Genomic DNA, 70,136 nt, shown 5'->3' with positions numbered 1-70,136 from the left:
TGCAAAAGGGGCGAAAAAAAATAAAAAATAAAAAAATAAATAAAAAAAAATCCTGCTGCTCTTCCAAGGTAGCAGTGGGGCCGGGGCGCTTCCCCCAGCGCTGTGGCCCAAACCCCAGCAGTGCGGCTCGGCACGGGCAGCCCGGAGCAGATTTTTACCCACTCCCGTGGAAGCAGCGCTCGGCGGCTCCGGCGGCACAAACTCTGCTGCCTCGCTCAGATCCAGTGCAAACGCCCTCCCGTGGCTCAGGATGCTTGTTTTTGTGTCGGCAGGCTGGAGATGAATAAGAAAGGCGCCTAGTCTCTCATTAGCTTTGAATTTCAGACTTTTTTTCTCTTTCTCTCTCTCCTTTTTTTTTTTTTCCTTTTCTCTCTCTCTTTTTTTTTTTTTTTTTTTTTTTTCTCTCTCTCTCCTCCTGCCCTGGAACAATGCAGAAAGACCCCAGCAGAGTGAAAACCAGGCTCCCGCTAGGCTTTAAAAGCAAGATGAACTTGGTGCACCACCCATCTTTCTCTTCTCTTCTCGTCTCCAAAGCTCTTTAAAGGGGTTATGAGGCGTCTCTCTCAATTTATCCCTTTTCTCTTGATCTTCCTAGCAGAGGGGTTTGGGGTCTAGTCCTGGCTGTTTCAGCTGATCTCATCCAGGCTAAGGGATTAGAGCTTCTTCTCCGCATCCCGGCTCTCAGCACATCTGCTGATTGGGTTCAGCACAAGAGGATTACATTGGGACCCAATGACGTCACCGCCAGGACATAAGTTCTCCTCCATTAACCAAATCCTCATCAGCAAGATGTCCTTGAAACTGGAGGAGGAACATTCAGGACTCCATCGCCAGCCCGTCCCCACCTTCCTCCCGGGCGGGCTGCCGGGCTTTTCGGAAAAATATTGTTTAAGCTTTGAGCACTTGCAGCTGCAGCGATAACGTACTGCTCCGGGCTGGCGGACCGAGGCGGGGTAGCAGAGCGCGCGCCCTATAAATAGGGTTCTGCACCTAAACTGTTAATCAGAGGAGCTTTATATATTCTGTTGCTTTTTCTTTTTTTTTTTTTTTTTCTCTTTTTTTTTTTTTTGTTGGGAAGGGAGGGGGTGGAGGGGCAGGGGGGGAGGGGAAAGCTGCATCCTACAGTTATATTTCCAAGCTCAGAAAGACATCAGCGGTAATTTTCTTTAAAGCTGACACGGCTGTAATTTTAAATCCTTTTTTTTTTCCTTTTTTTTTTTTTTCCCATTTTTTCCATTTTTCATTTTTTAAAATTATTTTAGAAACGTGTAGGATTTCACCCCCGTTCCCTCGGAGAAGAGACAATGTGCCCCGTGTTATATAAAGCCGGAGCTTCCCCGTAATGCACACAATGCGAATTTTACGTTTGCACTTTGAACACCAGCTTGCTCCTTGCTCCCCGCGCCCGTGAGACGACGAGGGCCTGCGTAGCCAAAAGGAAACGCTTCCCACTTCCAACCAGCAAACTGCGGGAGGATTTTTGAAGTTAAACCCTTCCACCCTGGCTGTCGGAGCAGCGCCTCCGGCCCGTGGCCTGCCCCAGGCTCCGCGGCCCCGCTGCGAGCCCCCGCCGCAGCGCACCCGTCCCACCGGGTTTGGCTGCGGCTCTCGTTGGCTCAACTTACAGACCTCGTCACCTTACAATGCAAAGGGGCACCGGGATTTATTTATTTACCTAGGGTCGCCGAATTTTATCTCTGGGGAGAGAAAAAAAGGGTTGGAGAGCAGCAGGCTGGGTCCCGCTTGGAGAGGTTTTGCTCGGGAGCCTCGCGTGTGTTTCGTTTTCCATCAGCAAGCCGCTGGCTCACTGCTCATTATCTGTCCCCCCTCCAAACATGCACACCCCAAAAATGCAGCCGCACACGCACACACTGACACCGATTTGGGGCTGGGAGCTGCAGGGCTGGGGCTTTCCGCAAGCCCCTGCTTCTTGCCCAGAGGAACTTTTATGGCCAGGGCGCGATGCGCATTTGCTAGCAGAGCTTTCAGGCGAGGATTTATTTGCGTCTGTGCAGTCCCCCAGCCCCTGGCATTTCCCTCCTCAGGCAGGGGGGAAGGCAGGAGGCGATTTTGGTGGCAGGCATCTTGTTGTGGCCCTGGAAATCTCCCCCAGCCCCAGAAACAATTGTTTTCTGGATGGCGTCTCCCTTCCCCAGAGCCACCCCAGGCTCCGGGGGGGTGGGTGGTGAAGCGGCCTCCAAATACCATCTCCTAAGGAGCAGCTTGGGTAGCAGTGAGCAAGCAGCAATGCTCTGCAGCGAGGTGCAACATCACCTCCCGAGCCCAAGAGCCATGTTTAGCAGGCGGCCTCAGCGCCGCGAGCCTTCGCCCTGCCTGCGTGCGCTTTTCTCCTTCCCTTTTGTAGCGCCGCAGTGCCCGCCGTAGGCACCGAGCAGGGGGGCGAGGGGAAGCGGCGTTACGCAGCGAGGGGAATTCTCCCTCCGCTTTCCCTCTTCCGAAACGCCTTCGTTTCATTTTATTGTTTCAAACCTGCTTAGTTAGAGCCGTATTGACCTATTTACCCCGACAGACCGCCGCTCCCGACCCGGCATCGATCGAAAAGAAAACAAGGCGACCGAGCGCGGCCTCCCCAGGGCCCCCCGCCCTGCTCCGCACCCCCCGGGGACCCTGGGGCCTCCTTTTCCCCCAGCCTCCAGCCCCGACAGCGCCTGAGGCCGGCCCCATTGGGGCTCAGTCCCCATGGGGTGCCCCTTCCCAGGCCGGGGATGTGCAGGGACGCGAAGCAGCCTCACCCTTGGCCTCTCCATCAGCCTCCCCTTGGCCTCCCCCTTGTACTCCCCCTCTCGCTGCCTCCGCCGCCTCCCGGCCTTCGCTGTCCATGGTATTGAAGGCACCAAAGGGAGGCTCAGCTCCGGCCTCCTCGGGCCAGGAGGTGCCGGGGGGGTCCCTCCAGTCCCCTGCAGCCTCCCGGAGGCTCGGGGATTTTTGGCTGAGGTTCAACCCCGCTCCCCTCTGGCCTCCCCCGGGGGGCTGAGCGGGCACCGAGCGGCATCAGGGGGCCGCGGTGCTGCTCGGCGGGGCAGCAGCTCTGCAGGACAGAGCCCCCAGCCCTGGCTCAGCCCCAATAAAGTTTGCGGGACAATAAATTCCCCCGAAGGCTCCTTCCCTGCCCCGCAGCCTCCTCCAGGGTCGCCAGCACTGCCAGCGAGACATTTTGTGCGGAGCTCGGCCCTTCCTTAATCCCCAGCGCAGCATTTCCACGGCCCGGAAGAAAACAGTCAGATGATTTGCAAAGGGCCCCCTTTTTTTTTTTTTTTTTTGGCTTTTTTTGCTTTTTCGTTTCTTTCTTCTTCTCTCCCCCCCCCCTCCTCTTTCGCTCTCTGCCTTTTTAAACCTACCACCTACTGTTCCCCGAACAAAGGGATCCCGGAGACGAGCGACATGCCTCCACTTTCCTGCCATTTCCAAGCCCCGCCATGCGTAGACGACCGCCGTTACAGAAATACCCGGGATTGAACCCAAAATCGACTGCGGCACCGCAAAACCCGCGCGGCCCCGGCCCAGGCCACCGTGACACGCGCACACACTGCTCACATATCACCCCTTCACCTCCCCAAAAATGCCCCCTCCTTTATTTCTGCCGTATCGGGGCCGCCTTTGTCTGTCCCTTCGGCACCGGGCTGCGGCCCAGGTAGCGGGGCAGCACCCAACACCAACCCCAGCGCCACCTCCGAGCCCACCCGCAGCCGGGCAGAAAGAGAAATCGCCTTAAAACGAGGCCCAGCTCTGCCTCCGCATCCCCCCCCAGAGTTTTTTTTATAGGCTCTGGGCCTCCACTTTCTGCCCCAGAAATCCCAGAAAGGGACCGGCGGAGTTTGGTCCCCCCGCCACGATTTCAGGCATTCTTCCACATTTCTCCTTTTTTTTTTTTTTCTCCTTAGAAAGCAAATCATTTTCTTAGAAAGTAATGACACTTACAAGAGGTTTGGGAACGAGATCTTTCTATCACGTCTCCTCTCCCTCTTTTTCTCTCTCTTGTCTCCTTTTGGTCTTCTCGGCTGCTGCAGGGTGCTGGTGTTTGGTGTGTTGGTTTGTTCTTGTTTTTTTTTTTTTTTTTTTTTTTTTTTTGCGGATCTGTAATAAAAAAATAAAATAAATAACTCGCCTCCCTCCCCTCGTCCCCGCGCGATACACAATTTGCTGATTTGCAAAGCCTCTCCCCATGTGGAAGAAAGCCGCCTGCTCTCCCCACGACTCGCTTTCCTGGCCTCCCAGCTCCTTGAGAAAGGAGGAGGGCCTTGTGCATTACAATTCCATTCAGCCTCATTCATTCTGCCTCTTTCTAACGGTCTTTGGGCAGCAAATCCACACCGACGGGGGGTCAGAGCCCCCTCCTCGCGCCCCCCCCGGCCTGAAGCGCACACAATAGCCGTCAGCTAACAGCACAGCAGCAACTTTGAAACATTCAGCCTTCCGAAGCCAAGAATGCCCGCAGCTCCCCAGCCCCCACCCCTGCCACTTCTTCCTGGGCTTGACATTTCAAAAACATAGAATGATCTTCATTTTTTTTTTTTTTAAAAAAAAAAAAGGGAAAAAAAAATTATCCGCACGTGGTTTCACAGGGCAGAAACCCGGTGTCGGGAATTTCCCGGGCAGGAGAGGGTCGCTCCATCCCGTAGCTAATTACCTGCTGCCCCTCTCCTTGCTGGAAAAAGGTTTTTAAATTATTTTTTCCTTTCCCCGGAGGTGTTTATTTGGTCGGATCAGCCAGCAGGATGGATCCCAGCCTGGTTTTTCCCAGCTGTGGGCACAGCCGAGGGCCGGGAGCTGCCGGGGGGTCCCAGTGGCTGCGTGGGTGCAGAGCGCACGGCCCCATCCTGCTCCCGGAGATGCTCCATCCCCATTCCCAGTGCTACCCGAGGGACTTGGGGCTGATTTTTCTGGGGATCTGAGACCCCCAGGGCTCTGTTCTCTCTTGGGATGAGGAGCAGCGAGCAAGCAGCAGCCGGGGTGAGGGCCAAGCTGTGTCCCCAGCCTCCCGGGTGCAGTTGCAGTTCCTCCTCTGCTTTTTGCTCTGGGGCTCATGTGCTTTCTCCTCTTTCTGCCTGTCCTCAGCATCCCACAGCCTCTCCTCACCCCCTTCCCTTCCCGGGGAGCCCCCCGGCTCCCAGCAGGGCTCCCCCAAACCCCAGGACGTTGTGCAGGGAGGGTTTTGTCTGTGGGGAGCAGGAGGTGCTGTGGCACCGAGTCCCCGCTGCTGTCCCCACTGGGATCACAGGGACTTGATTAGGGTTTCAGCGGTGGCAGAGGGCGATCAGTGGGATCAGTGCCTCGGTGTCCCCAGCTCCCTGTGTCCCCAGGAACTGCTGAGTCCCGGGGACAAGGCTGGGGACCTGTCCCCTTCCCGTTGGACTGGGACAAACCCAGGGATGCTCCATCCCTCAGGGGCCAGCCTGGCTCTTCTCCAGAGAGGAAAAGGTCTTGGGAGGAGCAGGCAGGCACCTCTGGACCTGCTTTGGGTTTGGATTTGGGTTCAGATTTGGGTTTGGGGAAGGGCTGTGCTGTCGGGTCAGGGCTCCGCCATCCCCCTGGCGCTCCCACACTGGGGTTTAGCCGAGGTGGTAGCAGGAGGGGAAGGCCACAGCTTCCCTCCACGGATCTGAGGGAAAAGGCCGGTCCTAGAGGCAGCCCGTGGCTACTGCAAGCCTTTTCATACAATTAAAAATCAATGACACTCGGTGCACGCCCGCAAATAAACGTCGCCCCCTCTGCCTCCCTGCTCCCCTGCCCACCCCCTCCGCCGGCCGGTGGGGAAGGCATCTTCTCCAGAGCCTGTTCATTACTGCTCTACTTAGGTGGGGAATTGCTTAACCGCTCTCTCTCCAGTAAATCATATTAACTCCAAGCACAGCTATTTATAAAATGTTCCACAGCCCAAGAGGACGGCATCCAGATCACTCGAAGAAAATTAGGCGATTAGGCGTGCATAATCCCAGCCCGGCGCGGCTCCGTGCAGAGCCTCGCCAGCCTCCTGCCTTCAGCCAGTGCCTGGAAGTAAAGGAATCGCCGGGTTTATGGGAGGCCCAGCCCCATCCCGATCCCAGGCAGGGATGGGGAAACAACCTTCTGCTGGGCAGAGCACTCCTGGCTGCCTTCTGATGGCTGCGAGACGAAGCCAGGCTCGGGGAGGGCTCCTCTCGCGGCCCCGCTGCTGCACGAGGGCCCCTGCGAGCATCTGAAGCTCTCCGGGCCGAGCTTTCCCCCCCCCCTTCCTCCTTTTGCGACCCATTAAACGTCTTCTATACATTTCCTCTTCATCTTGTCAAGGCCAGTTGCTCGATGACTGCTGGTTTCCCAGGCAAATCACACCAATTTCGGAGTTGATGTTGAAGGTCCGCATTGGCTCGGCAGGGGTCCCAGCGAAGCACTCATCCATGGAGCCGGAGGTCAGGCTCTGCCCTGCTTCGCCAGCTGAATTATTATGATTTTTTTTTTTTTTTTAAGGCCGCGTTGCTCTTTGAACATTCACGGATCGGCTGGCGACGAGGATGACAACAATAACCAAAGGCAGGGCGTCCTAGCCGCGAACACGCTTCTCGAGCCTGGCCGAGGCTGAGCGGATGCCGAGCGGTTGCAGCTCTTCCTTGCACCCTAAAACCCTCCAAGCGATGGGTTTTTAGCGGGCTGCACGCATGCAGCACCCCATTACCCCTGAGAGCTTTGCCCTCAGCGCCAGGAGCGCCCGCTGCATGGCCCCTCGGGGTCTGTCCGTGCACATCCAAGTTTGCGCTCCTTTTTTAAGGTTTTTAACACCTTATTTGCTAAAGGGTGCCACATCTGCACCTTGGCCCTGGAGCGTGGGCACACGTACACACACGCACCAGGAGCATTTGTGCATGTGCCCTTCCCTGCACCCCCGGGGACTCCGCCGTGGAGGTTAAAAATAAAATAAACCGGGCTCCCGCTTTTCCCCTCTTAGGCTCTTTCTCCCTTTTTCCCGTTTCCCCTCTGCCAGCTTCAGCGTTTTTAATTAAATTAGGAGCCTCAATGATGTTTTGCTAACTGCAGCTCCCCGCTTCCTCGTGGAGTAGCCGGCGGAAAGGTATAATTTTGCAAACAGTTTCTTTAAGAGCTGGGCCTGAAGTGCCATCAGCGGTGCGTGTGTGAATGGAAAAAGAAACACCTCCACAAAAGAGGGGATTGTTCCCGGAGGACAATCCGAAGGGGGCCCACTAAGGCCTGTCCTTCACAATAACGACGGAGGGCGATGATTTGAATGCAGGGGGCCCTACTTTCAAATCTGGACAAAAACAAAATGGTAATAAGGGTTGAATCCCTCACTGGTCAAAGCAGTGGGCAGCAACTGGTCTCTTTAACTCCCCCCACCCCCTCCTTCCCCCGAAGCGGACCCCAAACAAGAGGAACTCTCCTCCTCTTTAACTTTATTTCCTTGATTAGCTCTAAAAAAAAAAAAATAATCACCCAGGCGGACTCGGGGGAAGTTTTTTCGGGCGGTTTGAAGGGCGAGGAGGGCTCCTCTTTGCAGGTGCCGTGGGGACGTGCCTGGCAGCGGGCAGGTAAGCGCCGGGGGGGCTTCTCCTTTCCTACAATGCTTGGGGGGCTTCCAAGGGCTGCCCGGGGCTGCCGAGGCAGGGACAGGGAGATATCGGGGTACAGTCCTTGCCGGGAAGGGGCTGGGCTCCATGGGGACGTGGTGGTGGTGGCAGTGGCCGCCCTGCCTCCAGATGTTGCCTGGTTTCGCGGGGTCACTTCGTTTTCGGGCAGCGCTCGCAACATCCTCGCCGCCGAGCCAATTAAACCCTCGCGTTCGTAGGGTGGGCGCGGGGGGGAATTAATAATTACAGAGCTATGTTTAAATATCACTCGCTGCTTGTTTGGTGGGGTTTCTGTGAAATGTTGGCAAAAGGGGCTCTGGAAAATAGGGTGCAGGATCTGGCTGCGCCGAGGGCTGAGGGAAGGGGGGGTCTGGCCACTGATCGGCCTTGCCCACTGGGCTAGGGGCATGGAGGCTGGCCCCTCGCTGGGGACACCTCCAGCTGCTGCCACCCCAAAGCCCCCCACCCCATCCCTTTGGCTTTGCTCCCCCCTGCAACCCCCAGTTCAGCCCAGCCAGGGCTGCTTATCCCATCTGGGGGGCGTCCAGCACCCGCACCCCATGTCCCCGTGCACCCTATTACCCTGTATGGACCTCACAGCGCCCTACAGCTCCCCACCTCCTTCTCAGGGCATCCCCATCCCACTCAGAGCCCCCATAAGGGATGAAGAAAGGGGGCAGCCCCCCGCATACCCACAGCCCCACTCCCACTTGTGCCACGCTGCCCACTCCCCAGGGACAGCTTTTTAGGTCCATTCGCGTGGCATTGCCGAACACGCCGGGCTCCCCTTGTGCGTGTGTGTGAGGTGTGTGTGCGATGTGTGATGGAGATAACTCGCAGAATTTATTTTTAAGCTGACACAGCTCCCGTCAGCAGGGAGGACATCCCGCTGCTGGCTGTCCGCATGCACTCTGCACCCGTCTGTGCACCACCGTGGCAGCCCCAGCCCCAATTTTGGCTGTGCACCCCTCATTTTCCCCATTGAGCAGTGTTTCTGCTCACTCCTTCCCCTGCTGTGGACCCATGGAGAGCCGGGCTCAGGGCTGCCCAGTGCCCCCCAGCCTCCAAACCCACACCCCACCTGGGTTTGTAACTTCAGCACGTGTAAGCAGTTCTGTCCCTGTTGGGAGGACAGCACAGCATTGGGCAGTGCCACCAGGTACACCATAGCAAGTCCCTTTTCTTTGAAAAAAAGGCACAGAATGGCTTAAATTTTTGCTTTTAGGGAATGGGCTCAGCCCCAGCCTTCCCTGTGAAAGCATTCCGCAGTCTGGGTGCTTCGGGGAGATTGTTTTAATCTAAGGAAAGGGGAAAAAAAATGTATTGTCAGCACGCGTTTGCCACCCTCCCTTAAAAAATCAGCCTGGCTCCCTAAGGAAGGTCCCGGTGAAGGCAAAAGGCACCTTCCTGCCTGCCTCCTGCAGGTGCTGCGCTCACCCAGCTACCGCCGAAGGGACAAGCACACATCTTTGTGTGCTGGATGTCACCGCCGTCCCCTTCCCCTCTTCCTTTATTTACCAGGAGTGCTTGGAGAAGGAAAAAAAAAAAGATCTCCCTCCTCCCCTCACCCCGCGAGTTTCACCTCTCCTTCAATATTTGCCCGAAAAATCTTGCTCCCTGATAGAGGCGGGAGCCTGTTTGCTTAGAGGAGGCTTTCCAAACAATTTCAGCAGTGGGTGAGCAGCCGGGCAGCATCCGTGCAGGGTCCAGGCACTGCTCCGAGCCGCTGCCGCAGCCGCAGCATCCTCGGCGAGCCCCTGCGCTGCGGCTTCAGCAGGGAGAGACCGAGTGCAGATCCCCTAAACACCACCCGGGCAGACACCCCTGCCCTCGATTCCTCTGTGCCAAGCCTGCTGGTCCACCAGAAACGAAGGCCCCTTGGAGTTTATTACGGGAGGGGGAAGTGCTGCATGCATCTGCTGCTGCAGCATCGCAACCTGCAGCGGGGTTTTTTTGGGGGGGATGCGTGCGCTCGGCGTGCGTTGCAGCGATGCTTTGGCACAGCTCTGCCAGGCTATCCCAGAGCATCCGTCCCAGTCCTTTTCGGGTTTCAGGGCTTTCAGTCTCGATGCTTCATTGCACGAAGTTTGGGGTGGTAGTTTCTAGAGGGAAGAGTGGGTTCGTGGTGCCCGCGAGGCTGCGGGGGTAACACGGTGTAATCTGTGGTAATGGGGTCCTGCCGGTCCTGCTCACCCCCTGAAACGTGCTCAAATCTCACTTTAATGCTTGGATTGAAGGCAGGGGAATAATGCAAAACAATCCCTTTCACGGGGAGAATCGGTAGAATGAAAAATGCAACCTCAAATGTTCCTAGCTGAGACAAAACAAGAGCATGTTCAACAGCGTCTAGTTAAAAATAAAGGGGAAATCTCTTAATGCAATGACTGAATTGCTGTAACAGGCATCAAAGCACCCCGATGCTTTGAGGGAACTTTATTTCCATCAGTCTTTTTAAAGAGCACAACATTAAAAAAAAATAATAATAAAAAAATCCCTTACCATCCCGCCTCCCTGAAACCCTGCCATTTTCCTCATTAATTTTGTAATTAATCAGTTAAGAAGTTCTGACTTATTGGATTAAAGGGACGGGGAAATGCAATTCCGCCCAGCCTGATTTGAATGCGCCGTTGTGAAATTGCTCGTTGGAGCCTCCTGCCTCAGCTCCGTGCCCACGCCGAGGAGGTGAGCGGGCGGCGGGCACGGGAGCCCCCCCGGGACCCTTATGGGGACCCGCGGCCAGGCGGTGAAGGGATTTTCTCCCCCTTTTACCACTGGGGAACAGCAGGACTGGGGGGTCCACAGGGGTCTCCCAACTCAGGGGTTCCCCTTGCCCTCTTGGGGCTGCCCCCAGCCCTTCCTGCTGCCTTGGGGCTCAAGGAGGATCCCCCCACTCGCTCCCACTGCTCAGCTCCCCCTGGCTCAGGGCATGGCCAGTCTGACAAAATAGAAGGAGAGGGTCCCCCCCTGCTCCCTGAGAGTCCCCTCTGCTTGTCCCATCCCTGTCTGTCCCTTCCTGTCCCTGCCTGTCCTGTCCCCAGCTTGCAAAGCTCCCCTCCCGCTGGTGCTCACCTCCCCGCTCCCTGGCACTTGGCAGCTGGAGCCTGTGGATGGAGAAGGGCTGCAGCCCGGGATGGAGGCACCGCAGAGCATCTGGGGACAGGAGGAGGTGGAGTGGCAGAGCGTTGGGTTTCGAGGAGACCCAGCTTCTCCCCACCACCCATAAAAAGCCACGAGGATGCTGGCACCCCAGCAGCTTTTTCCTCCGGGTGATCCCCAAGTGCCAGCCAGCTGCCATGTCCCCAGCGTGGCAGCCAGTGGCCTGGTGACCTGCTCCAAGCCCTTCCCTCTAAAACCTCTCCACGTTTTTCCTTCCCCTGAGCCACACACATCCACAGGACAGGCAGCACGGTGCGGGGAGTAGCGCAGAGCCCACTGCAGCGTTCCCCTGGGACCCAGCTCCGCCTGGACCCAGCACCGTGCAGGAGGCAGGAAGCAAGAGACACGGCACGGGCTGATTTTGTGCAGTGCTCACTTGGCAATTAGACACATCCGGTGGATTATTTTTCTACCTCTGCCTTTGATCTTTTGAAAATCCGACAGCTTTCTAAACGCCGTTCCTCTCTTTGCAGCCATTTTGCATTTCTGGTGCAATTAATGTGCAGCGGCGTTCCCTTCCCTTCTCCTTCTCCCTCCAGTTCTTCCCCAAACTAACAGGCACATTTCTTCTCTCTCCTCGTGTCATCACCAAAACACCAGAATTACATAAAAAAAAAGTATTTTGTTGGTCATTTGAGGACATTTTGTTAAACCAATGCCCTGACCCTCCTGCTCAAGATCTGTTACTAATTTGTAAAACTGGCAAAACTTGCACACGGAACTGGATGCTTTATGCTAATTATTTTCTAACGATTTATTTATTTATTTCAGTAGTGCAGCAAATCTCTGGAGTTTCTGCATTTGGTTTGCCCTTAAAAGGGCTCGGTGTAAATGTAGGCAGCACAGCAAAGCGCATCTCCTCGGAGGACGGGGAGCGGGATGGGGTCTGTCCCTCCCACCTCCGTGCCAGGTACCGGTGACCTTGGAGCAAACCAAGGCTCCTTCCCGTGGCGTTGGGTGTTTGGGTGGTGCTGGTACTGCTCGTGGTTCAGTGTGATGCCTCCCTGCACCCTTCTCTCCCTTGGTGTCGATGTGGTAAATGACGGCACCGGGCATGGAGCAGGGAGCATGTGCCCAGCTCTCAGGAGAAGAGCAAGCAGAGCATTTAATTTCCCTTTCAATGACTTGTCTCAAGGCTTTTCCGTCACTGGGTTTGTGTGCACCAGCATCCGTCCTCACCCCTTCCCTCCTCCCATTGCCCCCAAAGCCTCTACCAAGGCACCTGGGGACAACCACAGCCCCTTCCCCTGCCAGGCTTCCCAAAGCATTGTTCCCTTCTCCCACTGAGAAAGACAAGCAGAGACCTTGTCCTGCTTCATTCCCTCCCTGCATTTTCTTTCCATTTCCCCAATCTCTGTTCCTCCTTTCCTGTCCCCTGGTAGTCCCAGCCCTCCCTTGGCAAATCCCTTTTGGGATCAAGCTGTTCTCGGGGGCATGGAGGTGAAAATCCATCCAGAGACCGTAACACTCACCGGCTTGGCTATTTCTTCTCCCAAAAATCTTCTCAGTAAGACACAGGATGTAGGGACAGGCATGGCAAAGGCATTTTCTCACTCAGGATAAATCCCTGTCCTACTCCTCAGGACAGACTATTTCATACGGTGCATGTTTGCATAGATTCAGCACAAGGCACGGGCCATGCTGCTATTTCCCCAATATTTCCACTTTTCTCTCTCCTGCTGTGGCACGGTATTGTCTTTACTAGGGACACACAGATTTTTATATCCTTTTTTTTTTTTTTCCTTCCTTGCATGTCTGACTTGCTTTTGGGGGGTTATGGTTTCAGACTTATTGTTTATTATTCATAGCATTAATAATAGGTGTCAGCTTGCTGTAGTAATTAAATAATTAAGAAACTCGTTCCCGTTTGGTCAGCCAGAATGCCCCATATGGCAGAAATATGCCTTACGCTGCAACGAACTAAATATGTACGTAGCTGGGAACTCAATGTTAGGTTTAGCTACCCATAAAGTTAAATATGTGCATTTCTTACCCAGCCAGATCCTCCACAGACTCATAAAACAAGTGATACAGTGATCTGCTCTTAAGATGCTCTAAAAGCTCGGAGAAATTTGTTACGAGTGCTCCTTCTGCAGGCTCTCGTTCCCATGAATCGGCGCCGAGATTCATGGTTTGCCTTCCCATCCCCTGCTCTGGGCTTTTCCAAGCCTCCTGTTGGGAACTGGGCACCCAAGTGTGATGCTGCTTTGTGGGAGATGCTGCTTTTTGGGAAAAGGATCGTTGTCCTCATGCTGTAATAGTTTAGGCATTGCCAAATGCTCCTCGTGCTGCCCATCACCTCCAAAGGGTCACTCTGCCCAGGCAGGTGATGGGACCAGCACCCCATGGCTCAGCACCTTTCACTTTGGAAGCAGCCGAGCCCAGCCTGGCTGAGAGAGCATCTCCCCGCTCCCCCATCCCTCCCTGGCTCCCTCCTGGGGAAGAGATGGGCTTTCACTATGGCACAAGGAGTTCCCAAGGCCAGGAGCTGTAGAAACCCTCCCTGCACTGAACCACAGCCAGTGCCCGAGGGATTTCTGCCCCTCGGATGAAGAGCAGAGGCTGAAAACTGTGTGAATAAAACCAAAGGTGCTGGAGGTCTGATGGCTGTCCTCTGTGCCTCAAGGTCAGATGTAGCTGAGGAAGCCAGAGCTCTGCACCCCTGCACGTCCCTGCTGCCCTTCTGAGGAAGAAGGGAGCTGAGCTGAATTCGTGGCCTCTTCAGTTTGCTTCTTTACCATTATCCAACAGCTGCAGGCCAGCAGAAAATTCATTATTTTATTGCCTGATTTCATTCCTGGACTTCTCTCCACCAGCTCCTGTTGCTCTCAATGTATATGATCATTTGCTTGTGCATTGGCAGACCTAAACTTGGAGTGGTGCAGAGCTGCCCGTGGCCATCACTCACCCTCGCACTCTCAGCCCAAGGTGGTGGCCAGGTGAAACAGCAGCAATCACTGCTCTGACCTCAACGAAATTCAGCTCCCTCCGTAGTTATGGCACCCCTGAGGACGAGACCCAAAACCCCACAAGGAAATGTAGTTACCCAGGAAATCTGCAGAGCGAAACCAGAAGGTCCTGAGCAGGACACAAGTGGAGGAGAGCCAGGTGTCCGTGCAGCTAATGCCTTCTCCCACCTTGCTGATACAAACTCCTGAAAGGTCAAGAAATAAGTGATTGATTGGAGGCAAGGTAAATAGCAAAGGAAAATACAAGTTCAATCACACAGAGGTGAGCTCAGTTATTTCTTTACCTTTTTTTTCTCTTTCCCCCCTGTGCCCGAAGGACAGACGTTGGCCACACGCCGGAGTTTAGTGCAGGTGGGCTGAAAGCCTGTGGAAGGGAACCGCGAAACCACAAAACCAGAGCCAGCAACATTTCGCCAGCTCCTTTGTTTAAAAAAGGGGGAAAGCATTACTGTATGGCGTGTGATTTCAACAAACCTCATTTCTGTGCTTAAATATACAAACCCGGTGAGACGTCTGCGCGCAGGAAAGGTCAGGCTTGGCAGGTTTTTCTAAATTCCTCGGTAGAAATTTGTGTGACCCGGTCTGGTAGTTTTAAAAGCCGGCAACGGGAAAATGAAAACAAACTGTTGATGGCCTAGAACACGTATATAGAAGGGATCTGATGATATAGCTCCAAGGTCATAAATGCTTGGAATATTAAAATAAACAGCGGAGCTCTCGAGTTAATGAAAAGCCAGTTAGGCCAATAAACATCTAAAAGAACACATATGAGCAAGCATCCATCTTTTCAGTGCATCGAGTGAGTGCTGTTTACAGTTTTAACAGATTTTAGGGCTGGTTCCTGTTGGAGTGGGCAGTAAACAAGTGAATCAGATGGTCACGGTCCAGGCTGGATTTCGAAGTCACGCAGAGCAGCATCCAGCAGCAGGCAGCCCTGGCTAACTGCTGGGTGTCCTCGGGAGCGTGGATGGGGGATGGACGTGGGTTTGGTACGTACGTGGCTCTATTCACACACCTCGCACCCTGTGCACAGCCCCAGCAAAGGGCTGGTTGCACACAAAGGAAAAACAAATGCATGACAAAGAGAGTCCAGCACCAGCTCTGAAGGAAGAGCTTGAGATCTCCTCGGTGTGCTCAGCATCCAGCACTGCCCAGGGGCTGGAGCATCTCTGCACAGCGCAGGTCCGAGCCCATGTGCTGAGATGATTGCAGGCCAGTTAGCGTTATCCCCTGCCCCTTCTTTTATTTTTCTTTTATTCAGACATGCTATGAGCATGTCTTTTAGCTGACAAAGAGCTTGTGCCCAGGTTCAGCGTTCCCCTCTGTGGTGTTTTGTCCATCTCGCCCGCTCCGTGCTCCACCCCGCGCCGATCTGAGAGCTGCCGAGAGCAATGAGTTTCACCCTGAGCATACCCGGGGAAGGGAGGAAGGCTGCACTTTGCATTTTAAATCCTGAAAACATATTTTAAGGGCTCTGCTTCTGTCTGTTCTCCAGTTCTTGAGAAAAACTCAGCTAAGGAAAGATTTTGGTAGGAGCCCAAAAGTGACATTCGCCTGCCTTTTCCAGGTAATGCATATGCATGCATGCAAAACTCAGGCATTGGTTGTTTCTGCCTCAGGATTAAAAGCTATGGCATGAACAGAAATAGAAGCCCATCTTTACAAAATTGCTTTTAAAAACCCCATATGCCGGTTGCATACCCTGCAAAGATGTAGAGCTGGGGTAGTGGCGAGGCGATGGGGCTGCCAGCCAGGAGCATGAGCAATCAGCTCGGCTTCCCTTTGTCCTCGGGTCAGTTCTGCTTCCCCGCTCTGCTTTCCCACCCCTAGGAGCAGGGAGGTTAATCTTAGGTGTCTGGTGTCTTAAAATAATCCTCAACAGGGGCAAATTTGACTGGGGGTTGACCCCAGGTTTGTCCTGAATCCCTACAAACGCCCCTTTAGGTTTGGCATCACAAGCAACAGCGGGAGAGCCCTCAGACAGACCCTAAACCCAGGTTTAGGTTTAAAGGTGTGGACAGCCCATCAGCAGCAGGAATTGGGTCTGAAGAAGCCGTGCAGGATGGCTTCTTGTGATAGAGAAGAAGTTCAGGCTGCTTTGGGAGAGCAGTGCCCTACGACTGCTGTAAATTGGCCGGCACAGCCCCGACTTGTGCTGTCCTCAGGAAAGCAGCAGCTCAGAGCTGGCTGCTCTCGGCCCCGCTCTCAGCAACTTCTGGGGAGAATAAATCTCTTCTCCTTTTCAAATAAACGAGAGAGCTTCACAACGCCGGGGCCGCTTAAATTTACAGCAAAATAACACCAGGAAGCGATTCACAACCTGATTTGTATTCCCAGGCTTCTGCCCGTGGCGTGGCGGCGAGTCCGGCCCCGGTGAGGCTGAGCTCACGGCGCAAGCAGAAAATGAGCACGGCAGAGGACTCAGCCCTGCTCTGCCCAAAGCCTCGAGCTTTGCCTTCAGCAGGGTCGGGCCCTACAAGACCTCTCCCTTCGCTGCACGCCGGGGTTGGGGCTGGGCTGCTCCATCAGCCGCCGGGGACTCTTTGTTCGCCACAAAAGAGGAACCGAGAGTGCCGCGAGCAGCGCCGCGCTGCAGGACGGTCGCAGCAGCTGAGGGGTTCTCGTTTTGGTCAAGTGCCATTGAAAAAAAAAATAACACGAGGGCTAAACGAACCGCAGGAACCTCGTGGATGAAATACGGAAATAATTTGGGGGGAAAGAGGTAGAATTTGTAGTCGGGAGCTGGGCAGCAGCAGGGGGGTTTGCTCTCGCCCTTGCCCGGATGATGCTGCAGCATTTTGGAGCGTGCATTTTCCCCTTTCAGGGCAGCAAGGAAAAACATTTTGGAGGTTGTTTTGGGAGGTCTGGGGACTGCCATTTTCTTTCCTTTCAAAGATCCCATTGGAAATGACAGGCGCCTTCGCGATGATTTTCCTAGCCCTGCATTAATCTATCTGATTTAGTTTTGCTTGAATGAGAACCGAGGCGTTTCCTGCTTATTTCTTGCAAAATTCTCCAGTCTGCTTTTGGAGTCGCCACAGTTATGTTTTTTGAAAAATCAGCTTTTAATCTGAGAAAACATTTCGGTGGGATGCTTTCACTGTGGAAATCTGCATTGCCTTTAAACGTGTTTGTAGGATTCCTAATAGCAGGAGTTTTATGTTTCCCCAAACTTTTGCAATATTTAAAACCAATCAGAGGACGTGGGACTGGGGAGGGGTAATTGCAAATGTCCTACATGGTAACAATTTGAAACAGGCTGATGGTTTGGTGAGGATCTCAGCTCTCCGAGGTGCGGGCTGGAGCCTCCTTCCCCTGGGATTAGCTGGGGCATCACTGCTGCCTCGGTGGCGACGTGAACCAGCACCTTTCTGCCTTGCTTTTGAAGGCAGTTTGGAGGACGAATGCCCGGACCCAAACTGTGTGAAGCTGCACAGCCCTGGAAAAATTAGGAACGATGTTAGCAGCAGCAAAGAGAGCGAGCACCTGCCTGGGGTCCTCTGGCAAAAGCCAGGCAAGGGGAGCACAAATGGGACTGAACAGAAATCAAGCAGGAGGCTGTGGCATTTTTTCCATGTCTCTGTTTTCAGACTCAGAGCTCTAAAATGGTTTGAAGTTGATTTTTTATTTTTTTTTTTAAATTGTGAGCAAGCTCAAAGGAACCCGAGGCTGCAGCAGAACGTGGTCCTTTCCTTGGGGGAGATCGAGAGGCAAACAGAGAGCAGGGGCTAAGGAAGTTTTACAGCATGAAAGGCTGAAAGGAAGATGCACGTGAAAAAGGCTTTGCACTCTCTTCCCTCTCTCCTTCCTTTCATTGGGATGATTTCTATTTTATTTGTGGATGTTGAAGAAAACAGCCTACTGTTTTTCTCAACTAAAAAATAAACAAACAGAAATTAGAGCTGATTTGAGCTAAGAAATCAACATTTGAAAACTCAGCTGAACTTGCCCATTCCCCCTCCTGTTATTCTGCACAAGCTGGATCCATTTTTTCCCCCTGAAATCAGCTGTGAAGGAGAACTTCCCCTGATTTCAATGGGAACGAGCTAGAACATGTTATATTTAAATATTTGAATCCTCAGCTGTGCTACCAAGGCATGTCAATCTGCCTTAATACTTTATTTCAGGTTATTATATTAACAAAACTCAATGACATGCTAGAACAAAATTGCATTACATGCTAGCGCTGTGTTTTGAGCTATCGTACTCTGTCTGCACTGGCATTCCTCCGTCAGTAAATGGTTGTCTGTGATCTATTTGTCTAACCCCGTTTCGAATACGTTACAGTTTTTATCCTTAAAGAAAAAAAAAAAAAAAAGATCCTGGAACAGCAAAACCAAACAAACACGTTTCTCAGTGCCTGGATCCGGATTCTCGCCGATTTGTCCTCAAAGCATGCAGAGAGAAAGAGCAAACGCTCTTGGGTTGGATAGAGGCTGCCAGACGTGCTAGCACAGAGCACCAGGGGATAGCTCAGCCAAAAGGGAGCCCGAATTAGCGACCGATATTAGGAATAAGCCGGTCATGCAGCACAAACATGATCCTGCAATTATAACCCTTCCTGCTTCGGGCGCGCCTGATGCACAGTGTATGCGTGGAGGCACACAAAGCAAAACAACCTCGCTCGCAGAGTTAACTTTGTAAATCTGGCTGCGGTGGAGCGCTGAACACGCAGGCTGCGGTCTGTAGGGCAGCAGCAGCTCCTCATAGTGCTGGGATGCCCGCATGGGACGCCCAAATGGCTGCAAGGAGGGCAAAACCACCGAGGGACCAAATAAAAACCCTACCCAAATGCGGAGCTTAAGCCCTCCGTTATTTGGAGACAGAGGGTCAGCTTCCAGAGCCGGAGCTGCTCCGACACCGGGTGTCTGCTGAGTCAGGTCCTGCTGAATGCCCGGCCCACGGCACACTGCAGCTGCTGCCAAAAGTGCATCCAAATTATTTCGGGCACCAGGGAGCTCTGCAGCAACGGGGCCGGGGCCGCTGGCTGCGTATCGGGGCGCGGGGGCTCTGCGGAGCGGGCTCTGCGGAGCCTTTTTCTTCTCCACCAGATGACTTAACCCTTCCAGCTTCCTGACAGCTGAATAAATAGGCAAATGAAGCGGGGCTTAATCTAGTGTCCACCCCCCCCTGCAAAGGCCCTGTATTAAAGAACTTAAGGAACTAATTGCTTCTGTAGTGTTATTGCTGCCCTGCGACTGCTGACAGGCTCCCGGAGGTTTGCGCTCAGCCCGCGCTCCTTATTTTGTGAGCATTTGCTATATTTCCATATTAAAACAGCCAGGCTGGGGGAAAAAGAAAAAAAAAATGGAAAAAAAAAAGAAAAGGAAAAGAAAAAGAGCGACTCATTAAAACTGCATCATGTCACCCGGCTGAACTTCCCATCCCTCCACTTCGCCCTTCAATCAGCGGCAGGGATAACAATTAGATGTGAGAGCTGCTCCGAGCGGGCGGCGCTGCCTAAAGCAGCCGAGCCCCAGCTCAGCCGCTGCACGTTGGTAATTGATGAGGCTCGGATGGCCAAATACAGCTCTCCTAGCAGGGCAGGAATTGTGGGGCTGTGCCCCTTCTGTTTTTCTGGTTCTGATTTTTTTTTTTTGGTGCCCTCCCATCTAGCACGGCTGTGGCGCATCCCAAACCCGCTGCCATTCCTGCCCCTTGGTCCTGGCACATCCCAAAGCCGCTGCCATCCCTGGTCCTGGTGCATCCCAAACCTGCTTCCATCCCTGTCCCTTGGTCCCAGTACATCCCAGCCCTGCTGCCATCCCTGCCCCTTCAGGCCACTGATGAGGGGCTCTCGGCCAGGGCAGCAGCAACGCTCAGCTTCACTCAGCCAGAAAATTTGGTATTAGGACTGGGAGAAAAGGTCACCTTGGAGGATCAGAGATGGAGAGTTAAAAGAAAGGGGATGGGAGTGGGAGAGAGGGAGGAGGAATGGGGGGAGGCTGCGAAGGGAAGGGGGAAGGGGACGTAGGATTTCTAAGCAGGCCTGACCCGGGAGGATAAAATATCCTGTTTTCATTGGTTCAAATGAACCATTAGGGAGAGAGTAATTTGTTGACCTTTTTGCTGCCTTATCATGAGATGAACAGCCTTAACATGGGCTTCACGTTTGCCTTAACCCTACCGTAAATCATAGAAGAATCGATTTTTTTTTCCCCCAAATAAATAACTAAATAAAAACCAGCCTGTGTTTGGAGATGATTTAGCAGAGCAAGCCCAGGTAGATATGCACATTGGTTAGACTCTGCAGAGGGCATCTGCTGCCTTTCTTGGTTGCTTTTGTTCCCTTTTGGGCAAGCGAGGGGGAACTGGGGTGTGCAAAGGCTCCGTTTCCTTCGGGAATTAAAAGCAGAGGGCAGAGATTTTCCTCTTATTTCCATCAAGCCGGGGCGGCAGTGGGTCCAGTGGGGTCAGTTCACATTCCCCTAAAGCCCGTCTCCTTCCCCTGCTCCTGCAGGCAGCCTGGCATGATTTTGGCCTAAGAAAGGCCAAATCCTCTGGGCTCCGTCCACCCCTCCCTGGCCCATCTCTGCTCCGGGGAAGGCAGCAGAAGGAGTGAAGCTCTGCCCGAGTGTTCCCCTTGGTGTTTGTGCTTGGAGCAGGTTGGTGCAGCAGTGAAATTCAGACTTGGGAAAGGCTGCACGCTGAACAGCACCAAGAGAAACACCCAATATACTGCACTAGAGCCAAGCATCATCAGGAAAAAGCTTTCCCCATGCACAGGTTGGGTTGGGAAGATCTCTCCGAGGGCTTCTTGTGGATGCGGTCGCGGGTGAGGTGGGATCCTGCCAAACAATTCCTGTGCTTCGAGGAAATTCAGGCTCAGCCTCAACCCTGAGCCGTATCTCACGTCCAGCTGGGCAGCTGAATGCTTCTGATCTGCCCGCAGCGTTTTGTTTGACTTCCCTCGCCGTGTTTTGCCGTCTCTCCCCGGCACACCAGGGAAAACGTGACACACGCTGCAAAAATTGACCCACTCCAACTAGAAAATGACTTGAAATTGTAGCGTAGCCGGGATTTTTCCCTTTGCAACACAGGTATGTTTTGTGCTTCCACCGAGTCCTTTATTATGGGAAATTTAGATATGGAGCAGAAGCATCTGGCCTTCAAAGGACTCCCAAATTGCCACGGGATGTTATGATAACGCTGCTTTTATGTGGCTGATCTTTTCCATTTGTCCTTTGCTCTCCAGGTAACAGCTTGGAAAATGTCACCTTTCCGTAGGTAAAGAGGATGCTATAGGGCTCGGGATAGGGCCTTTTATTCTAATCACCCTACACAAGATGCAGATCTCCAAGTAGCCAGCAAATTCTTGTCGAACGAACCCAAATCGGGGAGGTCAAACGTTCTCGTGGAGAAGGAGAGATAAAGACAGCTTCTGTGCCATTTCTTGACGATAGCACCTTCTGCGATTGTTCAGGAGGATATTTAACATGACTTCTAGTGGCAGGCTGGGTAACAATATACCCGCGTGTGCCAGGCTAAAAATAAGCTCCAGAACCGCGTTTGTACTACGCTGTGAAGTACGGGATCGCGGGGAGAGATTTCAAACGCACTTTCTTGTTTTATGTCTCGCATTAATTACGCTTTTCCTACAAGTCTCTAACACACTGGATGTCAGGTTTTCTTCCTCGCTTGCATGTTCACCTTGGTGTTTGGAAGGTGTTGCTGGATTTTCAGTGTCAGTGCCGCTATTGTGGAGGTGGATTTTTTTTTTACATTAAGCGTTTAAAGGAGTTGCCATCACGATAAATTACAAACCAATGAACAAATATACATAAACAGGGTTTTGTAAAACCCAAAGGCAATGCTGTATATTCCCTAATTTAGGCAAAACTGGTAAAAAAATCATTTATAGAGCTTTATTTTAAAGCTGTTCCAATGCAGTGCTTGAAAAATAAACATTACAACATGCTTCTACATGCAAGTAAAAATGTATTAGTTAATCCAGCTTCTAAACCGGAGTGTAATTTCCTTACAGAATGTGAAGGCAACGTATTTAAAGGGGGAAAAAAAGAAAACCCAGAGGAAATTAGGGGAAGAAAAATCCCTTCTAACAAGCTTCTTTTTTTTTTTTTTTTTTTCTGTTTGGTTTTTAAGCTGATAGCATCCTTGCATTGGACTTCAAAGCGAGTGTGTGTGTGCGTGTGTGCATGCGAGATACGTGTGTTAGAGAAATCCTGCTTGGGCATCGCCTCCAATTTGTAAGAATCGCTGTGTTTCTCCCCATTTTTCACCCTGGAAGCCTTACCTACCCTAAATGACTTCCCCAGAACCAGGCACTGAGCTGGACTTGCAAGCTGGACTTGGTTTGGGGATGTTCCTTGTGGGTTATTCCCCACTGGGAGCCAGCAAACCTCATGTGCCTGTTGGTGCTGGTGGGACTGAAGAGCACTTCTGGGGGGAAATCTGTGCCTTTCTGATACCTCGGAGGGGTCTTCATCCTTCTTTTTGCAGCCCTGGTACCCCAGGATGCCGGCTAAGGGACAGGGACACCCAGGGCTCAAGCTGCTGCTGGGGTACAAGCCAGCAAAGGTACCCAAAACCCCGAGGTTGTAGGATCAAGGTGCCAGACAGATTTCTGCCAGCAATGAAAATGTGGTCGGAGGGACTCAGGAGCTGTTCAAATCTGGGGTAGGGTGAGGAGGGAAAGCTGCAGCTCCTGGGCCCCAGGGCATTGCCCACCCACTGTCTCCGTAACGTACCATCACAGAGGGTTTCCTCTCCAGACAGTTGTGAAATTCACTACTGAGAATTTTTTATTAAACACCTTGAAATTTATGTAGCAAGTACCCATTGCTAGCAGTGAAAGGGAAGCGAGACACCTTGCACGTGTGGCCACCAGCGGCCTGGGAGTGCCAGCAGAGGAGAGGAGGCGATGCTGATGAGGAAGCTGAGGCATCAGTGGTGGGGACGTGGGGCAAAATCCTCAGTTAGGGTTTTGTGATCCATCCCGGGCCCACCTCTGCTTCTGCTCCTCAGGCACCAGCCAGGGGCAGCCCCTGGCTTCTGGAAACCATGCCAAAAAAATCCCAGGTCTCACAAAACCCAACGGGGCCGGGGGCATCCACCCCCTTCCCTCTCCCTCCGTTATCTGCCCGTGGAAGATGCTGGGGGGTGGCTGGCAGAAGCTATATTTCGATAACAAGAATGAAACCAACATGTGTACACAGTTGTTTTCCCTGCCTGGGGTCCGTGTAGTTCTCCTGGAAGGTTAATAAATGGTATGCAAATCCTCTTAAATGGCCGTGTTTACACCACAGCTTAGTGGCTCCAGCCATGTCCTCTACTTTTAACTCCCGAAGTTTGACTGCAAAAAGAATTTGCTTCCCCACGCTCTTTAGAGCTCTCCCCAGGTTTTGTTCTCGCTTTTCTTCAGCAGTCTGCTCTTGTGAACGTAAAGGACATCACCGGAGGAAAAAGAAAAAACTAAAAAATTTGCCTATTGAAGAAAAAAAAAAAAAGAAAAGGAAAAAAGATGTTTTGCTTAAAGACAGGAGGCTACTGTAGTGTAAAATGAATGATTAATAAGGATGAGAAAAACCTGGTTCAACAGGGCAAATGCTCAATAACAGCTCGTTTAATCACTGGCAGATTAGCTGCAAATGCAAAGTGCCGGCTGCAGCGCTGTGCTAACTGCTCTGGGAAGTGTTGGCTACTCCTTTAATGACAGCGTAACCTTTCATTGTGCATTTATTTTAAAAAAGGCCCGGCTTTAAATATCCGAGCGCTTGATTTCTTCCTTTCTCCTCCCTTTTTATTTATTTATTTATTTATTTGGCTTCTCCTACCCTCGATGAATTTTCCGGCGCGGGGACAGGCTGTGAGCCGTGTCACCTCTGCAAATATCGCCGGGCTGGAGCCGTGTCTTTGGGGGAGAATCAAATTTCAGAAGGTACAGGCTCTGGCAACCACTGACTTCCCTCTCTTGATTTCATTTTCTGGCAGCATCGATGCTGTCCTTGCGTAATTGTCCTTATGAGAACCAAGTACACCAAAGCAAGTGCATTTATTTGTCACCACGAGGAGAGTTATCTAGCTTGGAGAGAGGCATTGATGGAGGATGTTCCCTTGATCAATACATTCATTATAAACAGAGGACCGGATTCATTAAGGGCGCCTTTAAAAAACTGTAATTATTTCTCTTGCTAATTGTCCAAGGGCTGTATGCAGATTGTCTCTCCTGTTTGTGTCGAGGAGGGAGGCAGCAGCCGTGCTGGTGGGCAGTGGGGGGACAGAGGCAGGGCCAGGCAGGAGCCCCCTTGCTGCCCTCCACGAGCAGGTCCCCACACCCCCAGCACCCCCCTGGCCACCCACATGCAGGTAAGTTGTGTCATTACGGGGTAAGTGAGAGGTGATTTCCCTGATAACCCATTAAATGTGGAGTTTCTGCTCAAACCCATAACACAAAGAAAAACAGAGTTTGAAAAAAGCTGAGATAGCGGCAGGGGGAAGCGTTGTAAGTCCCAGCCCACAGTAAGAGTCAGAAAGGAGATGGAAACGAAGTCACATGTGTAGGAATTGGATCATTTGAGCTGGTTTTAAGCTCATTTCAATTAACTTGGTAAACTGTGGGCAATAAGCTGCCGCTGGCTGGAGTCACCTTCTCCACTAGGAATGGATGCGGGACGCACGAAGTCCACCAGAGCTTCAGCAGTACCCCAATAACCGTACGGCGATGAGAGGCTGGTAAAGCACACTGTCATTATCTTTAGCACCTTATATTTATATTTGGCTTTCGTGGCAGAAATGTTCCCGTGGCTGTTGTAAGCGAGGCATCACCTGAGTAACAGATTTGCTGACGCTTCCTCTTTGCTTCTCAAATCCAGAGCGCGAGGTGTGAGCGCGCCGGGCTCCGGGAGGCGCTGGGAAGGCTCAGGGAGAATCGCAGCAGTTATCAGAAGGTCTTGCAGGGACCAGGAGCTTTTGTCTTCCACGCCTGCAGGTGGGACAGCGTCACAAAGTCAGCTCGAAGATGCTCGTAGATTGGTCCCCAGGAGGACAAGGTTTTCGGAAGCAGGTGGTGGCCTTCAGAGCACACGTACGTGGTCTGCAGCCTCCCGGATCTGTGGAAGCCATCAAACCAGCTCCTCAGAATTCTTTTTTTTAATTATTATTATTATTTTTTTTTTTTTTAATTTGAAAGGGGATGCAAAAATTGGAGAACATGCTCTTTGCTCCCCTGGGACTGCCCTTTGTCCCAGAGCGAGGTGGCTTTGGTGGCATCCTACACAGAACAGTATCAGTGCCATCAAGAGCAGGAGGCAAGGAGCACCACTGGGCATGGGGACAAAAAAAAATAATAATGATAATCTGGGGGTGATGCCGTTGAGTTTTTGATGCTCATTTACCGAGCTTTTTGCTGGCACACAGACCTCATCACCCCTTTTTCGAGCATCCGTGCGTGCTTCAGTGCTCCTCCACCACCAGACCCGTGCTGCTAACTGCTGGGTCTGCCCTGGTGAGGACTGGGGAGAGCGGTCGATAACCGATATGTATTTCATAAACACTCAGCCAAGGTCAGCAAACAAACACGGGGACGGACACGCAGTACCCTCCTGCTGAGTCCCGGGGTCCCTGGGGGATACTCATTGCTATTGGGGTGCAGGTGGTATTTCTGCCTCTCTGTTTTAATTCAGTCGCTCCCTGAAGAATCCTTATGGGCTTTGGAGCCCTTCTGGCCGCACCTTTTATCAGCTCACACTATCCATCTGTGGCACTGTGCTGGCCTTTCGCGTGACCTTGATTTTGCCCTACCACTAATCTGTGCAGGCAATTCCGGCCCCGCAATCATTTAACCCTTCAGCACTGTGGATGGGATTGTGCTCGCACCACGATGGGAGCAGAAAACCAGCAGCACGAGCAGCTCCTGCTGCCACGGGGATGTCCGTGGCAGAGAGAGGCAGGTGGGCACACTTAACTAATGAGTTTTGCTGGAGCCTTTTGGCCAAGCATTGAGAACAAATGTTGGAGATCTTCTGAAACACCTGGCTGTGGCGCTGGGTGCCTTATACAGGTGAGGCCATTCAAGCTAAAGGGGTGCAGCCAAGTTTATAAAGTCACTAAGAGGAGCTGCTGGTCCTTGAGTCCCCCAGGTCTTCGTGCCTGTGAAGCTAAAGGTAATAGTTCTGACTTCAATTCTTTTTTTTATCCTAAACTCTTATTTAGGGGAATTGCTCGTTGGGGTAATTCTGCAGGCGCTGGGGCAGCCAAAGCGGGGATTGCATCGTTGGATTAGTTTGGTTATTTGAGAGACTGCCATCCTAAATAAGAGATCACCAGTTCATGCTGGTGATTAGGCCCTCGTGCTGCTCTGCTCAGATTAAAAGCCCTGTTTCTCTCCCTGTCAAACACTGTAAGGAAGGAACTTCATCTCTGTAAACCAGCCAGTTTAAGTATTTGAACACTAAGTGGAAGTTTCTGGTGATCAAAGTAATTTCCTTGAATAATGTATTCATACATAAACCTGAAAGAAATGTCATAATTGCAATAAGGTGTCTCTGGGGAGTTTGGTTATCATGATATAATCACATCCCTGGAGAACGAGAGGCACGAGGCATAGCCTTGTGCTTAATAACACCCCAAGGGTGTGATTATCTCATAGCAATCGCACCCTCATTGTGCCATGTGGCCTCGAGAGCTGCAACGGGGATGGAAATGCACAAAATTTCAGTAGAGACAACAAAAACATGGAAACCTGGGCTATTTGGACACAAGTTTCTGCATTTTTTTTTAGATGAAAAGAAAAAAAAAAAAAGCTAGGAGCAGCATGACAAACAGCAGAGAGTGAAGCTGTTTTCTTGCAGAGCAAGGAAGAATGGGCTGCAGTATCTGTCCTCAGCCATCTGCTGCGCCTTGTCCTGCCTTCCCTTTATTTATTTATTTATTCTATTTTTTTTTTTTTAAATCCACCGAGTTGAATTAATGTGGCGGGGCTCGTTCTGACGCGGCGCGGATCTGACAGTGCGTTGGCAAAGCGGCGCGCTGCCTGCGGTACCTGGGCACGGGAGGCAGATTGCTGCCTCGCGGGGAGGAGGGGAGCAGAGCAGCTCCCTGCCACCCAGCCTCCTCTCCCCTCCTCTCCCCAGCCTCCTTCCTCCCAGAAGGGAGGGTGCAAGGCTTGTGCTTTGGTGGGAGAGAAAACGGGGTGCTGCTTTAGATCTTATTTTAGCTCCAGATTTATCACCCTGCTGCTCCTGGAGGATGCTCTCAAGCCAAGGACCTCGCTGCTTGGTGTGGGTCTGCTGGAGCACCTCGGAGATGGAGGAGAGGTTCCCTTGCAGCAGCCATGCCTTAAAGTTGTGTTATTTTCTGTGTGGTCTCTGCTGGTTTCCACGGGGCTGGGGTGCAAAGGGATGATGCTGATGGGGTTTTGGCTCCTTGCCCTGCTGTTGCTCCCTGTCTCCGTGCATGGTGTGGGCAGCACAACCCTGAGACGGTTCAGATGGCAGGGGAGGGCTGCTGGGTGTGGATGGGACAGTTGGGTGCAATATTAAAGGGAAATCACTGAGTTTGGGTTGTGTTCAACGGTGAGGGCAAGAGGAGAAATAATGGACCCCCAGCTCAGCCCTGCCCTGTGGCTTCAGAGGGCATCTGCTCAGACAGCTCCTGGGTGGGATTCCTGGGCTCTAAAAGTGGAGAAATTAGGGTTAGGTGCTGCCCCTAATGCTCAGGCACCATCCATCTGAAACACAGCCCTATGGGCCTGCTGCTGCAGGGTTTGATTAGAGGCATGCGCTATTCACAAGGGAGAGGCAACATCTCGCTTGCCTTTTTTGTCCCTTTGATTAAAAAAGAGGCACAATTTGACTCCTTTTGGATGACAGAGGGGTTAAGCGGTCACCCAGAAAACGGGGGCTTATCGATAAACGTGTGCAACCTTTGTGTGCGTGGCAGAGGCACCTCCTATGTTCCCAGCGTGCTGCAGGAAATATATCATGTTTATAGCTGCTAAAAAAAAAAAAAAAAAAAAGGCTGTTTAAATCTAGTGTCTGCTCTCCCAGGTTTGCAAAACCAGACTTCTTTGGGAGAGAAATCCTTAATATTTTAATGAAAGCTGGGTGGTTGTTACATAAGTGTGGGGAAAAAAAATGCTATTTTATCGTGTTCTTTGTAGTTTGTGATGACTTGCGTGTATAGCTAGGGGGATAAGGGCCAAAATTCCAGCCGTGCCCCTGGGCAGCAGGTCCAGGCTGTTCTGACTGTGGTCTAACAACATCCCAATTGCTTTGTGGCACGGACCCTCCTTGATTTAGTGCCCCCGTTGTGGCTTTCCTATTCTCTCAGTGGCTGCAGAGGATGCAGCAGGTGAGCAGGCAGAGGTGGCATCTCCCTTCTGAAGGGTTACTTCTGTGTCTTACCTCCTCGAGAGCCTTTTCTAGAGACTTTCTGTTTGGCTTCAGGAAAAACACTCCGCAAGCACATCCAGAGAAAAATCCTGGAGTGAGATGAGAATAAAACAAATTTGGGAGGTCGGGCACTCATTGCCTCAGCTGCTGATTAGATTTCTACAATGCTTTCTTAAACCCAACAGCCCCCAAGGTGCAACTAGCATGCTTTATGTTTTTATGGAGTCTCGGCAATTTCCACAAATTGAAAAATTATTTTAAGCTCTCAGAACACGCCGCGATGATGAAATGAGTAAATTCTGTGCATTTCTGATGGTGCTTTTTCATTCTTGCACATGGTAGGCTTGTTTTTGTTTACTCTTAGCTGATGTCAATGAGTTCCGAGTTGGGTTGTTCATTGTTAAAATCACAAAAAGTATATTTGATCTGAGGGGAAAATGCCTGTGAATGCAGATCCTGCACACAGGAGAGCAGGGGAGCAGCCGGTCAGGCTGACCGCTCTCGACAATGTCTCTTTAAGAAAGCTCTGTACTCTCTTGCAATATTAAAGTTGCTAAGGTAACTGTGCATTTTTTTAGAGCACAGCAAAGTAAATAGGTACATGACCTGTATAAATTCTCAGTGCATAAATTACTGGAGCCCTCAAGCTAGAGTAACTTACACACTTCCTTATTTCCAAATGACTTTTTAGCTTCTCTGCCTGTCTAATGCACAAGAATTTGATGTGCACGGTTCATGCAGCAGAACATCTTCTAGAAATCCCGAAGCATGGGCTTTGGTGCAAAAAGGGGCCAGTGAAGCTTAGTGGGACCTCAAGGAGAGAAGTGGCTCAGTGGTCTTCAGCCCTTTGGGTTTGCAGTCCAGAAGGTCTCACCAACTCGCCTGTGCGCAAGGGTTGGCGTGATCCACATCCACGTGTGGGCTCCTGCTGGAAACCTGGGTCTTCTGCCTGCAGCTCTGCCTGACCGCATCCCTGGGTGCAATTCCAGGAGCTTTACTGGCTGATCTGGAAACAACAAGCGCTTAGTGAGACCTGGTTTACATCACCCAAACCAGCGCTGTTCAGCAGCAGCACCGCACAGCACCTCTCAGGCACTGACCCCAAACAATCTCAGGAAAACTGAGGTTGAACAGCTTCTGCTTTGATGCCAAATCCTGCAGCCCATGTCCTTGCCCTTCATCTGTCCTCTTTTGCTCAGTGTGTTTTTGCAGCATCCCTGAGTGCGGCGTGGCTGGAGGGGATAAGGCAGCCTGGCTGATTTCATGCATGCCGTACGTGTGGCATGAGAGCGGTGCTGGATGTTCAGGTCCTGCTGTCTTATGACAAAAGGTGTCGTGCTCCTGATTGAGGTTTCTTGCACAGAAATATGTGCGTGTACATCACGTAACACGTGTACAGTGATTTTTCAAGCTGTGTCAGCCCTGCTGCACAGATGCTGCAGGAATAGCTTGACCGCTTGCAGCAAGCCCGGTTGCTGTGTGCCGTGTGCTGAGATGCTCGGTGTGCACGGGGGTCACTGCTCTGGGATTTTTGGGTACCTGAGCAGGCAAAATTGTCCTAATCCATCCAGGCAGCACACTGAAAGAGGGCATGGATGGGGACGTCCAGGGGCAAGACAGCCCTGGCTTGGTGGGACTCGCTGCTGATATCAGATCGGGGCTGGGATAACCTAATTTCTGGAAATATCTGGACCCTGGGCATGGCTCCATGCTGAGCTCAAGGCAGGGCTGGCAGTGCCAGGGCTACGGGCTCCTGATCACCAATCCCATATCCTGGGGGCATCGCTGCTTGGAAGGGGTTGCTCAGATGTGGCATCTGACCACAGTGTGCACAGCAGTGTTTTCATGCACACCTGTGGATGTGGAAGGGTGTCTGAGTAAAGAACGACTTCTGAAAGGTAGCAGCTTACCTTCCCCTTACACACACCTTAATTTCTATTTCTGCTGCTAGTTACTCGGGGTCTGGCTGAGCTCTGAAGCTGAATCAGCTCATGTTGAAACAGTCCCCGTGGATGTCAGGTGGGAAGAAGAATTTAACTTCCTCCCTTCCTTTGGTTCCTGGGTCTGTTCTTCTCTCTCAGCCAGAGAAACGCATCTCTGGAGACTTCTCACGTGGCGTAGGAGGATGTGAGCAGCCTGGCACTGACAGACCTGAGCGGTGGCTGAGGGCAGGGGAGCTGCTTGGAGGCCAATTTGGAGGGCTGCTGCTCCCTGGGTGCCAGGGCTCGGTGCTCAGGCAGGGTCAGTCGTGCTGAGGACACAGGTCCCAGACCACTGGCTCTGCCATCCCTGCCTGTTGGCTCTTCCTCCTGTGCTGGGGTTTTACAAGGTCAGCAGGAGCTCACAGGTGGCTGGGGGGAATGATCTGAGCCCAAGTCCCAGCAGAAAAATGGGGAGCTCGGTTTCAGGCACTGGAAAGGGCCGGGCATTTCAGTAGGAACCATTTTAGGAGCAGGAGGTTGAAGGGAGCACTGCAGGGAGAAGTCTGATGCCATGGCTGTATTGCCACGGCCTTTGCCTGAATTGCCTTCCATTGTCTTATTTTTAAGGCAGAAAGGAGCTGAGCTGGAAAAGCTCCCTCTGCTCCAGCAGGGACGGAGCCAGTGGGTTCTGGTTTGGTTACACTGCGACTCAGTGGGAGCTGTTGGAGAAGTTGTGCTGTGATTTTTTTTTTTTTTTCCTCCAGCAAAGCGCCAGGAGGTGGGAGCGCTCCTTCCCGCAGCCTTCAAGGATGAGCTGCTGGCTTGTGACTCCTCACTGCAGTGCAGAGTCCTCTCCTTTCCTCAGGGCAGGAGCTTCGCAAGCAGCCGCCTTGGGATCGAGCAGGGGGGCTGAGCAGCTCCTGCTCTGCTTTGTCCCCAACCCCGGGGGCTGGATCCTGGCTGTGGGGCTCCCAAATGCTGCGGTGCGTGGTCCCGCTGGCCCCTTGCTCTCCGCGAGCCGGGGTTGTGCGTTCGGTGGCTTTTTTTTTTTTTCCTTCATGCACTATATTCAGGAGGAGATGGACTGCGCTGGCACGGCTCCAGAGGCAATCCTCTCCTTGCCAGGAAGCCAGATGCATGGTCACATTGCCTGCCTCTCCCTGGCAAGGCTGGGAGAGCTTCAGCAGGTGTGAGCGAACAGCATGCGGGAGCCGCAGGTTGGGCGCAGGCTGCCTCGGAGGGGCCGCCAGAGCCGCGCCGCGGAGCCCCCGGCCGGGCACTGCTGCAACAAACCAAACCCCTGGTGGGTTGATCCTCCCTAGCCCTATCCTCCCTGGGTTTGAACCGGAGCAAGGAGGCAGCAGGATGGAGTGGTTTTCCTCCTCCCCCCCCCTCGAGCCTTCCACCTCCTCAGCAATGTTGCGGCGAGAGCGGGGACTCGCAGTCAGCAGACTGCAGTGACAGATGGCAGGTCATAAGCCCTCGCGCTAATCTACCACCGCAAAAGAAAATAGGGCTGGGGGTGATTCAGCTGCTAGGCCTCAAAGCGAGAGCATGCCGGGATAGCGTGCTCCTCTGACACGTCCTTGAAGGATGCTGCGTCCCCCAGGACGGCGGGGGACAGAAGTAAAGTGGCGACGAAGCAGAAATCTGTTTGCAGGATGAGGCGAATTCTGCAAAACCTGGGTGGTGTGCTCGTAGTTATTTGGAGTAATTGGATTTCTGGGAGCAAGACGCAAGTATCACTAACAGAAAGCTCTGTGAGGAACAATTTGGGATCCAGAGATGAAGCTAGCTGGGCATGGTCATTGTCCCAACCTTGGTTGTCCCCTGGCTGGAGCTGCCAGCACCCATAAATGTATCTGCCAAGCTGTCACCGTGTGGATCTGAAAGGAAGCTGAACCCATGCAGCTCAGCACAGTGCTCTGGAAGCTCTCATGTGGCAGGAGGAATTTCTTGGTGTTTATAAGCTGCAAGGTGCATTTGGAGATGATGTGTTTTCTTGAAGGAAGAGCTCAGGCTGCAGCCCCAGCCACCTGTATGCTGCGGATGCTCCTGGGCTGGATAGTCCTGGTGGAACCAGTGGGGCTCTTGGCTATGGGATGTCATTTATTGATTAAGGAGGGGACAAATGAAACCTTGGAATGCCTCAGATTAGGACCCGTGGGCCAAGTTTGCTGAAAAAAAAAAACAAAACTTAGCTCAGCTGACATGGATGGAGCTATGGGTGTTGTGGTCCTGTCTCCTGGGTCTGTATGGGAAGACCTGGTTCATGCACAGCGTAGCTGTCAGGGCAGCTCCTGCTAGCCTAGCTCAACCACTGCTGATGCCCCCCTAAAAAAGAGGGGGGAAATCAGTTCATTATGAAAACAGGTCCCTGTGGAGGGAGTTTGGGGGACTTTTAAAGTGAAAATGCACCAGAATATGGGCACTGCTGTCTGTGGCATGGAACAAAAAAGCTGATAGGAAAATTTGTGTGGAATGAAAGAAAAGTCATGTAGGGTGCAGAGCAGTCCGTTGGGAGGCCAAGGGAGCAGAGAAGAGCTGACTCATTGGTTTGGCCTTGAGGTGGAGCTCCCTGGAGACTTCATGTGGCCACAACTGATGGAAGTCGGTGTGCCGAGCAGCAGCTTCCCTTCCCTTTGGGTGCCCGAGGAGTGATGTGGCCATCGTGACAAATAACGGTGTGTGGCTGGGGCACAGGCAAAGGTCTGGGGGCACCAAGTGGCTTCTCCCAGCCCCGGGGAGGCCTGTGAGCTCTGCAGTCCCATTTCACATCAGTCCTTCCCAAGGGGCCCAAGCTGCATCGCTAATGACCTGCTGGTTGATCCGGTGGGAAAGGGCCATTTAAAGTGTAAAACCCCCAAGAGATGACTAAATGGGCTTATGACAGCCTCTTGGGGAAGAGTTACCCTCCTTGAAATCCCGTATAGAGCAAACTGCACAACCGGGAGCTACGTCCAGAGATCCTCCAGCGCCCACTCCACTGCTGGAATACCAAAATAAATAGCCTAAATCTATACAGTTTTACCGGAAAATGAAGATAGGAGGGAGGTGGGTGAAAAAATGTTGAGTTCAGGGTCTTGTTTTTAGGGTCCTTCCCATGTAAGTGCACCCAAGGTGCTGGAGGTGAAGGAGCTGCTGGCTTCAGCCGTGTGCCGACGATAATAAGCGGTGGCGAAGCTGGAGGAACGAGCCTGGGCGAGGGAGCTCCCGCTGTGTAAGTCACTCCGTGCAATTCCCCCAGCTCTCCTTATCTCCCCGTGCCTCTGTTTGGCACAGCAGCCAGACAAAGGGCTCACCGCAACTCAGCCTAGCAGCTGGGGAAATTGTTAAAAATTTCCAGCAACTACAACAATTAAGGGAGCTCTCGAGCCAGGGAGAAGAGCCGTCCCCTTAGGATTCCTATCACCGAAGGATAACATTTCCAGGCTTTGTCCAGCAAGAGATGTCACTTCATTTACAGAGATCCCACAATGTCGAGGTATATTGGATATTGCTTATTATACGCAAGACTATCGGGAATCATCTCGGCCGGGCTAATTGTTCCTGGGATTGTGGCCGATGGCATTTTAATTTCAGTAGTGCTGGTGGCTGGAGAAGTTTCTCAGAATTATAGGAGATGAAAGGGTGAGTTTTTTAGAAATAGTAATTGCCCTGTTCCTGGGGATTTATGAAGTCAAGTGCATCCATGAGAGAGAGCATCGTGGACTGGCCCTTCTTGGGATGGAGATGGGATGGGAAACCAGTGAGTTCAACAAGCAGTGGATGGGTTCCCCAACAGCCACCTTGATGTCCTTCGATGTTTGTTTTTATGCCTTGCAAAAATAAAAAAGGCATTGCCCAATGTTGTGTCACTGCTGATCTTACAGTCTTTCTAGGATCTTTCTAGGGTCCTTCTCTTCCCCTCTGGTCCTGCTCTGGGTTGAAGCTGTTCTGGATTGAAGGGGCACCGCGCCTCCAGCTCATGTCCTTTGGCTGGGGGAAATGGGAAGGGGTGGGGGGAGAGGCAGCGAAATGGCTCCGCCGCGCTGTATAAATAGTTGCTTTATTATCATAAAAAAAAAAAAAAGGCACTGAAGATTTTTAGGATCAAAACATACCAAAGAAAATGTAAAACAAAATTAAAATGAAGCCGAGGATTCACATTGTCAGCAGTTATTTTGTCACTGCAAAGCATCTCCTCAAAGGAATATTGTGTGGCGCAGCAGCAGCTGAATGGAGCACGCGGCTCCGGCACTCGCTTGAAAGGGAGGAGCGGGGACATCTTCAGACCCCGGTAATGGATCCCTGGGGCTCCTCGCCAGTCTCGTGGTGGCACCAACATTCCCTGTGAAGTCGGAGGCTGGCAGGTTGCTAAAACTTCCCGGTTTTAACCACATCAAGTGTTGCTGCGGTTTGTTGGATGTATAAAATCGTTTCTCCACCTCCTTTTTACTTTTTTTGGGGGGGAAAAAAATCCAGATATCAATAAGGAACTTGAGAGAGGAAAACACTATAATTATAGCCAAAAAGCTGGCACGGTGCCTGCTGTATAAACCCGTTATTTTGGTAGCATAGAGCTCGGTACTGGAATAATTCTCTGGGTGGAAACTTGGCAAACATGATCTCAGCCTGTGAGCTAATCTTTTCTTTTTCCTCCTGTAATAACATTTTTTTTCCTTCTCCACAGATTTAGCCGTTTGAAAATTGTGCATCCTATTACCGGGATTGTGTATGCACAAATGACCTATGTTATGGGCCTCTGGGGTGATGTGAATGGAGACAAGAGATCTGCATGTTAGATTAAAACCCCTTTGCTGGAAAATTGGTGCCCTGTAGATTCAAATACAATTAGCCTCGATCTGAACCGCTGCTGTGATGGGAACTGGCTGTGGTGGAGGGCGACAGGAGAGGATGGGGCTCCAGGGACCCCGGGAAGGGTTTGGGGATCAGGGGACCCCGGGAAGGGTTTGGGGCTCAGGTCTGTTATGTGGTTGGGAACATCTCTGATTCAATTCCTCACTGCTAGGTGCAGCAGCCTGGCAGCTCGTGATGTCCTAGAGCAAACTGGTCTCATGAAATAACCACCCAAACGCTTGCATAGATGGGAGGATCGTGCCCTGTTGTGACATGGAGGTGGTTATTCCTCCGCAGCATTGTAAAAAGCTTCACGAGCCATGTATGAAGCCCAGGCTTCATTATTAGCCCTTATTTTTAAGAGGGACAGGACAGCAGAGCACCTCTGTGAAACTGCGAAGAGCTCAGATGATGCTGGAGAAACAAATTTCACATTTTGACCTATGTCTGCACTGAAGGAACAGCTCACCTCTGCTCGCAGGTCCTGGGAGCTGTGGATGCTGTGGGAAGAGAGCTGGCCTTGCGTTGAAATCCCCTTCAGCCTGCCACAGACATCTTTCTAAAAGAATATAAGATCAAATCTCCTACTGCTGTGGATGCTGGCGTTCACTTAGGGCAGCCAGCAAACCTGCCTGTGGCTGCAGAGAGGCAGAAGTTCCTCCAGGTCACACAAGTGCTTGGATTTTGCCCCTGCTCCCAACACCGTGCTGGATGCAGGCTGCAGCGGTGAGCACGAGGCAGGGTGGGGAGGTGTGAGCAGCATTGGTGCTGGCAATTTGGGGACTTGGGATCAGAGACTTGGATCCTGCTCCCAAGACGATGTGCCTGCAGTCACGCACTGCTCTTCTCTGTGGTGATGCTGAAGTGGCAGCGACCAGTGGGCTCCTGAGCAGTGACCTGTCCTCGTGTTTCTTTGTCAGAGCTGCCAGGACAGCAGCCAGCTTGGACCCTCACCTCATGGTGGTGTTTTTATGGCTCGGTCGAAGCGGATGTGCCCTGCTGATGTGCTCTGCTGCAGCTCTCAGCGGGCTCCTTGGCTTCATCCCAACACCACGTGAAGGTGGCTGCAGAGCTGCTGGATGAGCGCAGGCTCCCATCTGGCTGGTCTGGCATGGGGCAGAGCTCAGGCTTTGCCCTTTGTCTTTGTGGGTGGGGGGCAGCGTGCAGGGCTTCGTCTCTGATCCTCTTCCTCCTACAGGAATAAACTGGGTGAGTCTGGAAGAGATGGTCTCATGGTGGGGAGACCTAAAGTGATGGTGCTGCTGTTCAGCAGCTTGATGTTGTTGTGCCTCACCTTAAAAACCCACGGGTTACCTTTCTTCAGTACAAATCCATGGGGTTGATACCAATTTTCAGTGCAGGTTTTGGGAATGACATCCTGCAAGGGGTTTGCTCCTTGAGAGCAGGTCCTGGAGAAATAACCCCAACCCTCTCCATCACACTCCAGCTGTGAGCAGTGATGGAGAGGCCAGAGCTCAGCCTGTCCCCAAGGCAGCAGCCAGCAAAAAGCCTTTAAAAACCTGAGGCTGGGCTGATGGTTGTGCATGGTGCCACCTGGATGGGGTGCCACCTGCAAGTGGTCATCAGAAATAGACCTCTGAGCTCCTGCTCAAAAATCACAAGGGCCCAAGGGGAAGGGAGCCTGGTGTGCTGTGCTCTCCTTTTCCAGAGCTTTCTTTAACCTTTGGAAATTCACATTCATGCCATGAAACTTCTTAGGAACAGAGAGAAGAACATCCTGGAAAGAAAACTTGGATGTTAACCTAAGAAACCCAGGTGTTTCTGCTGTGACGGGAAGGTGTCGTGGTAGGGTCTCCATCCATGGGAAACGGGTCTGCATCTTTCATCTCTGCTGCCTCCAAGAGAAAAAAAAATAAAGCCACAACCCTGGAATATTTTATCTTGTTCCACAGGACCCTAGCAGATCTCTCCCCTGGGCCCATAAATCCTTTCCTGACTGTCACTGCTGCTCCCGAACTCCAGTGCGGCACAGGGGGAGAGCGAGCTTTGTTCCTGTGCAGCGCAGAGGACGTGCCACAGATAATTTAAGGGGCCGTTTTTCTTTTGAGATGACATTAAATATTCTTTACTTTAAGGAAAAAAAAAATAAAAATCATCCACACCACTTGGCATAAAGCGATATATCCAGAAGAAGGGCAGATGCTGTTTAATAAAAGGCACGGTGCTTGCATCCATCCTCCTGGCGAGGTGCGGGGTGGCTCCTCGACCAGCAGCAAGCTCCACAGCTTTTAAGATGTGCTTCATACCTGCAGCCCCACTGCAGAGAAAGGGAAATTCTGAATCGACCAAAACCTTCTAGAATTTTGGGTTTTGCCTGACCTATTTTGGCATCTTCCTGCCCCCTGCGTAAATTGTGCACTTGTGGCCTGGGCTGAGGTTGTGGGAGCAGCCCAGGGAAGGACGCGGCCCCTGGAGCTTGATCTGCTTTGCTTGGGGGCAATGGCTGAGCCCAAGGAGGGTATTTCAGTAGCAGTGGATCAGAAGCTCCTGAGATGGGAGTGCTCGAGGCTGGGGGAGAAGTCCTCCTGCTCTTACAGTAACCAGATTTGACCAGGAAAGCAGTGGAAGAAAACAGAGCTCCTCTGCTGGTACCTTGTATCAGGTCTCTCTCAAGGTAGAAGCATGCAATAAGCTGTCTGCAATAAACTTTCACAGCAGTGAAAAATAAGAGGAATATGTAATGGGGAAAAATCTGATTCTGACCCGCTTCACCCCCTCTCTCTTATTTCTTCCTTTTGCTTTCCCTGCTACAGAACCAAAATTAGAAAACAATATATATAGGGAAATGGCATCCAGAAAAATGTTATGGGAAGGAAAGGAATGAGTCAGAAATGGAGTAATACCAATCAAATTGATTTTCAAAGACCCTAAAAATATTCTCGTGATTCAAGCGACTAAAACTTCAGGACGCTGTGGACTCAGGAGCGGGTTATTTTCCAGTCCCTCACTCTGTCAGACCCCAAACGACCCCTCTCAAAAACCTATTCCTCTAACCTTTCCGTGCCTTTAATGGAAAGTTTGCCACTTGCTTATCTCATTCCTCCTTTGAGCTGTCAAAGGCACCTTGACTTGCTTCCAACACTTCCTTCCAGTGCTAAGGTCTACGTGTGCCTCTTACTGCATGAGTCAAGAGTTCGGAAACGAGACTGGAGGGTGGAGAAATCTTCTGATTCCTAACTAAATGTAATGGGTACTTACAAATTAAACTACACAAATGAGTCTTTTTTTTTTTTTTAATTATTGTATTTGTGTTATATCCTGAGAGTTTTTTATTGTGTAACAACTTATAATTTGTGAGCAATTAATTTGGGGTATCTGAACGCATGCACTTCTGGTGCAGGTGGGATGGAGATGACTTGCAGATCCCAGCTTTTACTTGGCAGCTTCTTGTTCCCTGTAACAGTTTGACCTCAAACAGCCAAGGAGCTGGTTTTAGAGCAGCAGAGAAAGAATTTCAGAGCTGACCTGAACTCGGTCAATGCAAAATTATACATGCCTTTGCCAAGTAAACACTGCAGCGTGCCCTCAGTTTAACTGTGCCTGTTCCAAAGAGGTGCTCGTGGTGACTTGGTACGGCGAGGAGCTGGAAATTGTCAGCTTGCTGCTTTGGTCTTTGCCACTCTCATACAAATTTTCCTGAATGGCTTCGTGTGTTTGTGTGTTTTTGTAGGAGCGTCGCGGCGTGTTTGATCTGGGTGCATCACGCATCTGCCTCGCGTAGCTCCCGTCTATCCCATGTTAATTACATCGCTCTGGTGACATAATAAACACCGAGCGGGTTGTGAATAGATTATTTATGATGCCACCTGAACTCTAAGTAATTATAGCCGTGTAATTTAGCTTCCCCCTATTTCATTTTATATATAATGTAATATTTCAAAATATTCCCGTGCACATCTATCTTTAGCGCTGTGTTTGAATGAATAAATTGTGATTCTCTTTCAAAGGTAATATATCAGCAGTGCCCTTAAGGGAGGGCGCTGTAACTCTGTCAAGAAGGATCCATAAACTAATTTGCACATAAACAGAGACAATGGCTACTTACACCTCACGCACACCTTTGTGCACAGCAGATAATACCCTACTCACCTGCCTGGGTGTATTTAAGTCTAAAGTTCCCCTGTCAAAGCACTGAAAGAGGGAGTGCAATGAGTCTCAGCCCAATGGTTTTTAATACGGGACCTTTCTTGTAATTCAAGCGGGTGGGGCAAAATTAGTATTGGGCAACAAATATCTCATGGTAAACGAGATGGAAGTGTTAATGCTTACAGCTGGGGGGTAATGTTGCTTTTGGGGAGTGTTGTTTGCTGGTTGTTGGCGTTTGCTTATGGGCTGCAAGGATCCAACTTCCAAACCTACAGCAGCCTGGTGCTTTGGGAATGAGACCTTTGAATGTCTCCGCAGGTCATTGAGGGGGCTGAGCTGGTGCTGACAGATCAGGAGAAGTCCCAGCCCAGCCCGTGCATCCCTTCTGCTCTAGGGACTGCCCTCTCTGCTCTTGCTAACAGGCAGCAAATGCTCACCATGGGCTCTCCCCACCCCACTCCCACCTCTTTCCCCTCGTGCTCACTTGCTGCTGGACAGGGGACCCCGACCGCCCCTTGCCTCAGTTTCCCCAGCTGTAGATGTGTTAAAATAGTGCTTTGTAACCTGGGAGAGGGTTACGTGATTCAGTATGGGGACAGGTTCCTGCTCAAAGGTGCTAACCAGAAGCTACAGACTTGACTCAGCGTGAGAACATCAATTAGGAGCTGGGAAATCAGCCAAAAATATTTGTGGGTTGGCTTCCCCAAGTGCTTTGAGATCTTCATACGAGAGACCATGTAAATACACTGTATTATTATATCGTATCCTTGAAAAACCCATCTGCTATGGTTTCACCCTCTTTTTTCCCTTAGAGCCCTGCGGGCTCATTCTTCATCCTCCCTGCCCCAAAGTCATGGCTGATGGCAGTGCCCTTGAGCGGTGAGCAGCGCCGTTGTCTGCCCTGCTCCAAAACCCATCGCACCCAGGGCTCCCCCAGCACCGAGGGTGTGCGTACGTTTATGGCGATTAAAAGGTACTTAAGAGAGTCAGAATCTTTTTTTCTTTTTTTTTTCTTTTTTTTTTTTTTAATTAAAAATGTCGGGATTCAAACTTTGCACGGGATTTACACTGGCTCCAGTCCCCAGTTGGCATGTGTGAGGCGGCACCCGGGAGATTCGAGGTTTCCATGACATCATCCGGTAACTGTGAGCCTATCAGTTAATTAAATACTATATCCATGTATTCTAGTTAATTGATGCTTCCTTTACATGGTTTATTGTGCTGCAAACTGGTATTGCTTCTGTCTCACTGAGCAAACACAGAGAGGGAGAGAGAGCAAGAGCCGCCGGGATGCTCCAGCTCGCCGCGTGGCCGGGGGAGCGGTGGCTGCTGGCACGCCGTGCCCGCCGTGTCCTGCAGCATCCCCTGGGGTTACCCATCCATGGGGCTTTGTGGTGGTCCTGTGGGTGCTGTGGGCATCTCTTGTGGATGAGCTGAGCCGAGCAAGGCTTATGGTTTCCCCTGTCCAGGTTTGTGTCAGGCTGCTGAGGGCTGGGTCCTGAAGTTGGTGCGCAGAGGAGGGATTTTGGTGGGACCTCCTGTGTTCCTGCGGTGCAGGAGAGCGGGGTCCTGCAGGAACATGGCTGAGCCCAGAGCAGGCTCTGGGATGTGGCTGCTCCTCCTGCCTTAGGGGAGGGGAAAACACATCACCCCTGTGGTTTTTAGCAGATGGAAATATCTTAAGTCAGGAAATCCAGCATGGTTGGGAGTTGGTAACGTAGCGTGGTCTGGCAGCAGGAGCTGACCGCTGCCCTCCAGCAGCACGCCTTGGGCTTCTGCAGCTTGTCCCAGGGGTTCAGTCCCAGCGGGACCTTTTCCACAGACTGTGTTAGAGCAGGGAGACAAAGCCTCACGGTCCCCACAGAACCACCACCTGATGGTTGCCTCTTCCCCTGCCCCAGCCAGCTCCTGGGGGCAAAAGCCAGTCCTTATCCCTCGGCGGTGCCCCAGGGCATGTGCACCTTCTTGTTCTTCTTAAGCTTTGACTCAACCGCAGCTGCTAGGAGGAAAAACAATATTTTCGGTTACTGGATTGCAATCCAGAACGTAATTTCAGCAGCTTTTTCTCAGGAGTTTGGTCATCTCATAGTCTGGGACTGGCAGATCTCTGGTCTCCTGTTCTGACCTTCTGCTGTTCCGGGGGCAATGTGTGTGCTAGTGGTGGGGGGGAAGAGATGTGAAGCAGGACTTGAGGGAGCCTAATCCACAGGAGATTTGACAAACCCCAATTTCAGCTCAGGCTCCGCATGTGGAAATTCAAGACACATCTGCATGGTGCTGTGTGCGTGTCCATGCTGATAGCAGAGACCCTAAAACATGAGACAGTCCAGCTGGCAATGGGAATGTTTCTTCAACTTAACTCCCAAGGAAACACTATTTCAGGGGCTTCAGATGAGCATATTCAAAGAGGAAAGGGTGATAGCCAGTGGTCAGTCTGTATAGGATATCTTCTCTCCCTCCTTTTTTTTTTTTTGCCCTTTCGTTCTCTTCCCTCTTCTCACCAAATGTAAAAATTCCCCTGAGAGAAGCTGGGATGCTGCAAGCACGCAGAGAACCTCTCCCAGGGGTGACCTTGTAGGGTTTCCACCTTTACTCTCTTGGCAGCTTCCAGGCTATCCTTTTTCAAGCACACAGCTCTTGTCCTCCTGCAGCTCCATACTTCGGGAGAGGGAAGGAAACACCACGAGAGTTGCCTTCTCCAAAAGGTTTGCTTCTCAGCGCTGCTCTGGTTTTCTTCCAAAAGGCAGAGTGGCCCCGGCCCTCCGAACAGCCGCTGCAGGTGGAGTCAGGTCCAGGCGAGGGGGCCAAGGCAACAAATTTACATCCCATCGCAGTAATCCCCCTCCAAATGATCCCCTCTGATCCTGCCACCACGCTAAGTGCTGCAGTGGTGGTGCACTTTGGAAAATGGTGCTGTCTTCTATTAAAGGCAGGTATTTTTTTTCTGTAATTCTCTTTAGTGTTGCCTTTCGAGGCCCCTCTATGTGGCTCCTTTCACTTCTAATTACTGCACTAGGAGATTACAGTGTGGTGCTGGCGACAGAGAGAGGAAGGGGGAGGAATGGGATGGTGGAGAGGGAAAGATTTCTGCGGTAATTTGCATTTAAAGCTGGCACTCAGCATTATATCTCCCTGTTCACCCATTGTCTATAAACATTTTAGCTCTTCCTTCTGCCTCATCAGAATGAATTAAGCATTTTCATTGCACCACCAGCCTAATTAGAGTCATTTACTATGTTGACACAAAGGGTTTTTTTATGAGCATCTCAGCTTTAATACACTACAGCAACATTGGAAACCTCCGATCAAAAGGTAAATGTTTGGGGGTCAGAGATATTTTTCAACATTCTCCCAAGAATACAAACAAGTTCCCGGAGAGGTGACGAATGCGCTCGCGGCCCCGCTGGGACGCCGGCGAGTTTGCACAGGGAAGGAAGGTGCTCGAGAGCTCCTTCTGCCTCTGGGTTGTACTTGTTGAAGGGGAATGGCTCAGCACAAGGCTGGCTTCGTGCTCGGCAGGCACTGAGCAGCGCGGGGCATTTGTTGGGTGGCATCGAAGGTTGGAGGGGGAGGACTCGGTGTGGTTCATCAGCTCAGAGCTGGGCACAGCGTGGTGCTGGGTGCTCCACGTGGGCACCCTGCAGCCTGAAATGTGGAGGTTTCAGGTGGCTCTGGGTGCTTTATTATTAACTATTATTATTGCCCTGCAGTTATTAACCCAGAAGAGGACGCTCCCTCCTGTGCCCCAATAGTCTGGTTTCTTTAAGAGCTTTTAGAGAGGGAAGTGGCCAGAAGCTTCTCAGAGATCCAAGCACAGTCACCACATCAGCACCTTTGTGCTGGATGCATGCTCCCAGATCTGCCCCTGTTCCTGGGGATCTTTATGCACACCGAACTGCAAATATTTTTTTTGCTAGCTTACAAGAGCCACACGCACAGGTCTGTAGTCCCTGGGTTCGGTGTCGGAGCCCTTTTGAAAACGGCTGTGACATTTCACGCCTTTATGGTGGCTGATTTCTGCCCGGGTTCCTCCTACAAAGCTGTGCTTGCCCAAGGCAAGGAGGTGCCCTCCTGGTACAGGAGCCTGGATGAGCACAGGAATCTTTGCGGGAGGCTCGATCCTCACAGTTCTGAGCAAGGAATGTCCCTGGGTGAGCTGCTTGTCCAGGTCTCTCGCAGTCAGCAGCGAGAGAATCTGAATTACCATTTTACCAGAAATTTTGTGGATCGGGGAAACCATTTGTGGCCTCTAGTGAATAAAAGCAGTGGTTTACGGAGCCATATTTGATATATTTTGATGTCTACTTTTCAACATCCATATTTTATATTGAAGGTTAAAGGAAATTTGTTGTCAAAATATCCCATAATCTTTCCAATTGTTTGATATTCCTCAGGAAAGAGATGCAAATGTTTTTTTTTTTCAATTCAGGAATTTCACAGGTTTCTTTGAGTGGACCACACTGACCTTAGCAGCCTCGTGACATTTTGTCCTTGTTTTTAAGGGTCTCATCTCACACCCTGTGCCTAAACCACTATCCCAGCTTTGTGATATAATACTCATCTTGCTTCATGGGTCCAAAAAAAAGCCTCAAAATCTCCAGTGAGTGTTACATTGGGAGGTCAATACAGTAATTTTTTAATACCCTGACTTCAAGCCAGTTCTCTGACCTGATGAGGGCCGAACTTCTAGTTAGTAGTAGTAGATATGGTGCATATGTGTTTGAGATTTTGGGGGAAGATTTGTGAGAAATAGGACAAGAGCCACTAGCTGTGCATGTTTTGATGAGGTTGAGTGTGCTGGAAGAGCATGGGTACTACAAGGAGCTTTAAACCTAAAATGTAGCACGTCAAAGGCTAGGCTATTCTAAAATAACTTCTGAGGGGGGAGGACTTGGGAGGGTTAAATAATTTTTTTTCCCTTACTCTGTTGCATCAAAGATCTTTGCACTGCAGCAGATAAAATGCAGCTCACTCCAGGCCACTTCAGATCACAAAGTCTCTTAAGTAATCTGGTCTTTAAATATGTAGGGCAAACACGGCCAAGGGTTGTGCCTACACTTGTACCAACTCCTATTTATTAATCATTTATGAAAAAAAAAAGTTCACATGTGCAGAAATACAAAAAATAAAAACGAGGTGAAGAGATTTGGTCTTCTGCACCTTTAATTTTTTTCTGAGCATTTTTGTGCTTCCTGCAGATGAATGAGATAAAAGTGGAAGCTGTGCTGGGTGTCTTCAGCCTCTAGGTGCAGCCTTGACCTAGCAAGATGCAGGAGGTGGGGAGGGATGAGCTGAGGCCATGCAGAACCAGCAAGCCCAGGACAGGAACAAGAACTTCATTCGTGCCTTCTGGACTTTTAAGGAGCTTCAGGGTTTTTTCCTTATGTAAAAGCAGCCTTAAAAGCAGATTTTGCTTGGCCTGCAGGAATGGCAGAAGTTTCTTGCTGATTTTACTGTTTTCTGTTTGCAGCAGCACTCATTTTCATAGCTGTAGGTGCTCTTATGCTCAGGAAAATGGAGCAGGCCATCATAACCCCCTGGGCTCTCCATGCTGCAGGATCCTAGCGCAGTCCCTGCCCAGCCTCCCCCATCCCATGCAGATCTCATTGCTACTACCCCAAAGCGTGGAGAAGAGAGGGGACCATAAATTGGGCACACCACTTAGAAAAACAGGAATTTATACATGTATTCACCTTTCTCTCCTCTTTGTGAGAACTGTTTTTACCGTACACAATGAGTAAACCCCACCTTTCCCCTCCTCGAGTGCCATGGAAGAGCTTTTGGTGTGTCCCTGTGTGTCCGTGCATAGGCTCACATAGGCTGGCCACAAGCTCGTTCTCTTCTGGAAAATTAAATACTTATTTCCATAATCCTGCCAGGCCTGGCTAAAGCCTGGTGCTTCCCCTCAACTCCTCAACCCCCTTGCTGGGCTGGATGTGGCTGTGACCTGCGTTTTCCAGCTCCTGGCCTGGTTGGGGCCAAACTGCAGCCAGAGCAAATAGTTCCTGCAACGTGGAGGAGCAGCAGGGTGGGCTAGAGGAAAGGCTGGATCTGAAAAATACATCCCGGGGATCACCGAAGCCTCAGGCATCTCCAGCTACATATGCACCCAGTAATTATTCCGCAGACTACAAGAACAGTGAAGTGTTGCTTCAATTTACGCATTCGCTGGCCTCTCTGCATTTGTTTCGTAGTCAGAGACTAATGGCTCGGGCACCGGACTGGAACCCAGGAGACCTAATTTATTTCAGGCTATGCTACCAGCCTGCTGGGGAGCTCTGACCGAGCCTTCCTCCTCCCTCTGCTGTTCCTTCCCCTCTGTAAATCAGAGCTGGCGACGGCCAACTTGTTTGCAAAGTTTCCGATAAAAGGCACCGAGTGAGATTTGGGTATTAATAATGTAGCCCAGCGCTATGAAAAATTGGTTTTAGCCACCGGATTATTAGCAGAGCTAGTTGCTCACTGTGATATTGAAGTGCTAGTTACAGGGAGAAGAATTGCAGTTTCCTTTTCTTTTCCTTTTAACCGGCCCAAGCGCTCTGAGTGTCCACCGAGCCCAAATCCGGATGCCATCGCAGCGCGCCCGGGGAGGGGGAAGATCGAGGGAGCAAGGCCGGGGGCTGCAGAGGAGGGGAAGGTGCTGGAGGGGGAATGTTGGATGGGAAAATAGAGCAGAGTGGGCAGATTGGAGAGCGACAGATTGTGAAAGCGGGGGAGAGGGAGGGAGGGGGGGAAGCGATCCTATTAGAAATACCATGTGTGTGCGCGGGGAGGCTGTGCGTGCGGGGAGGAAGGGACGCGGCGTGCGCTGTAATATTATTCAAGCAATCACATGTATCGTGTGTTAGATAACTCTTCTGGTTGGTTAGCACCGCCAGGGCTGTAAACGTGTGTGCTTTAATCCCAGACACATCACGGTTCAATCGCAAACGCACCGGGCTTCTCCTGCACCGCGAGGAGAGGGAAAGTTGGGGCTTGCCGCTGCTCCCAGCCCTCCTGGCTCGGCAGGGCTGGAAGCAAAGGGTGAAGGGCGAGGATTTTAACTGCATCTGCCCAGGAAAATGGCTTCTGCCTTGACACAAGGAGCACAGGGAGGCCCAGGGGGGAGCTGGGTGGGAAATAGCCTCCGAGAAACCACGGCACGGCCGCAGCGGATTAGGGAGCCCCAAACCCTCCGCCTAAACGGGTGGGAATCAAACCGAAAGGGTCTGAATTAACCAGGCCAAGCACGAGAAACGTCGAAATGGGGCTCCAAACCCTGTGCTGACACCATCAGCCTTAATTTCCCCCCGAGTGCAGGAATAAAAATTCATAGAGACATGATGAAAGGCTGGGAGTATCAGACGGGAACCCGGAGACTTAACCCTGCATTCACTTGCAGTCGGGATATTTCCACTGTGCAGAAGCAAATTTTGGGTTTCTGTTTTCACGTTTGTTTTTTTTTTTAAGTTGATAGAATGTTTCTTGTGCCTTAGACGTGAGCTAAGTGCTGTTTATTAGCCTTTATCCCTGCGTGTATGCATGCACACACATGCACATCCTTGAGGGTTTTTTCGGTCACATCGTTCAGATGCGAGCACAGTCATTGTGCACTTCTTACGCCCGTGTAGATTCGGAGATAAAATGTTTTTTGCAGCTCAGGGATGCAAATTTGACCCAGAATTAAATTATTTTTAAAATCTTCCTCTGAGTAGAAAAGAGAATTAGATTCGCAGGGAAGGGAGATGGGGAGAATTGGCAAATTGCGGGCAGGTGCTGGGCACGCTCCCTCCCTACGAATCTGTTAATGCATCTTAATCCTGACCCGCGCGCCCTGCCCGGCTGGTGCTGTGGCCTCTCCTGACCAGGAATTGCAAAGGCTGCTGAGGCGCGTGGCAGCTTGCGTGGGGGTTTTTTGTCGCCGCTCATTTTTCCTCTACTGTAGGCAAACCTCGGCGAGGTTGCTGACTGTGTTTCGTTTGTGACCCAGTTACAATTTGAATCTAATTCTCTGTTTTGTTTTGTTTTTTTAAAACAAAATCATTCTCCTTTTCTCTGCGCGCGCCCCTCAACGTTTGCACGTTGCCCCCAGTTAAACTGCGAGGAGATTTCCAGTGCGCAGACAAAAATGTCTGATTTTGAAAAAGAGCCCACAACGCATTTTGTTTTGATTAAACGTGGCAGCTGAACACGCTCCCCTTCCCCTTCTTTTGTCGCTCTTTTAATTTGTAAACAGGTGACTGTTTGTTGTGGTGCTCCTCAGATTGGGGTGAGTTACACGTGAACCCCGTGGAGCTCGGTGTTGCTATGCAGATTGCTGATTTTGAAGGCAGAAACGCAAAGCCCTGGAAGGAAGGCAGCATCTCCGCGAGCCGGGCACACGCACACCGGCAGTTTTCATCCTCCGTCAGCATTATCCAGCGTGGGGGGAAATTGGAATGATGTGTAGGGTCCGAGCAGGTGCTAAATATTGGGCTGCAAATGCAAAGATTAAAAGTTGGGGTAATGGCGTTAATCAGAGGAGGATGCTCACACAGCGAGATTGCAGAGAAACTGTTTGTAATGCTCCCCCAGCACAGAATATTGCAGTTCTCAGTTTTCCACGTTGTAGTGGATTTGCTTTTAAAAGCATATAAGTATGAAAACCTAAATAAGTGCATCCTCTAGCCAAATAACGGAGAAACATGGGTGTCTGCGGAGCTTATAGAATGAGATTTGGTTATATATTTTTGGCTTGCAGTTCAAAATAATTCAGTTCCCCATTCGGTTATGTTCTGCCTCACTCCATTCCTCTTCTATTTCCTTTTCTCCCTGTAATCTTTTTGGTTCAAACCCACCCTTCCCTCCCCAGTTTGACCGGCACGTATTTGAGTCGCCAGCCTCGAATTGTGACTTTTGCTCCTTAGAGGAGGGGAGCAGGACTGGCAATTTGGGTTTGCCTGGATGTAACTGAATTGTACCAGGTACTGAACGTGCAACGTTGGAAGGCAGCGCCGTGCCTTCCCTCTGTAGGCTCTGCCTGCCTCGGCACCTTTTTATTTCAATTGCTGACAAAGATACGAGCCCAAGTGCTGGGTGATTACGTTCAGGTTTTCCACTCTACCCATCGGGGTATTACTTACAGCTCCTAATGACTCCCCTCCAGGAGATTCCTCGCTATCACAGAAATGCATCTTTCTCTGAAAGTCCTGTATACATAATACAGGAACCGGAGAAATTTGAACGTGATGAAAATGGATGTATTTTCCCAGGTTAGGTTGTAAGTGCTGAGCTCACAAATGTTGATTTCTGGCCAACAATTTTTCATTTATTTTTAATTTAATCACATGTTTTAGTTTGCAGGCGCATTCTGAAAAATGGTCTTTATAAAATATGCAGTCCCCATCACTGCCTCATTACATCACTACTGCGCTGGGAGAAAGACATCTCTCGGAATTGAAAACCATTTTAATGAATTGTTGTTTTATTTTAGGATCCCTTTAGGTTTCCTAGAACATTCGGTCTGAGTCGTCCATCTGAAGAAATCCCGCTCTGACAAATCGGAATAAAAAAAATATTCCCCAGCCCTCGGCCAGGCTCGCAGCAGCCTTCTGTTATAAAACAAAGGGCTGCGCTGATGGGGGGGAATCCCACTGTGAAGTAGAAAATCAGCATTATTGCTTAGCCGTGGATTTTGAATTACATCGCACGTGAGATTTAAAAACTTGATGGGAATCTGTGACCTTCTGGCTTACCTACCGCAGCAGCGGAAGACGGTGACCCTAGAAGAGCGTGATTTACTGGGGAAATAAAGGAAGCCGTAAAATCCGAATGGGATGGGTTATTGTCAGTAAAAGGCACAAAGACCAAAAAAAAAAAAAATATCTGAACCCTAATTGCCAGCATAAGAAAATAAGAGGAAAGAGGGAGATGAAGGGCAGAACAAGAGCATCCCCAGTGGCAAAATGGTTAAAAGAGAAGACTGAAACCCAGGAAAAAATCAAGCAGTCAAGTAGTTAATTGACTTTGCTTTAATCAGCCCAATGAATATTCATTAGTGTGCTGGTCCTAATCATGGGGGCCATGTTGTCCGCATTTAGCAAGCGCACGCTCAGCATCATGCATGCCTCAACAGCTTCCCTTCCTCTCGGCGCTGACATTAAATTTCGGGGCTTTGCGCCTTCCCAGCTCGCAGCGAGCGGGGATTGGCCCAGCTGCTCGCCTCCGAAATGCCATAGCAACCCCTGGCTCGTCGCCTTGGCAACGTTTTTTTTTTTTTTTTTCCTTCTGTAAGGGCCTGAGCCAGTAATCCATAGGCTTAATGTAGAAAATATGCCTTTGTGGGGCATGTGGATATAGATATAGAGACGCGAGGGAGAGATTGAATGGGCGGCAGGCGTGTGTGCCTGCCATTGTGTGCCCCCGCCGCGGCCGTGGGGCGCGGGACCTCCTCCTCCTCCTCCTCGAGCTCTGCTTTGGGTTATGGGCTTTGCACTTTTTTCCTTTAAAACAGCACAAAATGACAACAAACCCAGCAAAACCGCACCGGCTCTCCGGCTGCGTTCATTTGCAGCCCCATGCGAAGGGAGGGGAAACGTTGCCCTTCGCCATAATTCCCCCCTCGGAAGGACGCGGCGAGTGCTTTAAGAGATATAGGAGCTGGTTATTCACATCGAGCGAGGTTCCTCCTCCTGGAGGAGGTGGATCTGGAAATGAGCTGCCCCATAAATCAATGGAGAAGTGCAGGCAGGGAACCGGAGTCCCGCAGCGCTGAGCGTGGCTCTTCGCTCCTGGTGAGGTCGGGTACCCCGAGTGCGGCTCCCAACACCCCTGGGTGCTGCTGGGCAGAAGGTGCTGGGCCGGTCCTGTGCTCCTGGGGCAGCCCACGCTTCTGTATTCCTGACAGCGAGATGCTCTGTGATGTTGGACTCAGTTCTCAGCTTTAAAAATAAAATTAAAGCCAACCAACCAAAGAAAAAATAACAAATCCGCTGCATTCAGAAAACCAGCAAAGACTTTGGGGCTGGGAAGTCCAAATGGTTAATGCTGTCTTGTAAATAAAGCTCAAAAATAATAATAATAAAAAAAAGCCGACCTCGTGTGACATCGTCTCCAGCAGAACAAAACAAAACAGCTGCAGGGGAAAAGGCCCAAAATAGCCCGTCCTCAGCAGGCTCGGCTGCAGTGTGCAAGGGGCTCCGCGAGGCTCTTGGTGTGCAGATGGAAGCTGCATGGGAACCCAGGAACAGAACTGCAGAAGGTTAAGCAATAGGTACTTTAAAAAAAAAAAAAAAAAAAAAAAAAAAAAAAAAGCATTAATAATTTTTAATACTCCCTTCTATCGCGCTTTTTTATAGCTCTTAAGATAGAGCAGAAGTGGCTACAAGTGAAAAACTAATTCAGAAGCTGTGAAAGGAATCGGGTTTGGTCTCTACAAGAGTTTTTTTACTGTTTCTATTATCGTTATCTTAAATTATTCAGAAGTGTCATTTTGAGCTCACGGTGCAGGCACATGGTTTCACAGAAGCACGTGCAGAAGGAGCCTCTTCGTGTCACAGCCCAAGGCAGAGCAGGGGAGAGGTGGCCGTGCCCCTGCCCCGTGGCAGCAGGTCTCACACCCCGGGACCATGATGTGCAGCAGCACCTGGGTTTGTAGGATCAGCAGAAAAAGGTTTCACATGATGCTAAAAACATAGGAATATTTAGGGCTGTTTTTCAGGGTGGTTGTAGGGCAGCACAGGAAGGAACAAACTTTATTTTCCCAATTCTCCTGGGCTGAATGGCACCAAAACGATATCAGGTTTGTGAGCTCGGGGCTGGGGACGGCAGGTTTTGGGGTGACCGATGGTCACGATGGCTGTGGCCCCAGGGGGTGCAAAAATGCTCCACTGCATCCTGCACATCCCAAGAGGAGGTTAACCAGCTGCCCCTTCCCCATCGAGCAGAACTACTCTGTTTTTAAGTGTGAAAGGCAGAAATCTGCCACCCACGACCACATGTGGAAGTTGAAGGCTGGAGGCTTGGGCTCCGAGATCTTCAGCAGCTCCCACCCAGCTCGGGCATCCTGGGGCAGCTCTGGCAGGGAAAGATGGGGCTGGGACAGGGCTAGGGGCCTTTTAGGTGGTGTTTTTTTTTTTTTTTTTTTTTTTAATAAGATGAAATCCACCCAGAACTGTAGCTGCAAGAGCAGAGAGGAGAGAGAGGAATGGTTCAATATGTGAACTGGGGAAGGCCACTTTAATTCAGCTCCATCGGCGGGCTGGTGAGGATCATTTCAGCCCGTGAAGCATCGAGGCAGAAGGGCTCGTAGGATCCGAGGGCGGCAGAGCACTGGTGTGAGACAAAGAGGTCCTGGGGAGGGAGGGAGGAGGCAGGAGAAGCGGGTTAACAAATATTTACGGTGAATTTCCGACAAATTAATTTGGGGAATTCTCTCTTTCTTAGAAGAGGTGTTTTGGGAAACCCCCCCAAAAGGAAGGTCAGGACTCTGCAGCTCCATCGCTGTGCATTTGACATTGGGTTGAGTAGTTCAGAACTGGAGACGTTTGCCCTGACTGGTAGGGGCAATTGTCCTAGAAACTGGGCTGATGGTACCTGAAAATTCATCTTCTGTTAATCTCGAGTTGTTTTAATTGTCCTGTTGGGGAGTGTAAAGCATGCCGTGAGTTTGGTGATAAACTAACCGGGTGGATATGGTGGGATATCAAGGAGCAGCTCCGGGACCACCCTCAGTTTCCAATATGGTAAATGGGGAGGAAGAAAGGGGCTGGAGGAGAGGAACAACCCTACAATTGGCTTCACATCAGAGCACATACAATTTCCATCAAAAACGAGGATATACTTAAAAAGATTTCTTTTCCAAAGATTAATCTGATCAGCTGTAATGCTAAGCAAAAATCAAAATAATCCATAAAACAAGTAGAGCTTTCTAAAAATGGCATGCTAATGTAATTTCTTCTTTTGATTTGTTCTTACAATACCTTCTCTTTTTTTTTTTCTTTTTTTTTTTCCTAGCTGCAAAAATCCCCGTGAAGCAGCCCCTGTTGGGAAAAAGAACCCCCCAAGCCAAAATCCAAGGTAAGCGTTGATTAATACGTTTCCTTCACTCTGAAGCTGTCAGCCAGGCAGGCTGCTTTAAATGGATTCTAACACCGACCCGCAACAGCACTGCGTCCGCTGGGCCACGCAGCCAGTGTCTGCACAAAACCATGCTTTTTTTTTTTTATCAGTGATGCAAAACCAGGGAATATTCCTCTCTGGGGACACCCGGTAAAGGCAAGCACAACACACAGGGCACAGATTTGGTCCGACTGCTCCTTCGGCACAAAGGCTGCTGAGAAAAGTGCACGGGGTCGGTGCTGGCACCGTTTCACACCCGGTGCCTTCAGTGAAGCCAGGAGCAGAGGATGGAGGGGCAGCTCGGCTCGCTGCCTCGCACGGCCTCCATCCAACCCTTACCCACACAACCTGCCACGCTGCTGCATAGGGCAGTGGGTGGAAAATGCCTTCTCTTGTGCAGTTGTGTCTTTTCTCATCTGTAGTTTTGTTATTGGCGGATAGGGTGGGAAGAAGAAAGGATGGGGAGGAAAATTACCACCTGATCATGCAAACAAAATGAGAAGGGATGGAGAAGAAAATAGACGCTAATTCCTGAAGCTGCCCCTTGCACACAGAGGTCAGGAGCCCTTCCAAGTGCTTGATCTTGGCGAGTCCATGTCAGGATCCTAAAGCCCAAACTCAAGCAGGTTTCTCCTCCAAGGAGGTCTCATCCCCTGGCTTGACTCATCAATATCCAGCGATGTGCTTCTGCAAGCAGAGCACTACTGCAGTGCCCGTTGCACCTCCGGATGTTTTGCTCTCAAATCCAGGGAGCATCAGCCAGAGGGGCAGCTGATGCTGTTCTTCCTGAGTAGTGCTGGTACCAGTTGCAGTCAGAGCCCAGTTTGGGAGTGAAAAATAATTTAGTCTGTCCCAAATTCAGCCGTAGTATGCTCTGAGCAGAGGCAGAACCAAAGGAGTTCTCTTCTGCTTGCAAACTGTGGCTGTGCTTCAGCAACCTTGTGCTTGGTGGCTTCCTGCTGGAACTGGAAGGAGGCCAGGCACTTGTCTTACTGATTTAGGAAGTTCTCCAGAGGCTGAGGTTTTGGAGAGGTTTGGGTTTGGGTTTGGCTTCAGAGGGATTGACTTTTTAATGAGGACCCAGCTACTATGATGCAGCTAGCTGCGAAATCTTGAATGAGGAAGAATGGGTTTTGTTACACTGCTCGGCAGAACAATGATTTTGGGAAACAAAACGGCAGCAAAGAGAAAGGAAACGGCAACAAACAAAATAATATTTATTTCTGCCACGGCAGCTCTGTGAACTGAAAAGGGGATGTTTTGTTTTGCTGGGCTCGTACGCAGAACGTGACTGTACCCAGTTGCAGACAAAAATGTGCCTGGGCTTTGGAAAGGGGAAGAGGAGGGTGGGAAGCTCTATGTCTGCGGAATCACTGATGCAGGAAGATGCAAGTGCTGTGTTGTGTCTAGTTGCATCATGTGTGAATCCATCAGCGACTTAAAGAAACAGCAAACGCGGTGCAACCTCTGACTGTGGTTTTTCCATCTGCTTGCTGATCCGCTGGTGGTGAGCATTCAGTTTTGCCATCTCGTACCTTCAAGGAGCCCTTGTGGGAGCTCACGGTGATTTATTTTAGCTGCAAAAATACCCAGCAGTATCTGCAAACTTTTGTGAAAAAAGCCTTGATGACGTTGTTACCCTGGCATCCTCCTAGCGTGAGAAGTGATGTTTAGATTTGGGGGTGACTTTCTTAGCTGAGAGCCTTCTAAAGATGCTGATGCATCCAGACATTAAGCCAGATAACAACTATGGGTGGAAAAGTAGGGGCTTCGGCTTCTCATGTGGATCTCTGCTCTCAGTTTCTGGTGTGGGACCTGGGTCCATAAGGTGCTGACTGCAAGGTCAAAGCTACTCTGAAACTGTTGTTTGAGGTCAGTGCTAGCGCGAGCTGTCCTAAATCCTCATGCATGGGCTCGGTGTTTTACTCTAAACCAACTCCTTCTCTCTTGCGTTGCTAATTGAATCTCAGGAGAGCTTTTGCCTCCACAAGGAGCCTGACAGCCCGTGAGCAGCGCTCACATCCACGTCCTGACCCGCTCGGGGACTGGCCGGTTTCATTTTTAGCCCAGTTTAAGGAAAGCAGCTCTGTGCCACCCCATGCAGCATGTAGGTGTGTCGGTCTGTCAGCTCCCATACTTGTCTAGGCTGTCAGCTAATTCCTACCAGCTGTAACAGAGGCAGAAGCCTTGGCTATATTTAATCCCTACCAGTCTCCCAGCATGGGCAGTGGGGGAGAGGAGACCCCATCACTGCTCCCCCCATGGGGATGGGAACTGCACAGCTCTGTCCCTGGTAGAACCCAGAGCCCCCAAACACAGCCTGCCTCAGCAGGATGGGGTTGTAAAAATGAGGCAGGAACACCACCAGCTCCTTTGTTCATCATTCATTCACTTGGTCACCGAAGGATTTATTTCCTCATGTCGTGCAGGGCAGTTTTCGGCAGGTGGAGGCTTGGTGCACGTGTGCTGGAAGTCAGGAGCTTCTCTTCCAACCTGTCTCAGGATCACCGTTCCCAGGCAATGCAGCCTGTTTGTTTGTACTGACTATAGCATTATTTTTCAAATGAAACGCAGCCTTAATTACGGTGGGTGGCTTCAGCCGCTGTACAGGAACACCCATGGTTTCGCTGACCCCAATGAGGGAAGGGGCAGTGCCACAGCAACCCTGGGTGTGATGGGGGCTGTTTGGCAGCGATGGCAGGACCACGAACACGAGGCAGCAGCACTGCAATGCCAGGAGGCACCGATGCCTGCATGGATGAGGGCTTGGGCAAGGCAAGAAAGAAGCTGCAGCACTGCACCGCTACCCCAGCAGTCCCACAGCAGCTACACATCCACCCCTTTGTGCTATCATTTGTGCGCACGAGTTTATTACTCGAGCAGGACTGTTGTGCTCGCAAAGGCTTCCCTCAATGGCAGTAATTTGGTTTTGTCATGGTAATACAATGCCGATACACTGCAGACACAAAAGTGAGTTCTGCATGGCTTGGCAAAGAGGTTTTCACATAGCTGCTGGGTGAGTCCATTGGTTTCTCAATGTTCCTAAACAGGAACGGGTCAATGGTAATTTTTAGGAAGGCAGATGCCCCTTGCTGAGCTTGTCTGACTATAAAGTGCTGCACAAGACATGCAACGTCCATAGCATCCTCAGCCCTCAGTGTAACTTGCAGGCTGTTAAAACTGCACAGCAGGAATGAGGGCTCTTTTAATCCGCTGAATTTGTTGTTTAGCATGACCTGAATAATCCAGTAGGGCTAACGTGATCTTCAGCACTTGTACTCAGCTGCCTGTTATCCTTCTTGAAGCTGCAGGACATCACAAATATCTGACTGGTTTGGACCGAAGGCAGTTGCTTGGATAGTGTCTGCGTGCAATTTGTTTTTCAGAGCCATTGTTCCAGGCTGTGCTATTCCTGATGCCGCTAAGTCTCTGTTTCTGTGTCACCTTTTGGGTAGGATCTGCCTCGAACATGCTGCTCCTTCTGTTGACCACATCATTACTTCCTTTATTATTTTTTTTTTCTTCGGTGGGAAATTAAAAAAGCAGAGGAGGGCAGAGCCAGAGCCCTCTGGAAAGTTAAAAATGGTTGAGTGAGTGCCTAGCAGGAGCAGACTCTTTCCTCCAGATTGCAGGATATGTGAGGGCAGAGTCTTGATGGTTGTAATTTGCATAGACGAGAAACTGTTCTCATTCAGCCAAATTTCCAGCAGCTATAGGGACGTTTAAATTCATCCCCCGGGTCAGCAGCCACATGGCAGCAGAGGCACAGGACTGGTGGACTCATGGACACAAAGCACGGGACCAAAGCACCAAAACCAGCCTTCCCTGGGGCAGGTGGTTTTGGTGGGCAGACTCTGGCTACGTCTTTCCCCGTGCCGTAAGCAGCCGAGCCGCGTGTCCTTCCTCCCAGGCTGCCTCCAGAAGTGATGGCGTGGGAAGGGGAGGTGTGGTGTGGGGAAGAGGCTCTCGTTACTCCGGGTCTGCCTGGTTGTCTGTCATGTTGCCTTCCTGGCCCTTGCTGTCACTAATGTTAAGAGCTCGTCTGGGGTTATGAGAAAAAATGATGTTGATAAGGGAAACTTTCAAACCCGGCATCCTTAAGAGGGCATCCAAATGCTGCACTGCACAAAGGGATAGAAATTAGCTCTCAATGCAGCTGCCTTTACCTGCTTTATGGAAAAGAGAAACATATTTTAAAAGGATATATTTTTTTGTAATCATGCTGGCTTTATCGTTTGCAGAGGGATGTCTCCGAACAATACCCTGGAAAATTACAATTGTCAGGCAGAGCAGAGGTCCTGTTCTCGCCTCCCACCCCTGCCGCTCCGCTTTTCCTGGGCATAGCGGCACTGAACAAGGCAGAGGATAAAGCACTATTTAACCATCAAAAGGCAGTGCCAGCCAACCATGGCACCGACTTTCGGCTCCCGAGCGTGCCAATAATGAAGTTTTTAAAGGGAGGAGCGTGCACAAAAGCCGGAGCAGAAACCATCCTGTGTGGTCCAGCAAATGTACACGCTCTCCTCCCGGGGCTTCTCAATGGCACGAGGGCTGCCGCCGAGCGGGCAAAGCCCTTCTCGAAGCTTGAAGGGCTCCCGGAGCTTTTCAGCTCATTGCAGGATCCTCTGAAACCCTCCGCATCCTCCTCCCCTTGGCACGGCGGCGGCGGTGGAGTCGATAAAATCAGATCAAGGCTTAGCGTTCCCAAACAAAAGGGAGTGGTTAAATGGGCTTTTAAGCACTGGAACCTGTCCAGCTCGTTGGGAGGCTGGAGAGGCGGGGGCGCAGGGGGGACACGGGAGGTGCCAAGCCGGGAGTGGAGTGCCACTTGTGAGCAAAGTTGTCGGGAAGTCATTTGGTTGCCCGCGCCTTGCGTGCGCGCACGCTCGCGCGCGTGTGCCGAGCAGCTTGGCAGGCGCCCGTGTGCCCACGAAGGCGGGCTAGGGGCCGGGGGGAGGCAGCTCTGGAGAGGTGCCAGTTGTTCCATGGGCTTTCTGCCATCGGGATTTTTTTTTTCTTTTTTTTTTTCTTCCTCCCCCTCCCCGTTTCCCCATCCCAGCCCCCAAACGCACGCGAACAGGCTGGCAGGAAGAGCTCGCTGAAAAGGATCTGACAGTTTGAACAACACTCGATGACTTAGTTTGTTTTCCCTGACTTTGCGCCAGCAAGCAGGTCTGCGGATGAAAGGCTTTATTAGGCTTTTAAAGCCACGGCCACCGGTCTTTCTTTGACCTGAGGTACTTGAGAAGAAATGAAAACAACGTGTAACTTTCACGGAGTTGAAAGACTGCCCAAATGGAAGAATGGCGGCTTACAAGAGACCCAAAGCATCACAAAACGCTTCCCAGGGGAAGCACAGTGGAGCGGAGCAGGGGGAGAACCCATCCCGGGCAGAGGGAGAGGATGCTCGGTCTTGCCCATCAGGCTGATTAGGATGTTACAAGACGGTCACATCCAGCAGGTGTCAGAGCCAGGCATCAGCTTTCCGTGTGTCCAGTGGAGGAAAGAGCTGAAAATTAACATTTCTTGCCCAAAGGCCATAAAAACGCAGGTGGTTCCCCACCTTCCAGGTAGTGCTTGGACCTGCCAGCAGCGCCGTGCACGCAGAAGCAGGCGCTGGTGGCATCGACAAGGAGAAGTAGGGCAGCTGGGTCCTCCTCCTCCTCCTGTGGAGGGTGCTGGGGAGTCTAAAAAGGGTCAGAGCTGGTTCCAAATATTACCTAAATTATCCCCTCCTCGGTCCTCAGGGGTGGAGTGAGAATTTCTCATTAACTTTCCGTATGACTGCTTTGCTCCTTGAGGAGCTCGGCTGAGGGGTTTTAACGAGGAAACCAAGAATTAGGCTCTGCCCGTGAAATAAATAAATAAAAATAAACAAGCCCCTCGGTGAGGGAAGAGAAGGAATCAAAGACACCGCAGGTGCCAACAGGAGTGGTGCGATGGATGCTAGAAGCAAGTAGCCGTGTGTGAAGGAGCCCCCCACTTGGAAAAAGTAATAAAAAAAAAAAGGGTGAATCATCCTTTTTCCTTCCAAAACCTCATAGAAAGGAAAAGATGGCAAGCCAGGATTGTAGAACTGAAATAGTTTCTCAAAACTGGAGAGCAGATGACTGAGAAACAAGTGGTGCGGATGCTGGTTATCAGCCTTGGAAAAGACTCTCAGAAAGTGCAACTGCAGCTGGTTGAGCCTCAGTAGGCTGGGGATGGAGGCTTCGTGCTCACAAACCATGACCAGGAAGTTTTTCTGGAGCTCTCTACAGGCCTGACCCTTCCTCAGAGCAACAATAAATGCTGTGGCCAGCAGAGACCATGAGTCCAGCAGCTCTGGGATGGGCTGGGGCGGTCACACGAGGACATCTCCTAGGGAAAATCCCTGGGAACCACTGGGACTCACTACGCTTCTGCTCCCTAAAAACCCTGCTCTGCTGACAGCACGGAGAGACGAGGGCTTTGCATGGGAACCCCAAAGGGTCTGGAGGGCAGAGGGGACTTCGGGGCAGGATGATGGGGGAAGGAGAATTTGCTCCCATCCCAACACGATGTGGAGGAGCACGCGGCCACGTCTGCGCTTCTCGTTCCCTTCCTATAGGACTGCATGTTCCCAACGATCCCGTTACTGTACGTGTCTGCTGAGCCATATGGAGGCTGCGAGGCTTCGGGAGTGTTTGGGGAATATCACGCCAGGAACTGATCATCTCGGCAGCTCGTCCTTCTTCTTAGCACATCGCTTTTGCTGCCATCCCCACTTAGTCCCTTGAAGCTGTTCCCTGGGAAGCCGGTGTTTCCCCTCCGCCTTTGGATACGTTCTAGGTAGGAAGGTTTTGGAGGTGCTTTCTGAGGCTGGTTGGGATCAGGGAATGCTTTGTAGAGCCTGTTCTGCCATCAGGCTGCCTGCAAGGCTCTGTAGCACCGAATAACTCGGCCCCTCCGGTCAGAAAGATTAATTTTATGCGCGCAGACAAAGGTGAGATAACCCCACTGTGAGAAGCGGCTCCGACGTGGGGTGGTGCTGCTCAGCCACCAGCATTATTTTGCAAATTGCTTTTCCAGCCTTTGATTCCAGCGAGGCAACTCGCACAACACGCAGGGGGCAGATCGGATCTCCAAGCGCTAGCCGGCACCTCCTTCCTTCGGGACGCGGGGGGCTGCTGTTTTCTTTCTTTCTACCCCTCTGCTTCTCCTGACCTCCTTCCAGAAAACCCACTGGCAGTTGTTTAACAGTTTCGCCGGTGAGCCGGGCAGCGGGCACTTTTCCATACCGTGTGTTTTTCTTCCCCCGTGCTCCGAGAGCCTGTTCTTCCCCTGCACCTGCAGAGCTCGTTAATCTCCGCAGAAGATTTGGTTCCTTGACTGCCATCCAAGCCGACACCATCTGAGGCAGATTGCCTCCTCCTGCCCTTGGGATGATCCTGATCATATCCTTCGGGCTGGCTCAGCCCCGCACAAGCAAGGATTGCTCACAAGGCTGGCCTCGGATCATATACAGGGGGGGAATATCTTGAAAAAATTAATTTCTCCAGTGCCTGAGGGGTGAAGTTGGGGCTCCACGCACCTCTTTCCCCTTCACACAGGACCTGTAACACGCAGAGCCTCTGAGAACCAAAAATGAGGATCCCCCCTGTTGGCTGACACAGAATTAGGGTACCAGAGGGATAACACCACCCAGGGTCCTTATTGACATCGGGGTTTGCAGCTTTGATGCTGGACCAGCCCCTCTCGGGTTTGTGTCCCCGTGAAGGGGTGAATGCCACGTAACTCACTGGGAAGCCTTTAGAGCCCAACTTCTGCAGCCAGGCCTGCCTTGAGTGCCCTTTGAATCTTTTTAGCCCCTGGACTTTTCTCAACCCCTGTGACATGTTCTGTGATCCGGCAGCCCCTGTGTGCCCTGCCGAGGGTAAATGCCCACAGTTTCAGCATTATGCATGGTGTGCACCCAGCTGGTCCCTCCGTGGGCCGATCATTTCCATATGAAACCTTGCTTTAAATAACCACGATCTCAGGGGCTGATTTTATTGTCCGTGTTGCCTGTTCTCAGGCACGGTGCCCTTTGGGACGTCAGGACTTGCTGCTTGTTTCTGGTGATCTTTGGGGCCCCGTCATCACTCCTCACCCACCCATGTCTCACACCAGCAGTCCACATGGGCCCTGACCCCTGCCACGTTCCTGCCTTGCCTCCAGGAGGACCAGGAGACCCTTTTCTTTGCCATCTTTTCCAACCATATCCATTTCTCTGGCCCGATGCTGGGGTTCTCTGATGGGGCAGGGAAGGGAAATCACATCCCAGGGCACGAGGCTGGCCCCTGCGAGTCCTCGGCATGCTGGGGACCAAACCAAAGGTGGTGCTGGGGGAAGAACGGGAATTTCAGAAGCAGCAAGAGAGACCAGCCAGTGAAGTGGGTATTTTGTTGGAGAGCTTCTTGGTGTTTCTGAGAGGATTGCTTTTAAATAAAAAGGTTTGTAAACAAACAGGGTTGCTTTTGCAGCAAGTCCCTTTGAACGCACAGCGTTTTTTGATAACGAAACCGCTTTGTGCACGTCCCCCTCCCATAGCACAGCTTCAGTTTTCTTTTAAATTTAAATTTCCCTTCCAGAAAATAAATGCACCTGATTATTTCCAACTAGCTTTTCTGCTAGTCCTTGCAAAGTTGTCCGTATGCGTACGTCTATTTTATTTTTTTTTAAGGTCTCTCTTCTTTTCCCCAAATATGTGCGCTGATCTTCTGTGTTCTTTTAATGTCCTCCAGGAGATTTCCATTCCTCGCATCAAGTCTTCCTAAATTGTCTCTTTAATCCCCACGTTCTTAGTGCTTGGCAATGCTACTTGTTCTGAAGTGCCGTGATGGGAAGGTGGAGGGTTTTTTTTCCCCCTCATTAGCTGCTTTTAACATTCACCTCCTTTGTTTGTGTATCTTCTTTAGATTCCCTTCCCTTTGTGGGCAGGGCTTTGCTCTTCTGAGGTGTTAATAAGCCTCTGGCAGAGACGACATCTGTGGCAGAGGACATTAAGTTCTGAAAAACATACTTCTTGTGTTATGAGGCCTGTTACCTCATCTGAGCAGCAACTACGGCTTTTAAAGAGCAAGGACAAAGGAAACACTGGCTTAGGGCTGCTCCGTGGTGGGTGTGTTTTTTTCAGTATCAAGACTCGAGCTCAAAGTGTTTGTATGGGAGAGGGGGGGAAAGAGACAGCCGAGGGGAGGAACACAGAGGAAAACTTGTGAAGGGGAAAAGGAAAAAGAGAAGAGGCTATTTAAAAAATACCGTGCATCGCTAAAACCAACACCTAGCGAAGGATAAAGGCTTTGCAGTGCGTACACGCGAGCCATCCATCTGTTCCTCCCTTTCATCCGCTCCTATAGTCATGGGTATCAGAAGGAGGAATAAGAGCGGGTAAAGCCTCCCCATCAGAGGCATGTCAGATGTTCCACGCCGAACGAGATCAAACCGGGGATTTGCAGCCTGTGGGATGCAAAAAGATGTCATGGAGGGATGAGTGCTCTTCCCTTCCCATCCCGACTAACGCGAGGGGAGCGCTTTGGGCAGCACGGAGAGCGCCGGCACCACCCGTGTGACGGGATGTGAATGTCTCCCCTTCCCTTTCTGCCCTCCTTTAAATTTTTGATTCACCCAGGGACATTTTTTTTTTTTTGCAATATTTTCTTTATTTTCACATTGTTCCAGGGGATGTTGTAACGGGAACGCAGCCACGTGATTTCTGGTCCATGAAAGTCGGCCTGACGTGCCACGCGAGGTGACAGCCTATTTTTAAATGACAGGATCAATTACCTGCCAGCCCGCTGAGCACCTCCTTGGCTATCAAATAGTTCTGCGGCAGCGTTTTCACAGTCGTCAGTATCTCCAGAGCTGAATGAAGCAAAAAGCTTCACTGCACAGGGTGCAGATCTTGATCTCTCCACCTTCAGCTGCCGGTGCGTGGACGAGAAGTCCTTGCCACAGCCCGGGGGACCGACTGATGGCAGCCAGGTGACAGAGAGCGGTCTGTGCTGGCACGCAGCTCTTGGCAGCAGCAGGGGGCTCATACAGGGTCTCCTCGCTGCTGCTGTTTCTCCTCATCAAAATCCATCCCCTGCCCGTGAGACTGACCCCGAGGAGCCCGGGGTCTGTCCCCAAGCAGCGCCTGCCCTTCGCCTGGGGGCTGCCGCCTGCTCCCCAAGGACACCTTCCCTGCAGTTTCCTTTCGGAACAGCTGAAAGGCATCCAAACCCCTGTGTGGAAGCTGAAATGAAAAACTGGCTGGCACACGCTTTCACCGTGGAACTAGGTGACTTCTGCGCCTGCAGATTGACGGCATCGCTGCTGCTGGCATGACAAGTCTCTGCGTGCTGTAACCCTGGCACCAATCAGTGCCACGGCTGCGAGGTAGCCTCCTCTCTCACTGCTCTCACTAGCTCCTTCCCTCGCCTGCTTGGGAAGAGGAGCTATTTATGGACCCGGACAAGGTGACCTCCATATGGCAGATTCTGCCACTCACCGTGGGGACTCGAGCAAGGCACATGCTCCTCGGGCAAGGCAGAGGCGCACACTCAAGCGGTGGCCGCCTGCAAATGTGTGTTGCTCTCAGAGCAGCAGAGCGCTGTTGGCTTTTGTCGCGTCTGTTTGTTTGTTTGTTTGTTTTCTTAAAGAGGAAGGAAACAGAATCAAAAAGCAAAGATTTCTGCCCTGCCCTGTGCATTTAGGGAAAATGATACGTTCATGCGGGTTGCATCTCTGTAATGTTCTAAACTTTCATTTGGAATACTGCAAAAAGAAACAGTATAAATATTTGTTCACATAATCCCCATCACCACGCACCCCTGGAAGGAAAGAGCTTAATTCCCGTGCAGCAGTAACTCTTTCTGTAGCATCAATCCCCAATTTGTTCCCACTCTGGGGGATTATACAAAAGCTCTGCGTCGGGCACGGCAGCGCGGGAGTGAGGAAGGTGACCCAAATCCTTACAAAAAAAAGAGAGGTTGAGGGGCAGCTGAGGAAGGACGAGGAGCAGGAGGGAAGATGGGGAAACCCCCGCACGTGGCGTGGCCTTGCCCCCGGCTGATGCAGGTCCCCAGGGTCAGTTTCAGCCGGGCACACAGCAGTGAAGTCGCTCTGTGGCCAAAGTCAGAGGAGCTCTGCTCCCCGCAGCCCCAGCCAAATAAAAGGGCAGGTGATCAGCATCCTTTGCATGAGATGCCCTAGAAAACGTAGGCGAGTCCGAGCGCTGCTGTCTTCGTGCCAGTTTCTGCTGCGCAGCTTGCGTGGTGCAGCCCTCGCGGCACGAAGAGACTTGCACAGGTGTAGCCAGCAGCCAGCACTCTTTTCCACGTGCATCTCAATAATTGTCAGTATTACAGTAACAAAACTGCAAACTGAGTGAAGAATCGCTCTTAATTATATCGGGGCTGGAAGGGAGTGTGTGCTCCCAGCCCTCGTTTCTAATTTTGGGGCCCCGGCTTCCCATCAGCTGCGGTGTTTGCTGTGCAGCCCTCGGGTGCAGCAGGAGGCTTGGAACAGAGGCAGCATGTGCCAAATGGTCACAGTGGCACAGAATGGCTTTAAAACATGTATATCTAACCTGTCAGGTGAAGAAGACCAAATTCTGCCCCACGTGCCATTGCCCCCCTGTTGGATTTCCTCAGGGCACTGCAGTTCTCCATGCACAGCTTCCCCAGCACAAAAACCTGCGGTCTGGGTTGGGGCAGGACACAGCAGCACGCAGAAAGCCGAGGCCTTGTCCCACTACTGGTGGCAAGAGATATTTGGAGCTGCTTGAATAATTCATGACAGAGCTTAACTGTTTCTTTTTACCTGATACTTATTTAAAAGCAATTTTTCTCCTTTTGTGACAATATTTGCTAATGCACTTTGGTATATGACAACAGAGGGAAAGCATAAGTATCACCTCCTTTTAATACCGATCATGGAACTTTATTGAAACAAGCAAAACCGTAAAGGCTCAACAGTTCCTGTTTTATTGGACGTCTGCAGAGATGAGTGCTAATGTCTTCTCCAGCCTGTTCTGCTCAGCTCCCCGCTCGTATGCTCGTCACAAGCAGGTATCATCCTCATAAATCCCCTCCTCAGGCAGCGATGAGAGTAAACACAGCGGATGTGTATTTTGCAGTCAGCAGGAATCTGCTGGTGGAGATCTGCAGAGTTTCACAAGGAGCATACATTAAAATATCGAAGAGTTTGTTTTAAGGGATAGGCTGAAATCCACCTTTCTGGCGCCGCATAAGTTAATACCGTTAATATTCTAAATGTGTTTGTAACTCTCAGTGCCTTATTTCGAATGGGAGGGATGTCTCAGGCTGGGTTTTCAGCTCTCTGGGTGCAGATGCAGGTGAAAATCCATGTTTCACTGATCTTGGCCATCGTCGGTGCGGCAAGGCAGTGAACCAGGCACGGTCCCTGCCTGGGGAGGCTGCAGCCCCCGCGACCTCCCAGCTCCCAGCACAGGCTGTGGGTGCCCTGGTACAGCAGCCGTGTTCAGAAACTCTGCTGTGGGGCACGATCCAATGTCTGCTGCAAGGAGGAAAACAAAAACCTCCTGTTGACATCACTTTCAGTAGGTTTTGCATCAGTCCTGACATGTTTTTTCTATTCAGCATATGTATTTTTTTTCCTCTTCTGAATTCCCTTTCCACCCCTCTGTCTTTCCCTTGTCCTCTTTCGAACTGGGAGTCACCTTCCAAGCTCTGCGTTGCGCCGAATTTCTCACAGAGCACAAATAGATCTGGAGGACGAGGTCCTGCTGTGTGACCTGCTGGTGGCTACTTCCTTACATAATTTATTTTGGTTGTTTTTATATTTTTTCACTGGGATTTGTGTTTAAAAGCAACTCTGCTAAGCTCTAGATGCTCGCTAGCCCTGCCCGGCAGCCTGCCAGCTCCAACCAGCCAAAAATATATCACCTTACTTGGCTTGGGGGCATTTTTGTATCTTTAAAAGTTAATCCAGCTCTAAGCTGGATTAACCATGGAACATCCCTTTAACCAAAGGCACGTAAGGTCAGGGCAGAGCTATGTGGATATCCCAGGCTGGTAACCACAGGAGTCGTTTTTTGTCCTAAATAGGACCAGGGGTGATTTATTTCAGTGGGATTTTTTCCTGCTGGGCTGAGGGAGGAGCAGGTGAGCAGGAAAAGGGCTAGACTCAAGGAGGGAACGTGAGATCTGGCTAGGGTATTGCACGAGCTGGAGCTTTCAGTTCAGAGCCTGTAAAAAAAAAGAATGAAACAGAGGGCCTGGGGTTGCTGTTTCTATCAGCGGGATCTTGGCTGGACTTGGTCGAAATGCTGCGGGCTGGACATGGGGTGGGAGCAGCGCTGGGGGTTGCTGTAGGATCCAGCAGAACACACATAGGAAATTCAGGCAGCTCGAAATCTGCGGTTTGGGGGCTGTTATTTTTCTCTCAAAACGTTTTTCTCTTCCTTTTCCTCTCTTGCAGACCAGAAATCAATGCCTTTAAAGGATCCCTGATGGATAGGCTGCTGCAGTGCTCTCTTTATTTGTCTTTTTTGGTGTTTTCCTCAGTTCCTCTGGCTCTGGGGTGGCTGGAGCAGAGCGGTGTGGGGCCAGCCTTCACCACTCCTGCCCCAGCCTGCCCCTAGGTGGGTGCTCGCATGGTCCAAGGCTAAGGGCTCCTACCAGGACAGGATGTTTTAAGGATCTGGATGGACAGGGGACTTCAGCTCAACAGGCAGGTGTAAATCAATGCTTGGTTAGCCTCTGTCTTTGGAGAAAAAGACGGATTTGGTCTCCCTTTCTCCACCAAAACCATTCCTGCATTCCCTCTGAGTCTCCCCGGCCAAGTCTTTCAGCTGCTTGGTGCTTTCAGAAGGCTATAAAAAGCAAATAATATAACAGAACCGCTGTAAATTTCTTACAGTGGGGGATTTATCTTTTTCTTTCTGATGCTTCCCAAACGCAGGGCAGCGAGGCTGGCTGAGATCCGGCAGCACACTGCAGCTCCTTCCAGGCAGTCAGGCCCTTCAGCTTTATAGATTGTGTGCTGTAAATTGTCATGGTAGGGAACTTGGGTTTGAGTGTGAAACACCTTACAGCTTGGGCTGCTCTGGAGGAATTATATCTGAAACACGTGGAGATAAATTCAGCTATCTATATGTACCTCGCTGCAGTTACTGCTGCTGAAGCGTCGGTATCGAGCATCTCAGCATGTTTATCAATGATGGATGAATCACTGATATTTTTAATATCAGCTCCCCCAAATACTGAACCGAATGTATTAGGCAGCCAGATCACTAACAGGGCTGTGCAAAGATCTCCTAACCAGGCCAAGCACTTTGTTTCCTCTGCAGACCCATGCTACGAGATACGTTAGCTGCAAATTCTTACCAGATGGGGCTGTAACAAGCTGCTCGAGAGCATCTCCTCTGCTGTGGGGCCATGCTGCTGAAATACCGCCACGTGGCCGTCAGAGCCCAGCAAAAAGCAGGCGAGCGGGTGGAGGAGGCTCATCTGTCCTGCTGCTGGTGTCCTGCTCGTCACCGATAGATTCAGGCAAGCGGCTGCTCCCTGCTACACTTCCCCAGCTCCTCGGCATGTTTATGGATGTACGGGCACCATGATGAGAGTTTCCTCTTGTTGAACACGCTCCTTTGGCATCCCGAGAATTTCATGAGTGATTTAGGGTTGTGAGCACTATGTAGAAGAGGTTTTCATTCAGGTCATGGGTATTCGTGGTACATTAAGGACACCATCCTGTGTAATTTTTCCCCTCTCTTCCACATTTTCAAATGATGGAGCCCTGGTGAGAGTGAGTGGGTCCTTATGCAGGCCATGGTTGTGACTGCAGCTCTGTTTGCGCTATTGTACCTTCTGTAGGCATACACCAACCAGTGGCATAGTGCATGCACAGTTAGGTGAATGTATATAAGCCCCCAAACGTACAGAATTACCTGTAGGTGTACCCATAGACTTGTATAATGAGCAGACCTATTGAACTGTAGGAGGAACTGGGGAGTGGCTCAGTTTCCCAGAAAATGATCTAAAACTTTTGACCATGGCAAAATAATTACAAAAGCAAGCGGTAGAACTGCTTTCACACAGAGGTGGTGTGTTTCATTAACCCTGCATACCCCCTTGGAACAACCCCATATTCCCCATGCATTAAGAATGGGCTCCCACCCGTATCCTGTGTGACAAGACAACAAACGTTTATTCCTGTTTCTGTTTTGTTTTGGTTTAAAATGCTTTAATCTTAATCTTGTGTCCATCCCCTCCCACCGAACGACTGGAGGTCTCCCGAAGCCTTGTAATCGTTGCTCCGTAATCCCATAATGAAAAGCAGGATTACCTGCAGCCTTACACGTGCAGGACCCGTCTTTGCCCGATGTTACCCGTGTAGAGGCGTCAGCTGTCCTACGCAGGAGGGACAGGGGCGCTGTCCTGGTTTCCTACAGCGCCTTCACCCCATGTCAGCTCCCCTGCCGTGGCACTCCGAAGGATTTCAGCTTGTGGTTTTATCAGACAGTTTGCCCTCAAGCTGAATAATAAGTACCATAAGGAGAAGTTTTTAAATGCTGACCAAAATCAATTAATAATAAAAAAAGAATTGACAGTGTCTTTTCCCCCAAACCCATGAGACTAGCATCCACTGGTCAGCTGTGCATCAACCTTTAAAGGAGAGGATTTCATATTTTGGGCTCAGCCCAAGCACTGGGTTTGGACCCTGCTGTAATAGCAGGCTGAACTTGCTCCTAGCTGCACTCCTCGTGCTGGCGGAGAAGCAGCAGGATGGGAGCTGGGCCCCCCGTGTGCCTTGTGAATAATTCAGGTGCCTCCAAACTGCACGAGGGAATATCTTGTTGGGCTTTTTACATAACACCTAATCAGCCCTCGGCACACAGTGCCACGGGAGTTTAATGAGATTCCGAAAAGAGCCATCTCCAAACAGCTGTGGATTGAGCCCGTGTGTGTAAAATAAGTAATTTTGTGTAGGGGTGTGTTGGTGCGTACATACAAATGCAGAAATGTAATAAAATAGTTGGGGAAGGTATGCTCGTGAGCACTGTAAGAGAATAGGGATTCAATGAATTCAGCACGACCTGGCTGCTCTGCATTTTTTTATTTTTTTTTTAAGTGATCTTCCGAATCTTCAGGATGTCCTTGTTTATTTTCTTTGATTGTGCTTTGATTTAAAATTCTGGGCTCATTAAATGCCATAAAAAGAAACATTTACATAATTTACAAGCTCTTTATATGAACATTTTAATAAAAGAATACACCTTTAAATCAAATCACAAAGGCATATGACATCTTTGAAGGAGAAACTTATATTCCCAAACACAATAAACATTCTTCTATTACTATGTTAATTTGGAAAACAGGTCATGGGAAATTAAATTGCTTAAAATAGGTCACCAATTATAACTCTGCATTCTATTTAAGCAAATGCATCTCTGAAATCTTTATTAGTTTATTTTAATTAAAGGCAGAAAAATATTCAGTGTTAAATTATTGCCATTTGTATGTTTTACATTGATATGGACACACATTTATTATGCAGTGTAAAAAGCTGCACATCTTTTTCATTATGATGCCCGTATTGTTCTTAGTTACTTTACCCATAAAGTAAGCCTCTAATAGTGCTGTGGTTTAAACATAAAAGGAAGGGAGCCCAAATGAAGTAATGGTGCAAATTTAATTTGGCCATTTATAAAAGGCAAAGCAAAAGCAAATGCTGTCTGTGTTTGAAAAATAATAATAATATTGACCTCCCCCCAGCTGTTAGACTGTGCAAAAGGCCTGACTTCCATTTGCATCAGGTGTTTGTGGGCAGCACTGCGGTTCGTATTATGGTCCCAAATTAAACAGGGTGGGGTGCAGGCCCCGTCCATGTTCTCTCCCAATGTTCATTAATACTAATGGCATTAATTGTATGAGCCTGGAGCGAGTTGGCTCTTCGCCAGTCGCTTCCTCTGAAAAGTCCAAGGCAGGGAACGGACCCTGGTCCCAAATCGCAGGGGGCCTGATGTGGCACCAGCATCCACAGCCCTGTGCCAGCAGGACTTGGGCAGGTGGACTTCTTATGTGTGTACGAAAGGGGATTTGGGACGTCTGCTAACCAGTCGGGTGTTGGAGATGGTTTTTGTGGAGCATCAGGAGCGCCTGTGTGGTGTTTTGGGGTGACATTAAGGAACTGGTCACAAGCTTGAAGTCAGGGCCTGTTCGCCTGCCGAACGTGGTTGCCCAGCCTGGCTGGAGAAGGCCCCTTGGCTTCACGGAGCTGAGTGGGATGGCTCACCCAGGCGCCCCAAAGGCAATTTATTCCCTAATCCTTCCCAATGAGGATGGTGAGGGGCTTGGGCACTCCTAAGAGCTAGCAAAGAAACATAAACACACTTTTACCTTTAAGCTGTTGGCTCAAATTCTACTTCCATCCATTCTCAGTGGCCTCTGGACCCCGAAATCTCACCCCTGCTTATGGGGCTGTTTGCCAGCCCTTCTGCAAGCCCTGGCCCAGCAGCAGCTGGATGGGGCCCTCCTGAAGGTGAGGCCAGACCTGCGCCTTCATCCTTAGAAGATTGTGGTTTGGGTTTCTTGCCACAGATAGAGTCATCTATAGATTTCTTGTGCACAATTGCTTTTCTTCTCTTAGCTGCTCAAAGCACGTCCTTAAAAGAGGCTCAAGAGATCTTTAAGTCTAAACAATGAAAGACCTGTTACTTACCCGGGAGACTGGCAACGGCTCTCAAGGGTAAGCCACATTAATTATGTATTTGAGCATTTGTACCGTATGCATTTAGACAGCATCCGTGGTATTTACTGAACGGCTTGTAATGGCTGCGAAGCGGTTGTGATGATCCCGGGTAAACAGGACTGGAGCTGAGACGGGCAGACACGGTGGTGGTGGCACCAGGCGTCACCTCCCTCCCCAGGCCGAACGGTGCCCACCACACGCAATTTGGTGGCTTCAGGATGGTGTAAACGCAAATTATGGCTGCAGAAAGCCACGTCATTCTGCTGTTAAGGCCCTCGGGTTGTTTTGTAGCCACAATCTACCCTTTCAAAACCCAGTAAGTGGTGTCGAGCCTGGTGGCTGCAAAGAAAGGGGTGCTTGTGTGTGTCGGTGTCGTCAAGACATGGGTCATTTTGCCTTCTGTGCCACGGGGCTTTC

At 50.8% G+C, this 70,136-nt stretch overlaps 2 long non-coding RNA genes across 6 annotated transcripts; both read left to right on the top strand.

Annotated features, from left to right (window-relative positions):
* The first annotated feature begins 23,319 nt into the window (after positions 1 to 23,319).
* On the top strand, positions 23,320 to 37,489 carry LOC137865519 (uncharacterized). Of its 5 annotated transcripts, none has more exons than XR_011101955.1 (6): positions 23,320 to 23,600; positions 23,867 to 24,028; positions 24,535 to 25,824; positions 33,069 to 33,195; positions 33,322 to 33,459; positions 34,648 to 37,489. It is a non-coding gene; the product is annotated as an uncharacterized lncRNA (long non-coding RNA). The 5 variants fall into 5 exon arrangements; XR_011101957.1 differs by lacking the exon at positions 23,867 to 24,028 and having other exon boundaries at positions 23,321 to 23,600; positions 24,535 to 25,611; positions 25,722 to 25,824; XR_011101958.1 differs by lacking the exon at positions 23,867 to 24,028 and having other exon boundaries at positions 23,323 to 23,600; positions 24,535 to 24,746; positions 25,478 to 25,824.
* A 14,402-nt stretch (positions 37,490 to 51,891) lies between these two features.
* LOC137865610 (uncharacterized) lies at positions 51,892 to 60,875 on the top strand. Its single transcript, XR_011102019.1, has 2 exons — positions 51,892 to 51,956; positions 57,058 to 60,875. It is a non-coding gene; the product is annotated as an uncharacterized lncRNA (long non-coding RNA).
* Positions 60,876 to 70,136: the final 9,261 nt, after the last annotated feature.

The sequence above is a fragment of the Anas acuta genome, chromosome 16, assembly GCF_963932015.1.
Source record: "Anas acuta chromosome 16, bAnaAcu1.1, whole genome shotgun sequence".
In the NCBI taxonomy this organism is placed as follows: domain Eukaryota; kingdom Metazoa; phylum Chordata; class Aves; order Anseriformes; family Anatidae; genus Anas; species Anas acuta.
Note: the sequence above shows the minus strand (reverse complement) of the source record. Positions and strands in the feature narration are given on the sequence as shown.